General features: G+C 36.1%; 2 protein-coding genes and 1 long non-coding RNA gene across 4 annotated transcripts; 1 reads left to right on the top strand and 2 right to left on the bottom strand.

Annotated features, from left to right (window-relative positions):
• Nucleotides 1-23,672: 23,672 nt before the first annotated feature.
• On the bottom strand, nucleotides 23,673-33,540 carry LOC125258493. Its single transcript, XR_007182635.1, has 4 exons — nucleotides 30,995-33,540; nucleotides 26,719-26,824; nucleotides 26,181-26,299; nucleotides 23,673-24,526 (listed from the first exon to the last, which is right to left on the bottom strand). It is a non-coding gene; the product is annotated as an uncharacterized LOC125258493 (long non-coding RNA).
• Nucleotides 33,541-42,709: 9,169 nt separating this feature from the next.
• Nucleotides 42,710-52,569, bottom strand: fbxo15 (F-box protein 15). 2 transcript variants are annotated; one of them, XM_048175388.1, is made up of 10 exons: nucleotides 52,228-52,569; nucleotides 52,041-52,127; nucleotides 51,715-51,819; nucleotides 51,404-51,619; nucleotides 47,871-48,071; nucleotides 47,662-47,785; nucleotides 46,929-47,008; nucleotides 46,325-46,470; nucleotides 43,435-43,559; nucleotides 42,710-43,341 (listed from the first exon to the last, which is right to left on the bottom strand). In XM_048175388.1, exons 1-10 carry the CDS (start codon nucleotides 52,302-52,304, stop codon nucleotides 43,072-43,074), a joined length of 1,431 nt encoding a protein of 476 aa, XP_048031345.1. In that variant the 5' UTR covers nucleotides 52,305-52,569; the 3' UTR covers nucleotides 42,710-43,071. The 2 variants fall into 2 exon arrangements, with proteins under 2 accessions (XP_048031345.1, XP_048031344.1); XM_048175387.1 differs by having other exon boundaries at nucleotides 52,041-52,130; nucleotides 52,228-52,567.
• Nucleotides 52,570-56,807: 4,238 nt separating this feature from the next.
• cbln2b (cerebellin 2b precursor) lies at nucleotides 56,808-60,024 on the top strand. The gene is made up of 4 exons (XM_048175394.1): nucleotides 56,808-57,006; nucleotides 57,361-57,858; nucleotides 58,882-59,001; nucleotides 59,115-60,024. The coding sequence occupies exons 2-4, from the start codon at nucleotides 57,571-57,573 to the stop codon at nucleotides 59,310-59,312; spliced, it is 606 nt and encodes a 201-aa protein (XP_048031351.1). The 5' UTR covers nucleotides 56,808-57,006; nucleotides 57,361-57,570; the 3' UTR covers nucleotides 59,313-60,024.
• Nucleotides 60,025-71,704: the final 11,680 nt, after the last annotated feature.

Below are 71,704 nucleotides of genomic sequence, written 5' to 3'. Positions count from 1 at the left end.
AAGTTTGGCAAGTTTATGTGCCATGGCATATACTGAATTTGCTCATAGAGTGGTTTGTAAAACTTGCTTTTCAATAATATCCAAAATCATTATGCATCATAGTGCCATAGAAAAGATAAAACCTGACAAACAACAACAATAACAACAACAACAACAACAACAATAAGTATTATTATTAACATTATTATTATTATTATATCACATTTATATAATATTTATTTTATTCATTATATTTAACATATTTTTATTTATTTATACAATTGTTTGTGCTAATATCATTATTATCACTTTACAATAAGGCTTTATTTGTTAATAGTTGCTTTAGTTAATGCTTTAGTTATGAAAAATACCACTAAAGCATTTATTAATCATAGTCAAATTAAATTCAATTTTTAATTTCAAAAATTAAAAAGAACTTTTGGAATTTCAAAAATATTTAAATCAAAAGTTGTATCTGTTAATATTATTTAATGGACCTGAGTTAACATGAGATAGCAGTGAACAGTTATTACAAAGATTAATACTGTAACAAATGTATTGCTCAATGTTAGTTTGTTGGTTAATGCATTAAAGGGATAGTTCACCCAAAAATGAAAATTCTGCCATCATTTACTCACCCTCAAGTTGTTCCACACCTGGAATTTCTTTCTTCTGCTAAACACAAAATATATTTTTGAAATATATCATCAAACTATCTTTTTATGTGTTCAGCAGAAGAAAAAAAATCATACAGGTTTGGAACAACTTGAAGGTGAGTAAATGATGGCAGAATTTTCATTTTTGAGTAAACTGTGCCTTTAATTAATGTTAACAAAAGGAACCTATTTTTACCATGAAGTGTTATCATTAATCTTGTATAGGAAACTAGTACTATTGCATTATAGTAATAATCATATATAATATATATTATATTATATAATATATTTTTTATAATACACTTTTTTATAATTTATCATGTCTTGTATAGGGAACAACTATTGTTTTTGTTTAGTTGTGAAAACATAATTAAAAGGAGACGTGATGCTTCTGCAAACTGATAAATCTCTACAGTTTAGTATTGAGATAACAACCAAGGGAAAAACACAAATTATCTTCTTTTAGAGAATATCAATATTTTGTATTGTGTCTAAATTTCTTTAATGAAAGGCTGAAATAGTGAAAGGGATCTGGTTTCTTGGACGGTTGTGATGAAAGCTGTTTTCCAAATAAAAAAGCTTAATAATAATAATAATGACAATATTTGTCAGTCTACTCCTAAAATCTGAACAAATTAGGGGCTGGACTATAAAAAACGGAAACACTGGACAATATAGTGTTGGACGTTTATATATATATATATATATATATATATACTGACATAAGACATGCAAATAAGACACACATGGCAGAAAGTAAATGAAACTGAAATGAAGTGTACTATTTTTCTTAAGGCCATATGAAGGATGTGGACTGATTAAGGTAACAATCCGGTGGTCACAAGGAGAATCACACCATTTATGTTCATTCAGAGCAAGCGCTCTGTTTTTGTTTTGGTGCAATAAGAGAGCATGTCTCTCACTATGAATGATTTATTACCTACTAAATTACTAAAAGGCTTTTCATATAGACATAACCATCATAGTTTGCCCTTGGTAAAATATCATCCATGTCTGTTTTTGACTGATTGACATTTTGGATAGTGGTAAATAAAAAATTCAGATATATTTACAGGCAAACAGCATGTAACTGTATGTATTTACAGTCAGAATAAACTGAACCACAATTAGATTGCAATTTTTCACTGATTATTTTCGACTTTTATCAAAAGAACATTTTGGAAATAACTTTTATATCTTCATTCTTTTTTTTTTTTTTTTACCTTTCAGTGGCAGCCAGTCAGGGGTTTTCTGACCTTATAACCTGAGGATGAATGTTCTGCTAACATACACACTCCAGTCGATGTTACTGTGTTTCTCTATCTATCAGAAACAGATATAGTAATTTTAGATGCTACCATATATGCAACCTGACTGAAGCAATTTTCTGCTGTGGGATTCCGAGCTCATGGAAATGATACTCTTCAACAGTAATTCTGTCACACATGAAAACACTGGGCGCTCTGCAGGATTCATTGATAACATTAGCTGCATGCACTTTGCCATCGGTTCATGCAAAAGAAATAAACAATATGATGTTTTATCATTCTATCAAACTAAAAACCTAAATCACATTTTTGTGGGCTTATGTTTATGTCTTGGTTCTATAGCGTCTGGACCAATCTGACACACAATTATTCATTATAGTTAATGAATAATCCAGTAAGCCCCCTCTCCCAACAAGAAAACTATGTGTTAGAGTTCTGTGGACAACCCTCGAAGATCAACTAACACCCCAGAAAAGGCAGAACAGGCCTCTGGTTACAACAGTAGCAAAAGTTTTATGACCAAAAAGAATGTGGAGAGTTAACATTCACTCCATTTCCCTACTGAAACACACATAATAAAACTGACTCTTCCGTATTCATTCATAGACAAACCTTCTTATGAATGAGCATCTCTCCAGGATATTGTGAGTATTATTCCTGTTCTCTATGTTGTCTTTTGTATTGTATACTGTTTTATGCATACCTTATGATAGAATTATTAGATTTACCTTTTTCCTACACAGTCCATCCTAATCCTATACCCTGCAAATCCCATCAAATGAGATGTGTACAATGATGTATCCAATTTTCCTGTGTAATCATACGTTCTTTTATAGTGTTTTGTATCATTCATGTTTTGCTGAGGAGCCGAGACAGGATCCCGGACATTCAGCAGTGGTTCAGGGCTGTGGCAGGAAGGACCTAACGTTTCTATTCCCTCCTTCAAGAAACAGGGTTTACATTAGTAACCTAGACGTTCCCATTAAGTCAGTCAAGTTTAAGGTTACATTGATACTGACATATTGGTGTCCCTATGGAAAGCGCCACAGCCACTGAACTGTGTTATGAGTGTCGGAGACACAGATGTTGGCAAGCTGTTGCATGCCATTTTGGCAACTGCCCTTTACACAGTCGAAACCTACCCAGTGCCCCACGTAAGCCTAAGGACATAGTACTCCATACCATAGTAATGGAAGGGATGAGGCTTACTCTGGGGATAGTCGTAGCTGCTGTTCCTCTATCAAGACTTTTTGAAGGGGAAGAGAGTTTCGGATCTCAATTCCCAGATCTGCTATCTCCTGTGTTGTTAATGCTGGGGAAGCATGCCTAGTTCAATGGAAAGGGACGCTACGGAGACCACACCCTGCTGGTAGGGAGGTAACGTGTGGTGGATACACATATGGACTGACCAGTGGGGCTGTACTACATATGGAAGATCTCTGTTGTAGGTCCTGCCTGAGCACCAAGCCCTTGTGCTCTCATAACTAATCCAGAGAGTGGGCCAGAATGAGCCAGTCGTCAAGATAGTTCAAGATGCGAATGCCCACCTCCCTGAGCGGGGTAAGGGCAGCCTCCTTGACTTTGGTAAAGATGCAGGGAGACAGGGACACAAAGAGAGAAAGGGTAGGACCTTGTACTGATATGCTCGACCCTCAAAAGCAAAATGTATTCACGGTTTGTGTCAAGGTAAATCGAGACATGAAAGTATGCGTCCTTCAGGTTGATCGCTGCAAAAAAATCCTGGGGGTGAATGCATGTGAGGATGCGTTTCTATGTGAGCATCTTGAACGGGAGGTTGTGAAGAGCCCGATTCAAGACACGCAGATACAGGATTGGCCGTAACCCCCCTGCCTTTCTTGAGTACGATGAAGTATGGACTGTAAAATCCTGACTTCATCTCGGCTGGAGGGACAGGCTCTATTGCGTCCTTACCTGCCACCAATGTAAACAGGACGCCACTGAACCTAGGGGAATGTCTTGTGAATTGAATTGCATAGCCGTGTCTGACTGTCCGAATGAGCCAACAGACAAAGCAAACTTTTCAGTGTCCTTTATCTCAGCCAGATCTAACCAGAGATGGCATTCCTGGACCAACAGGGTGGACATCATTTGGCCAAAGGAAACATGCAGTGACTTTCGTCACCCAGAGGGCGAGGTCAGTTGCCATGTGCAATTCCTGCAACAACCCCGGCTCAGAACTACCTTGGGCCGCTCTTTGAGAGCTTTTGCCTGATGGACCTGCTGGATGGCCATGGTATGCATGGCGAAGGCGGCCTGTAAAATGCCGCTGTAAGCCTTAGCAGCCAGGATTGCTGTCATCTTACATGCCTTGGATAGAAGACGCAGATGATTCCGCCAGGTGGCGGCACTTTGTGGGCACAAGTGTACCGCAATTGCAAGCTCCACCTGTAGAATGTCCACGTAACCCTTGGTGGCCCAGCCATTGACAGTAGTGAGATTGGAAGAGGCAGCAAAGCGGCTTTGGGCAGTAAAAGGTGCCTTCCACGACTTCTGAACCTACCCATGCATCTCTGGGAAGAAAGGCAGAAGGCATCGCACCCAGGACCCAACCGTGAGCGCTCGGGGCAAGGTAGAGGGTTCCACCTGAGCCTGATGCCCGTAGTGGCCCAGGAATGCATGGCCATCAATTCTGAATACGATTCAGTGTGAGTGACCACCCTGAATGGGAGCAGCTCTGCTTTCTCATCCTCTCAAGAAGACAAAAGCCTACTCTCCGATGCAGCGATCAGCATCTAATCCTCATCTGGAGTGCCGAATGAGACACAAGGTGCCCCATGTGAGGGACCCGCACCAACATTCGGCAATTCAACAGCACATGGCATGCTAGAGGAGTAGGAGGTCAGTGGGGGCTTTGCTCTTTTCTGAGATGATCACCTTTTTAGCAGTTAAAATTGCTGTTTGCTCTCTTTAGAGAAATTTACTCTTGAAGGATGAAAGAAATGAGCAATCACTTCCACAACCACTTGGCTTCAAGAATGTAGTGAGTAATGCCGGTCATATTTATAACTGTGTGTACAGATAGGTGGGACTCAGCATGCAAATATCACTGGCCAATATCCATTGGCTCGTTTAGTTACCACTTGGAGGTGATTGGGCTCCCAGGCAAGACTTAATATCGACGTTAATATCGACGTAACATTGAACGTGACTGATTGAATGGGAAATGACTCTTTTCCATAGCTTCATTCCCCTGTTTCTGTTTTCGGATTCATTCACTTTCACTTTACATTTTACCCATGTATACGTGATTGTGTGCATGTGTTTGTTTAAATTAGTTATGTGTTTGTGATTTAGTTAAATAAAACTTTTGTGCACATTCATGTGAGTTTTGATTCTGGTCACTGCTTATGAATCAAATTCACTTTAATGATGAGATCACAGCTACATGCTAAGAAAGAGTTATTTTGTGGCCACAAAAAAAGAGTTGATAGACAATCAAGTGTCTTGAGTGTTCGCTGGATGAACAGATTAATTGATTATAATATTAATTCAGTTACATCAAGTTAATTCTATTAACTGATCCAAATATTTATAATTAATTATAACGAGTTATATACTTATCACAAAATATGCACACATCCCAAAAAAAGGGGGGGGGGGTAACATCAATTTATAGTGAAATGCAAAGAGATTTACTATTTTTATTATGTATTATTTATTTTATTATATAATAAACAACAAATTCAAATTATAAATACACCATTTAAAAATAATAAAATTATTTCTTAAAGGAAAACGGAACTGCAGATTTATCAGCAGTATTGTTTTGGATTAATATTAATTAATACTTCTAGCGGCTTCTAATGAGAAAAAAAAACTTTTTAGGATTACATGAAATAATCTTAAATGTGCATTCAATATTTCCCCCTCATTAATTGTTTTAGACATAAAGCAATGAAATAAAAAAAAAAAAATGTCTTTAATGATACACTCAAAGATGAAGACTAATAAAAGCTAAGTAGCCTAATAAAAGCTGATGATTTTACAACAGCTGGTCACATCTTCGCATCCAAATAGGTACTACTTGCTTTACACTTTTGCTCATGGAATAATTTAATCATGGTGCAACATAAAAAAAAAAAAGAAGCATATTAACTAACTAAATGAGAAGACCTCTGCGCAGGATCTGTTCTGCCCTCAGACCTACTTTAAGAGAAATAGAATCTAACGGTTCAGATATTGCATGACTCGACTCACCTTTGCACCCAGTGTTTAGTTGCCTAATTATTAAAAATTATTTCAGAAACATTTTTGAGCTAGTAAGAACATCAATTTCAACTTGCGCCCTTGCACAGGGCAACTGCATTATGGCAAACATAAAACAAGACTTCAATAAAGTCCTACTTGTTTATTCGTGTCCATAGTTGTAGTAAAATATTAATATCCCATAAACTCTGTACACAAATAATAACTGCACCACAGATTGCTCTTCTGAACTACAGATTTATTTCTTGAGAATATTCACTGCTGGGTTTAGCCAGTGAAGCCAAAGCTTCGAGGTGGGTTGGAAGTTGTGACCTCTAAGGTTGTGTTGAATCCTTGATAAGCAAAACATAATCAAGCATGCAGTCATTATCATAGATCAAATGCACTGACGCATTACTTACACATGGTTGCAAGTGACAACATCCTTGTGATTCATGATCTGATAGATATGCCTTTGAACACTCAACTCACAATGAGTGGACACATCTTTCTTCTTGACTGCACAACAGATATGGTTGTTTACCTGTCTGCAGTTTTGACCAATTGTGTAAACAACTAAAATCATTAATCTTTTGTGTACTAATGTGTGACCAGCATTTTGAAAGTGGACCAATAGTTTTAAGGGCTGTCTCTAGGCAGAGCGTGTGTAAGGCTGGGCAAGGCTTAGCCTTCTCTTGGCCACGGACTTGAGACTAGCATGGAATTTTCTCACACAAACCAATGACTGCTTGCTTATAGTGGGAAAAGCTGCCCATAACTGTTGGTCTAGGATCAGTTTTCTCTGTAATATTGGTGAAAAAGATTTGGTGTTTGTGCTCTAGAGCAGTGGTTCTCAAACCTGTCCTGGGGACCCCTCACCACTGCACATTTTACATGTCTCCCTCAGCTAACACACCTGAATTAAGTTGTCAGCTAATTAGTAGAGACTGCAAGAGTTGAATTAGGTGTGTCTTATGAAGGAGACATAAAAAATGTGCAGTGGTGGGGGGTCCCCAGGACAGGTTTGAGAACCACTGCTCTAGAGCACCAAAGGTTTCTATTTACGTGTTCTGCAACGCTGAAAAAAAGTAGCCAATCACATTGAGTTCTTTAACGCAATGGCCAATCAGACGTGTTTAAGTTATAATCCACTTACCCAGTGCTGAGTTCTGCATGCTTGATCTAATTAATCTAAATAATCTAATTTTTATATGTTAACTTATAGCAAACATATGTAGGCAAAATAAGAGATTCATTGTCTGAATCATTAATTCAAGTCAGCTTCATTGATTATAGGGGAAATTTGTGAGACTGCGATGAATTGAGATGAGTGACAGCTTTTTAGTGATTATAAAGGGAACATTCTTTGTACGCTTTCTAGGTGACATATAACTTGAATTTGAATAAAACTTTTGTGTCGCTGCATCAGGTAAGGGACTATTCATGTTAGCTACTATATGCCAAGTCACAATATGCTTGTCTTACTGTTCAAATTATAGTGGTTTGTGAACGTAGGCGCTTTAAAAATAATTTATAATAATTTTTCGGAAGTGTTTATGCTGGGATGTGTAGGTTGTTGCTAGGTGGCGCATAATTTAAAACTATTTACTGACATTCAATTTAAATGTGTTTTTAAGGAGGAAGCTTATCTATCCTCACCCTCCGCCTATGGTCTCTGAACTATTTAAATGAGGCAAACAAAACAATTTTGATAAAATGTAAAAAAGGTTTTTAGTAGCAGAGAAATATCAAAAGCTATTTGAGGATGTTCTATGTAACTTGTTTATTTATTTATTTATTTTTCAGGTTTAAATGAAAAAAATAAAAATAAAAAATAACACTTCCCCATCGACTGTTTCTCATCTTTCTCTTGAAAATATCCCATAGATTCAGGGGTCAGGCATGTTGGCTGGCCAATAAAGCACAGTAATATCATGGTCAGCAAACCACTTGGAAGTGGTTTTTGCACTGTGGGCAGGTGCTAAAGTCCTGCTGGAAAAGGAAATCAGCATCTCCATAAAGCTTGTCAGCAGATGGAAGCATAAAGTGCTCCAAAATCTCCTGGATGATGGATGCATTGACTTTGCACTTGATAAAACACAATGGACCAACACCAGCAGATGTCACGGCCCCCCAAATCATTACTAACTTCAGAAACTTCCCACTAGACTTCAAGCAGCTTGGATTCTGTGCCTCTCCAATCTTCCTTTAGACTCTGGGACCATGATTTCAACATGAAATGCAAAATTTACTTTTATCTGAAAAGAGGACTTTCGACCACTGTTCACTGTCCAGTTCTTTTTCTCCTTAGCCCAGGTAAGAAGCTTCTGACGTTGTTTCTGTTCTGTTCTCAGAAGTGGCTTGGTAGTCCTTTTCCTGAAGATGTCTGAGTGTGGTGACTCTTGATGCGCTGACTCCGGCTTCATTTGACTCATTGTGAAGCTCTCCCAAGTGTCTGAATCGGCTTTACTTGACAGTATTCTCAAGCTTGTGGTCATCCCTGTTGCTTGTGCACCTTTGCCTACCCAATTTCTTCTTTCTAGTCAACTTTGCATTTAATATGCTTTGATACATCACTCTGTAAACAGCCACCACATTCAGTAATGACAATCTGTGACTTACTCTCTTTGTGGAGGGTGTCAATGATTGTCTCCTGGACCATTGCCAAGTCAGCAGTCTTCCCCATTAGTGTGGTTTCAAAGAACAAGAGATACCCGGAATTTATACTGTAGGGATGGTAATTTAATGAAACTCAAATGTAAATATTCTAATATTTTGAGATACTGGATTTTGGACTTTCATTAGCTGTACGCTCTAATCAACTCTAAATAACAAAAAGTTTATATATATATATATATATATATATATATATATATATATATATATATATATGCAATACTAATAATAATGTAAATTAATATAGTATAATATGATAAAATATATATATTTTTATTATATGATATCAAGAGAATGCAATGGCTAAACAACAACAACTTAATTTCCTCTTGCAGCATTCATGTTCACCTTGGCTTAACATAACATGGTTCATGATGTGCAGAATAAAACAGCAGTGAAAATTCATATGGAATAGTGTTGTCAGCACAACAGACTCCAAAAAAGCAGGAAATGGAATCCGAACAGGCCCCGAGATGTGTATGGTAATTCACAGCCATCTGCTGAAGCAATTCAGCTAAAAGACCAAAGAAACAAACGACCCAAGGACAGCAAATGTTCATAATCATAAAGCCAGTGGCATATCATATGCAAGCAAATGCCATAAGGCCTTCATCAACATGGCAGACACAATACATGCATCACAAATGTCAGCTAAAATGGCCAGTGACTCAGTTATATGGCAAGCAAATAACAAGACAACACGGCAAAAACAAATGGCATCAGGTATTAAAAAAAATGATAGAGAAAGCAAAAGTTCTGGAAATGTACATGATAAATGGGACTTGATTGCAGACACACAGAGAGACTTTAAAATGGGTTGGAAGCAATCAGAAGTGACTATGCGAAGGAGGAAACCATTTATAGACCTCTAAATGAGGACAAGCCATGTGTGCAATAGCTCTGATTTTATCAAACAACAAGAAAAAGCGATAGAATCGAATGCTGCTCTACCTCTGAATTGCAGGCCAGATATTCCTTCCTGAATTGAGGACAAAACAGGCCATAATATTTTATGCAGGTTTTTTGTTGTTGTTGTTTTTGTTATTTTAAGTAGAATGCGGTACAAAATGTTATTTTTTAATGTACTTTTTAAAAATATTTTTGTTTTTGCAGTGAATAAACATTAGTTTTCTTTTGTTCCAGAATAAATGCACGAAGAAAATTGATAGTTTGAAGCACATTTCTGCTGCAGAGGAAAAAATAAATAAATAAAACAATAAGTAAAATTTACTGTACTTAATTTTTCCTTTGTCAAGTATTTGCACACATATTTAAGTAAATTTCACATATGGAATTAAGTACACTCTACTTAACTAAGTTAAGTAAAATTAACAAAGAAAATAAGTCATTTTAACTTGGTGTTACGTGCTGGTGTTGCAAAGACGAGGCGTTCACGGACTTCCACAGTAAATGGGTATTTATTAACACAACTGAGAGAAACAACATCCAAACACATCAAATAACAAATAAGAACAGACAAGGAATGAAGGGAGTGAGTCCATATATAAAGGGAGTGCTGACGAGGGAGTCCAGGTGATGATGATCAGTGATGATGGGGAGATGACGAGGGAAGTGAGTGCAGGTGTGGAGAACAGGAGGATCATGGGAAATGGAGTTCAGGAAGACAAGGGATCTGTGACACTTGGCCACCTAAAAGGTTGAGTATTTCGTTGGAGTTTCCTTTGCAATACTTTTTACACAAACAATATAATACTGATTAAACCACGCTTTTAAAATGTATGATTTACCTAGGAACATCCAAGTAAATAATACAATGGATATTGTGTAGACACCATATCTACATAATAGAAGTAGCTTGGCACCGGAACACAGAGGCCTCAATACTTGGTTCACAATGACGATAACATTTGATGGATCACTTTTGAGTACGAATGTGTCATTCTGAGTAGAAAATGAACTCCAGATGTCACATAATGGCAAGTTACTAAACTAAAGCAATGATAAAACAGTGTAAATACAGCTGGAAAACAGCGAAAAATCAACCTCATTAATTATTCAAGACCCAGTGCATGATGGGAAAACCAGTATCAGAAAAGTTGAATACTTAATTTTATAATGTTGATATTTACGCTTTCATTTCTACAAGCTTGAATTGAATACTAGTATAGAATTTACTTTTTTTTTTTTTTAATTCTTGCCTGAACTAAATTTTTCATGTAGAAATTACATTTGTTTTTTCTGTAGTATCTACTTCACCATTTATCATTTTTATTAGATAAATAAAAAGGTAATTATCATTTATATTACAATGAAATATATTTAATAATTATAAATAAATTATGTTATAAAGTTCCATTATGACATATCTTGAAATTATGACTTTCTATTTTACAAAAAAAAAAATTGTTTACTATTTTTACTATTAACTTTTTTTTTTTTTCCCTCTGAAGCAGATATTGGCTTACACATCAAAATATTTGAATTATTTACAATTTAAGGGGAAAATATGAATGGCTAAGCTGCTTTAATTTCAGCAGCAAAATAAGACAGATTGCTCAGTCGAGCAATTATAACCGCATTGGGGTTACAGGGCAGGGTTATTTAAGCTCTTCCCCTGAATAAAGAACAAAACAGATCAACAATAGCAGAGACTTAATAGCTTGTGCACACAAAAGCAAACTCTTAATGTATTTATGCAGTCTTGTTCACACACACACAGCAAACTTAAATCCTTATTAAAACCGCTTTCCTTAAAACCAACGGAGTCCACAGGCACATGTACATTTATGTCCCCCCCGTGGAGTAACAGCTAGTGAAAATAATTACACATTGAAAGATTTGACCTTACCTATTCTAATAGCAGTGTGAGCTGCCACTTACATGCCGTTCTGCCCTGGTCACTGAATGTTGCTGACTGTGAAATTGAAACTATGAATTCTCTCTGTCTTCATTAGAAGCTGTCAGTTTTGATTTGGCAGCAAAGTGGCCTTTGTCAGTTTATAGGACTGGCATGCTCAGCCACTATAGGTCACGGAAATACACTTTTATTGAGCTCAGAATGAGTTCAGCTCTAAATTTTTGATCTCTAGTAAATTAACAACATTGTTTTTCAACTCTTATGTTTAAGTATTAGATGTTCCAAATCAGTGTAAATTGTTTTTTTTTGTTTGTTTGTTTGTTTTTTTGTTTTTTTGTCGTTAACGTTCCAGCCAAGATGTCAAGGTTTGACTGGCAATAGCATGATCCAGTTAGCCAGTTGTTCCAATCCAGGGGCAAAAAGCATCTTTTCTCATTTACAGTCTGTCAAAATATAATGGTAAAATTACTTGCAAACAATATAAAAAGCAAATATCATTACGTTATAGCAGATGTTTTACCAATGCTTGTTTTTTTGAAGGGCTCTTGTTAGCATTGTTAGCATATCAGGACGTCATTTTCCTGCATCAACTGGGTTCATTGGTAATCATAGGTGTGAAACGAAACGAAACGAAACAAAACAAAACAAAAAACAAAATGAAACCAGGTGAAACAAAGTGAAACAAAAGCCCTATTTGGACGGGATTAGTTTTACATGGGGAGGTGGGGGTAAAGTAATTATTACCAGAGCTTCTCAGTGATTTTAGTCCCGTCCGAAGCCCTATTCGGACGGGATTAGTTTTACGTGGGGAGGTGGAGTAAAGTAATTTTACCTCAGGATGTCTGTAATATTTTGTAACGAAGTTCGTCAATACGGGAAGAAGGAGGCGGGAACCGGCGAACATTCAACAAAACTTTAATTAGAAATAAACAAAGAACAAAACGAAAGTAATGCCGGCAGACCCTCGCGGACGTCTGCCGGCCACACAAACATAATAAAACATAACATAAAGTCCAGGCCTGGTCCTCTCTCGTCCTTCACTGTAGTCGCTCCTCCTTTTATGCTCCCGGAGCTCCTCCGTGAGGGACTCAAGGCCGGTGCGCCTCCCAGGTGAAGCTCATTAACACTCGCGCCACCGGCCTCGCGCCGTTCCCTCACGGCTCTCGCCCGCCCTGGTCGCCACATATTTATTGGCCAAGGGGACAAGACAAGACATCTCAGTAAAACTAGCAGAAGTGGGAGGGGTAACTCAATTTACGCACTGCCGTCACCTCCCTGTCGTCATGTGGGTATACGTTGCTTCCTGATACAATGTGCGAAAACACATAATCTAAATATATAAACTATAAATAACAGTTAGGTCCGATTTATTCATTCAATTCTGATTGGATTATGACTATGGTAATAGTCACTTAGCTAAAGATAAAATTAGTTTTGTGCCTCTGACAATTACTTCAATCTTCTTTTTGCTCTGAATGGTATGTAGAAAATACTTGAGGTTTGCCACAGACTTGTCCCACCACCTACAACACAAATTAATGTTTCTTCAAGTGCTTCCATGCTTGAAAAATGCGCAGAAAACTACGTTTAAACAGATGAAATGACGTAATTTTACCGTACGTGTTTACAGCGCGTCTATTCGAACTGGATTAGTATTACCTGAGGTAATTTTTCCGGACCTTTTTACAGAAGGTAAAAGTCGCCGTAATCTTTACTGACATTGTCCGTAATGATTACCGAGATGGCACATTCGGACGGGACTAAAATCACTGAGAAGCTCTGGTAATAATTACTTTACCCCCACCTCTCCATGTAAAACTAATCCCGTCCGAATAGGGCTAAAGTGAAACAAAGCAAAAAAACAAAAGGAAACCAAATGAAACCAATGGAAACAATGAAACAAAGTGAAAAATAATGAAACGGCGTGAAAAACTAAAACAAAACGAAAGAAAAACCAAAACGAAACAATGTGAATCAAAATGAAACAAAACAAAACCAAAACACAACACAACAAAACAAAATAAGAACAAAACAAAAACAACACACACACACACAAAAGAACAAATACAAAACAAACCTGTCCCACAAGCAAATATAACAGAATTGTAATTTTTGCCAGCCAAACAACTGCATTTGAAATAAATGTAAATGCTACTGAACTGTTAACACAAAAATTCTAAGTTCAAAGCACACACACACACACACACACACACACACACACACACACACACACACACACACACACACACACACACACACACACACACACACACACACACACACACACAAAGAAACCCTTATGAAGAAAGAATATTGACTAAAATTGGCCAATGAATATATTGTGCAGATCTCAGATAAACAAAGAACAACTGAAACAATAAAACAAAACGATTCACATAAAGCGTTTAAGAGCTGCCTTTGTAAACTCAGTAGTCAGCAGTCATCTGCTCTCTCCATTAAACCTTGTATCCTGGTTTGAGTTTTGGAATAGTTTAACAGCTAATTTGCCCTACAGCCACTAACATCTACTCTGTCTGACGCCACTAAAATCACCTCCTCTCATAAAATCCCAGCATGTTTTATGGCAAGATAAACTTCAGCACTAAGAGTGCAAAAAACGGCATGTCACATTTTGGCTAATTAAGTAGGAAAGCATCTCTGTCTAGCTGGGCCTTCCCCCCATAACTGTGTCACTGTCAAAAGCGTTGACTTGGCATGTCAAAGGGTTCAACCAATAGGCCTCCTGCTCAGCCTTGGACAGGTATATGAACTTTCATTACAAAGCACAGCATATCAAGCTGATGCGACAGACATGCCATCGATTTCCATTAGCCATCTGAGGTAATTATACAGGAATAAGCTGAATGGGCTCCTTTGGGGCTTTTTTGCAAACACTTTCTGAAGTAGCAGCTGTATGATCAATTCCCTAATGTGCTGGAGCGCTTGCTATCTCTGCGTGTGGCGCAGGACTGCATTGACTCGTCCAATACAAATATAAGCACTACTAACATAATGCAAAGCAGAAGAAACAGATACCTCCATTGTTATTTTCTTTTAAAAGTTACATTTCACTTTCAAGAGAATGAAGAGCAGCGCAAAAAAACAATACAAGTCCAAAAAATGATTCTGCTTTGATATCATGAAAAGATACCACGTTAATCTGACGTGGAGACGATCCTTGTCAAAACCAAACCAGACAGACATGCTGCCTGCACGCTACACAGCCCTGGAGACATACGGATGTTGTCAAACCATGGCAACATAAAAGCAGAGGCTGACAAGAGGATTGTTTCCCTTTGTTCAGATTTAAAAAGACTGAATCATTAAATGATAATCACAAGGACTTTCATTGAGATTTTGGCATTATACAAGCCTCCAAAACACTGGTAAAGGTGTTAAAAGCATATTAACTAGCGCAAATTTACACTTTTGTTCAAATCTTTGAATTATTTATTATTTTGGAAGTCGTTTTTGCAGCATTTGTTTGATCAAAAATACAATAAAGTACAATTTAAAACAGCTGTCTTAAATAATGTTCCTGAGATGGCATAATGCTACATTATAATATATAAATAATATAATATATCTCAGAATAATATTCCTGAGATCTCATTACTCCAGTTTTCAGTGTCAAATGATTTCCTTCAGAAATCTTTCTAATATGTTGATTTGCTGCACATCAATGTTAAAAACAGTTTTACTTGTTATTTTTTTCTTCTTTTTTTTTCTTGTGGAAACCATGTTACATTTTTTCAGGATTCTTTGATGAATAGAAAGTTCAAAAGAAATAATTATTTATTTTTGTAACATTATAAATGTTGATCATTTAATGCATCCTTGACCAATAAAAGTATTAATTTCTAAAAAAAAAAAAAAAACTAGTGTAAGTTTGCCAATTTGGGTTTCTAAATATGTAAGCAGTAACGCATTAAGACCAGATTCAACCTACATTTATTATCAGAATAAGACAGCTAACATGTCTATATTAATGAGAACTTTGGGTCATTGACTGTGATCTTATTCAGAAAATATAATTTGATGATTGAAATGTCTTTTTTTTTTTGTCCATATAAGAGAAAGTTCAATGTTGTTTACGTTCATCAAAATAACTTATTTTATGTTCTGCAGAAAAGAAAAGTCATACAAGTTTGAAAGAACATAAGGTTAAAAAAAAATGAAAATAGAATTAGAAAACATAATTTTCAGTTTTGGGTGAACTAACCCTTTAAGACGAACATTCTTACAACATTCTTCTGATTAACATTACAATATCAAGACCTACATTTACAATTATGCCCTACAATTTGCAACTGCAAATGCTAATACTAAAGTAATGAATGATGATTATTATACAATGTGTCAAACATCAATGTGTCAAGCACAAACATCTTTAGTATTTCCAGAAGAGAACGTCAAGGGGAATGTTATTCATGTCTGTTCAAAATATTCAGAATATTTTCAGAATAATTACATTTATACAGGAATATTCAAATAGCTGTGAAACATGTAAATGTCTTTTTTCAGAATAAAGCAGAATATGATCCTCCTTTTATTTAGTGTTATGTGCATATAAGCATAATCATTTATAACTATGTTTCCATCCATCTATTTCATACAAATTTTAGGATATCACATAAAAAACCCCTCCAAGAATGGAAACGCCAAGATGCACATACATTTTAAAAATGTGTATAGTAGGGGAAAGCGGGGTAAGGTGTCACATGGGTAAATTGTCACACTCTTCATAACTCCAAAACTAGAGGCTCTGTCTCAAAAATCAAATAGCCACTTTGTGTGACTTCTTCTTCTATAGTCAACTTCCTGTTCACATGTGATCAAGATCGCTCTAATCTGAGATTAGCACAATTTTCTTATTTTTTGGCTCTTTGCACTTTAAATTTTATGCAATACAACTTTGTTAGATATGAATTTTAAAAATTATTATTTTGCACAACATAGAGGAGACAATAACGTGTCTTTTGATACTTTAGCTGACATGCTATGTTGAGCTCACCTTGTGATTTAGCCAACATTAGCACACATGTCAGTTTGGGGCAAGTTGTCTCAATGACTTTGAGGCAAGTGGTCACATGTGCAACTTGCTCCAGTACAAATAAACACATATAACATGCTCAAAAAAGACATTCAACATGTTAAGTCAGTTATGATCAGAGATTAAACATATTAAAGGTGCCCTAGAATCAAAAATTGAATTTACCTTGGCATAGTTGAATAACAAGTGTTCAGTACATGGAAATGACATACAGTGAGTCTCAAACACCATTGTTTCCTCCTTCTTATATAAATCTTATTTGTTTAAAAGACCTCCAAAGAACAGGCGAATCTCAATATAACACCATATCAACATAACAAGATCATTAATATGTACGACCCCAATATTTGCATATGCCAGCTCATGTTCAAGGCATTAGACAAGCCAGTATTAACTCCCTCGGTCGGCGGTCACGCCGGCGTGATCACCGCGGTTTTTTTCTAACCAGTGTGAAAGAGACTCAAAATACTCCGTCAATGTTGCACATACAATTAAGAGCTATACACCATTTTAATCTGTGGAATATCTTCTTTAATTTGTGTACACTCAGAGTAAAAACAAAATGTTGTGCTTTTTGTAAAATAAAGAAAACTAACATGATGCGTGATCTCTCGTCTCCCTCTGAACGAACTCCAATCTGATAGTTCTCAGAAAATGAACTGTAACTTAGTGAATACTAATCACAAAAAAATTAGACTTGTGTCTAAAGAAACGTTGAAATGTCAGGTTTTAAATTGTGTAAGTCAAATCGAAAACAAACATTCTGTGTTTATGTAGTCTGTATGAAAAGAGAGCCATGTCAGAAGTCCTTGATTCAGCTCATTATCCGCTAATGCGGCCACGCCCACGGAGTCAGCGCTATTCAGAGGCAAATTCAGTCAATACACGCATACATCGTCTCAATTGTGTATTTATTGTCTTGAAAAGTGTTTTGAATAGCCATAGTTAGCGATCTCTGGCCTCTGTTAGTTCAGTTATTTCCTGGATTGCCTATTCTTCTTTAGCATTGGCATTTGTGGACTAAAAGTGCACAGAGCGCCCTCCGGCTGCAAGTATGAATTGAAAACAGTATCCAGTGTTCACAGTGATGACAATAAATAATGAATAAATACTCCTCTGTATAGAAAATTGACATAAACATGAGAATCCATCAATATGCTTTCCTGTAGCTCAGTGGTTAGAGCATGGCACTAGCAATGCCAAGGTCATGGGTTCGATCCCAGGGATTGCACATACTCAGATACTAATGTACAGTATAATGCAATGTAAGTCGCTTTGGATAAAAGCGTCTGCCAAATGTGTAAATGTAAATGTAAATGTATTTCTCCAAATGTGCATGCTTTTAAGCTAAAAGCCTATATGAAATGCCATAGAGGTAACATAACTGTTCAGACGCTTTGTATCATAGAAATGCATTATATTTTAATAATAGAATACCATTATTTTAAATTGTAATAATATTTCACAGTATTGCTGTTTTTTCTGTATGTTTGATTTACATTATGATGAGCTTGAGACATGATCAACAGAGGGTTTTTTCACAGCCTACCAGACTGAAAGAGCTCATTATTTATGCAGGTCATTAGAGCTCTTTATGTGATTCTTTTGTCTTCTCAGGTGAGAATCACCCATTATTCATGATTATTCACGCCTCCATGCATACTGTGTTTCTTGACCAAAGATGTTTTAGAAAATTTAAATCTCTTGTGAACACAGATTTAATATATATTTTTTGGCTTTATTTCAGTGACTTAAGTTTTTTGTTTTTTCAATAACCACGCATAAACGTTATTCCTTCAAAAATACAAACATGTACATACATGTTCCTTACATATTATTGTAGCCTAGTTTGTGCTGAATACAGTGTAATGACACTTTTTCCATTGTTTATGAACAACTGTTTATGAACAACTGAAAAAAGCACAAATGTCAGGGCATGTCAAAACTTCTCCAGGCCCCAAATCAGCCTCAGACCCCTGAGGGTTAACGTCTGGATCTGTGCACAGCTGAATCATCAGACTAGGTAAGCAAGCAAGAACAATAGTGAAAAATGGCAGATGGAGCAATAATAACTGACATGATTCATGATAACATGATATTGTTAGTGATATTTGTAAATTGTCTTTCTAAATGTTTCGTTAACATGTTGCTAATGTACTGTTAAATGTGGTTAAAATTATCATCATTTCTTACTGTATTCATGGGGACAAGACTGTCGTTATTTTCATTTTTTTAAACACTTGCAGTCTGTATAATTCATAAACACAACTTGATGCCCCAAAATAGGCAGATAAAAAAATGAATAAAAAAATATATATATGGGGTATTTTGAGCTGAAACTTCACAGACACATTCAGGGGACACCTTAGACTTATATTGCATCTTTTGAAAACACGTTCTGCGGCACCTTTAAGTTAAGCAAGTTATCTGCAGTATTCCATTCAGTTATCATGGATCTATGTGCAAGCCAGAGAAAGTTTGAGTTTAAAATTCAAAGTAAAGTGGTCTTGCCACTTAATGTGTTTTGACTGAAATGTGTATTGTTTGGATTGAAATAACTGTTTTTCCAAATTCTCTAGGCATGATTGTTTATATTTCCATTTCTGGTTTGAATTTAAAAAATAAAATCAATAATAACAATTAAGTAGTTGTGTTCTTATTTTTAGATAATCTAGTGTGACAATTTACCTGCCGATGGGGCAAATTGTCACAAGTGCACATTCTCTATTCAACAGTCTACAACTCCGTAGTGAGATAAGATATGAAAATGTAATGAATACAACATATGTGCCCAAGACTTCCTTCTTTCATTTGGTATGACATTGATACCATTGTGATGTATGGTCCTCAGTAAATGTTAGACAGTGTGACAAAATATCTTCCCGGGTCAGCTTACTTACCTATGCTTTCCCTCTATTTGAATATAACTAAACAAACAAAACTCACCATCCTGTACAAAAGAAAAGAAAAACAAACTCCAAAACCACCAACAACAGGTTTCTTGGGGTAGGCGAAAGTGGAGTGCCACCAGCAGCTTTTAAATAGGCAGAGGCCACAGGTGTTGGAGATAAACAGGCTCCGCCCCCATCCAATTGACCCTTCGCAGGGAGTTTGATTGACAGGTGATCTAACAAATCATAACGCCGAATCCGCCATTATGTCCGACAAAGCAGTCAGGGGAGTTAGTAGATTACGTTGGTGGACTCGAACCTGAAAAATGGTGTGTAATGATGTCTTTCTGCGGTTGAAACAACATTCTTTCTGATGTTCTTTCATGTTTATTTGATGCTATAAATTAACTAGTAGGAAGAGATCATCGGTTCACGAGCCGCTTGAACAGGCACTACAGCAATCTGTCACGACACATTAAAGAGCCATAAAATGGTATTTATTGTTTAACCCTTAAATGCATGACTGTTTCGCCAATCATTCTTACATATTTGGGTCTTTATCGACCCGGATCTATATCTAACACGGAAGGATCTCTACCTGTCGTGATAATATAAAACTCCTCTGATATTAGAGTAACAATTACAGAAGAATAAAATAAATCGTATTTTGTTACCTTTTGGAGCTTGAAAGGGCTCCGTTTGAGCAGATGTTTTATGCCATCATCACTGTCCTCGTCAGAGCTCATTTCCCAGTAAATTCAGCAAATAATGGGCTAGTTTTATGTTTGAGGTCACGAATATGAGCCCATTCGTGATCTCAAACATTTTCTCAGAACTATTTAATTTTCAACATCTTCAAAATCAATATTTCGATCGCTAACAGCTTCACCAGATTCATCCAGTAACAGTTACAGTCATATTTGTTTGCGTTCAGTACTCGCTCTGCAGCAAATCGCTGAGCCATTTCATATTTCTCTTATTATTTTGTTTTCTGTCTAAATGAGTCGTCACTTCAGCATTGTGTATCAGACATTGCCACCTTGTGTAATAAAGGTGAATTGCACTTATTCTGTCATCTAAGATTCAATTATTGTTGCGCAGAAAAAATATATGTACACTCATACACACCTCGGGTCGTTTGCGACCCTATACAATTTTTACAAAAAATGAATACAAAAATAGGCATTCTTTTATAATTTTATGATTTTTTTTCTTGTTATATTCTTTATAATGAATTGATTGAGGAATACCAAGAAGGCTGATGTCTAACTTTAAAAAATGAACGAGGAGGAGGGTAGTGAATGATCACTAATCACTAATCATACAATACTAAAGGTATGCATTTAAGGGTTAAATTTATTTAAAAATTACAATATTTGAAATTTGAGAGTTTGTTTCATATCGAAAGTAACCGTCTCTGCCTTGTCTGTCGACGTGTTGTCAGTTTCCTCTTTTTCAGTGTTTACCTTTTTCACTGAGTGAGAACATGATGTGTGGCGTGAGAGCGGCATGGCTTGTCGGACATAGCAACAGTTACTAAAGGGGGCAGGTCTTTGTGAATGGTCAATTGGCAACTATGCTCAGAAAGAAAAGAGAAAACAAGAGAAGGAGCAGGGGCTCGTAACAGTTGGGTATAATGACCTCTCAGAATGGTCACACATGACATGACAGTGTGTACTGCGTTTTGTCTTCGCACTTTGAGGCACAAGTAATTATAATGTATGAAAAAAGCCACAGCGGCTTCCCCAATTGCAGCAACTTCCCTTTTTATTACAGATATTTAGCAATTTCCCAGGAAATGATCACTTTGTTGATCACATTGGATGCTTTATTCAAATGTTTTATATGATTTTCCAATTTTGTGCATAAGTTAAATTTGCAACTTTGGATGGAAACAAAGCTAATGAAGCCAAACAAAACATGCTAGATTATTGCACAGGGAGGATATTAGCTTTGGTTGTAATTTGCCTTGTGAGGTGCGATTTTGTGAAATATGAGAAGTATTTCTGTCAGTAGTACAGAGCGTTGACAAGGGCTAGCATTACCCTTGTGTATTTCAGAACAGCTTGTTTGGGAGACAGTACTGAAGTATTGTTGGTGAGGATTGAGGAAGCTGACAGCACATTGGGAGCATTTTGAGAAGCAGGTTCCACAGTGTGAGCTGTGGTGACACGACTGCTGATTGTTTCGCTACAGTGCTCTTGTCACAGAGCGCTGATGACGCCCATCTCCCTGACACATCCATGAGCCGACTTTGGTCTACCCTCAATGTCATTGCCACAAACACTTCAAAAAGAAATGTTTGGCAGTGAAGTTTATAGAGAAAGCCTGAAAATACAACCAAACTGTGTATCTTTCCCCTCATAAATAAACTAAATGAGCATTACCATGTATGAGTGAGAGTCTCTGGGTGCTTTCATACTGGCAGTTTAGTAATGAAAAATTGGTAATGTGAAAACTGTCATGCAGACCCAGGACCACACCTGGGTACAGAACTCGAGACTGCCTATAAGGAGGTGATTTGAGTTCGGTTACACTGGAACTGTGGCACGATATGCATGAATGAATGTGCATGAATGTAAAAGCAAGTCAAGACTCGGGTATGCACTTGTTCAGAAAGAAAAATAACCTGCCCATGCATTTTATTCTTATTATTTAACTTGGATAGGAGTGAGAGTGAGCGTGCAGTGTCATTATGCAATCAGAGTGGCAAATGTATGGCTCACAAATCCGCTGTGTCCTCAAAAGAGTCCATTTGCAAGTGGCAGAAAGCCAGCTTCAGGTGACACACATACAGTAAACACAAGTTTCATTCACTCTGCTGCGCATTATAGCACCAAATTAATAAAAAAATCACAATATATTGACCCGCGTTCCATCATACGCACAATTGTGATGGCGTAAGATGAATGCAAATGCACCATGGTTCAATAGATTAAGCAAGTGTGAAACCAGACTAACGCTGCGGGGGAACTATCGCCAAAGTCCCTTTCAAGGAAAGTCTGTTCACTCTGCGGCCATATTTGCAGCGCCTCTGGGCAGCTATTTCGGGCATCCAAGACCAAGTCCTATCTATTTGAATGGGGGAATCCTGAAATATCAAATAGCATTGAAAAAGCTTATTTTTCAGCTAGACAAGCCAATGCCCATGTGCAGTCATAAGCACGACTCTCAGATTTCTATGGAAACTGGAGCTTCTAACGGATGATGCAATGACTTTACCAATCAGCGATTGGCTCTTTACTTAGAAGGCAGGACATATTCCGACATATTGTGCGTTGCAGCAAAGTCCCTTTCAAGGAAAGTCTGTTCGGCCATATTTGCAACGCCTCCGGGCAGCTATTTTGGGCATCCAAGACCAAGTCCTATCTATTTGAATGGGAGAATCCTGAAATCTCAAAAACTGCTTGCTGAACTCACAATTAAATAACATATTTCAAATCAGCAACAAAATCTGACATGAATCGTCCCATAAACGTCGTTTCTTATATGTTTAAATAGCATTAAGAAGCTTATTTTTCAGGCAAGATCAGCCAATTCGCATGTGCAGTACTAAGCACGAGTCTCAGGTTTCTATGGGAATTGGAGCTTCTAATGGCAGCTGCAGTGACGCAATGACTTTATCAATCTGCGATTGGCTCTTTTAATTAGAAAGCGTGGCGTATTCCGCAATATTGCACGTTGCAGTTTCTACCATTCACAAGTAATAGGAGTGAATCTATAGTCTTTGCTTTCGAACACAGACTTGGAGCACAATAAACATGCCCAGTGTGAAACCCCTCTCTTTCATACACTTCCAGGAATTAGCAAATAGATGAGGTGTCTGAATGCATAATTACATACAGTACTAGTTTCAGCTGTTTTTACCAATTTAATTAAAGTGAAAAAGGTCCAAAACAACTGGACTCACTTGCACTTAATTGTATTAAATGTGCACATGCAGTGTACTTCTAATTTTAAAAAGTAATTTGAAAAATGGTAAAATACAGATAACATAAGCATAATATAATAATACTGAAATAAAAGGCCATTTTTATTTAAGAGCAGTTTGTAACAATGTCAAATTAAAAGTTTTATTTTAAAATACATTTTTAAATAATTGTTTAAATAATCTTTAACACCCGTTTTGATGTGACATACTAAAGCACATGTAAAGTACTTAATTTTTAATAATTTAAACTGTACTGTTATTCAATATTAAATTTTTAATATATTTTAAATGTACAGAATTACAAATGCATCATTACAAATATGTAATTACAAATACATTTAAAAACATGACATTCAAGTTTCAATAGAAATGACATTTAAAGTATATTCAGTTTACCATAAATGCTTGTCAGTACATTCGGCTGTACAGTTTAACCATATTTCAAAGAAAGTAGAAGTAATTATGAAATTACATATGTACTTAATTGCCTTAATTGTACTCTAAATGTCTTTAATATAAGTTAATACATTTCAATTTAACTGCAATTTACATGCAATTAAGTGTCCATAAATATTGTATTTAAATTGCTTATATCAGTAATTCTTTAAAGTATTATTTACATAATAAGTACTCTTTTTATCATTTTAAACCAAGTGTCTCACTTTACCAATATTCGCCCAACCAGATGAGTAATTGGCACATTGGCAATGTTCTCATCTGTTTTTTTTGTTTTGTTTTGTTTTTTTACAAATATCTTCCCTTACTCAAGCAAGAACATTATGTTTAGTTGCTACATTTAAATTGTGTTTGAACCAGGATCACTATGACTGTAGTGTAATTTGTTCTTCAGCGTTTTCCACCAGCATCTTTCATGTGCTTCTAAAAGCCTGGCCATGAAACTGTTTTGAACTCATTTGCATTGGCTGGAAGGCTGTCTTGAATATTTTAGTCATACTCATGTTCTCTCTCTTTATCATGCACACAACACATTTTTGTCTTTTATCCATGCCTTCAATGCGAAGATTTCACACCTTCACAGTTTGCAGTGCTGTCAAGGAAATTTAATGATTTGCTATTACCCTTAATTAATTCTGGAGACAAAACATCATCTAGTTGCAAGTTTTTGTATTCAGGATCTAAACCTCTTCCACAGCAATATCTCTAAATATGGTTGCATGTTAAAAATTGTTTGTTTGCACACTCCGCGGCTTAAAGAAACATCTGGACTGCTATCCTCAAGAGATTTGTTAGAAGGTTGTTGTTTGTTGCTGCTTCTCAGAGGACAGCTGTAATGTTCTCTAGGTTGTGCATATAAGGCACTTGTGTATTATCATTACAAACACCCCAGCTATTGACATTAATTAAATGAGCCCACAGGGTGACAACAATTCAACTAAAATTGATCTAGATCTCATTTCACAACATCACAACATTCATTCATGTCACCAAAAATCAACAACTCTCACTGAAAAAGACTGACAAATGGGAGCAATTTTATGGGGGGGGGTGGGGCTTTAAATCGGTAATCTAATCTACAAAAGCTACAACTTCGATTCATAATATATGTTGTAATGTTAATGTAATTCGACCATAAATGTTATGTTGTGTAATGGTAAATTACGGAAGAGGATTAGGGCCAAGCAATAATAAATAAAAAATAAAACCATCTCGAGATTAAAGCTGTTAAATTTCGAGAAAAAAGTCAAAATAAAATGGTGAGAATAAACTCGTTAAATTACGTGAAAAAACTCGTTAAATTTCGAGAAAAAGGTCGAGATAAAATGTTGAGAATAAACTCATTAAATTACGAGAAAAAACTCGTTAAATTTCAAGAAAAAAGTCAAGATAAAATTTTGAGAATAAACTCGTTAAATTACGAGAAAAAAACTCGTTAAATTTCGAGAAAAAAGTCGAGATAAAATGTTGAGAATAAAGTCATTAAATTACGAGGAAAAAAAGTTGTTAAATTACGAGAACAAACTCATTAAATTTCGAGAAAAAAGTTGAGATAAAATGTTGAGAATAAAGTCATTACATTACGAGAAAAAACTAATTAAATTACGAGGAAAAAGTCGTTAAATTACGAGAACAAATTCGTTAAATTAAAAGAATAAATTCGTTAATTTAATGACTTTATTCTCAACATTTTATCTCGACTTTTTTCTCAAAATTTAACGAGTTTGTTCTCGTAATTTAACGACTTTTTTCTCGTAATTTAATGACTTTATTCTCAACATTTTATCTCGACTTTTTTCTCGAAATTTAACGGGTTTTTTCTCGAAATTTAACAGCTTTAATCTCGAGATGGTTTTATTTTTTTATTATTGCTTGGCCCTAATTTTATAATTCCGTAGTAAATAAAGCTATAGATTGTAAAAATTAAACATTTCTCATCTATAAAGCATATAGCTTATAAAATACAGTTAACTTATTAGCTTATTAATTATTATATTACCATTGATCAGTTGGTTAGTAAATCCAAATAATAAAATGCAAAACAATACAATTTTAATACATTACTGTTTAAAAGCTTGTGGTCAGAATTTATTAGAATGATTTTTGAAGGAACATGTGACACTAAAGACTGGAGAAATTATGCTTTGACCTCACAGGAATAAATTACATTTTAAAATATATTAGGTTTAGGGTTAACTTAAGGGTTAGTTCACCAAAAAATGAAAATTCTGTCATTAATTACTCACCCTCATATGAGTAATTATTGGCCGGCTCCTGCTTCAGCATCACAAGCATGCGTCATGCTTCTCACGTGAACAGGGTCGGCCAATAATGAGTCGGCATTCTGACGTAGAACCTGGAAGTGCTGAATATAAACAACATAGGAGAATGGCACAGAAGACAAGATATTGTTGAATAAAGTCATTATTTTTGTTTTGTTTTTGCACACAAAAAGTATTCTCATCGCTTCATAAAATTAAGGCTATTGTAACAATGTCTTACATAAAAAACGCTCTCGGATTTCATCAAAAAATATCTTAATTTGTGTTCCGAAGATGAACAAAGGTCTTACGGGTGAGAAACAACATGACGGTGAGTAATTAATGACAGTATTTTCATTTTTGGGTGAACTAACCCTTTAAGATTCAGCCTTGGTAAGTATAAGAGACTTCTTAAAAAAAACATTTTAAAAAACAGTAGTGGATTCACCCATAAATGCTCACCTGTTGTACAATACAACAGGCTACAATGCTAACACACCATAGTAGAAAACTGATAGCTTACCTGCTACAATTACAAATAGCCATCCCTGGCTCTGCTACACAGACCCTTTCGACCGGCGAATCCGATTGTTGACACCAGTGCAGGCGAGATAGGTCTACAGTAACTTCTGAAATGCAGAGTTAGCAGAAAGGATCATGGCATTGATGAATGTTGTCCTGCATGTCTCAGGTAACATTGGCTAATGAGATATTGTTTCTATTTAGCCACACAAGGTGGCTTACAAAACTGATGATGTGTCCTGGAGATTCACAGTCAATGCCAATGAGGAATCGTCTCCCTCAGGCTACAGATATGCTGGGTCATTGTTTCTATATTCTAGGTACCTATGGCTCAATGTCACCAACTACTCTAAATACATAACTTAACATTACATGATTAAGTTTCTCTTACAGTTGCAGACTTCGGCGAAAGCAACAAATGACCTGAGAGCACAGATGAAAGCTAACTACTTCTTTACATAAAGTATGAGCTGAGCACTAAAGATCCCTCACTACCATTTTAGTTGCATAATGTAAGTCTACGAAAATGCATTTTCTAAATTGTTTAGCTAAATTGCTTTGTGCTTGTTCCAGTAAAAGGCTTTTTGCTTTAGCTGTTATGGTTTTTGTAATAAATGGTACCAAAATCATTAATATGTAAAGCAAATTTTGACCTCACAATCAACCTTCACTCCAGAGCTTGCTAAAGTCCAGAGAAACTAGTATAACTGACATTATCTCCATATCACTACTCTGCTTTTTATTTAATTGTTTATTATTTTTTAATAATAATAACTATTATGTATTTATTTAAAGAGTTTTTGGAAAACACTAGAACTGGGGTGTCCAAACTCGGTCCTGGAGGGCCACTGTCCTGCAAAGTTTAGCTTCAACTTGCCTCAACACACCTGACTGGAAGTTTCTCATATGTCTAGTAGACCTTGATTAGCTGGTTCAAGTGTGTTTAATTGGGGTTGGAGCTAAACTCTGCAGGACAGTGGCCCTCCAGGAGCAGGATTGGACACCCCTAGAACAATGTTATATATTTTGTCGACTTGTGTACTTACATTATTCCATATGTTTCCAACAATGTTTAAATCAGCAATTTTAACCAGTGTAACAAACCGTGTCATTGCGTCGCCTGTCAATGACGTCATATCCGCGTTACCCTCAATTTCCACTTTTACTTCCACAGAAACCATGGAAACACCAAATACCCTTTAATATATTATGTGTTTTATTAGACAGGTGAGCAACTGTTTGGATACCTTTATCGACAGAAAACTAATAATTATCATTGTTGCATCTCTTGTTTTCTTGATTTACTGCAAGTACCATGTTTTTACCATGCCTCAGAGACAATGCTATTTTGTCATGTAGCTAACAGCATAATCAGAAAGAGCTTTATTTGTAGTATACCTATTTAGCAACACAAGTCATCCAGCTTTTATTAACATTATATTTTAAAGGATTAGTTCTTCAGAATGCCTTTATTAACCCCCTGGAGCCATGTGGAGTACAAGTTTATGATGGATGGATGTACTTTCTTCATCTCATACTTGTGACCCCTGCTCACTGCCATTATAAAGCTTGAATGCGTCAGGATATTTATTAATATTTCTCTGATTGTGTTCATCAGAAAGAAGAAAGTCATATACACCTAGGATGGCTTGAGGGTGAGTAAAGCTTGGGGTAATTTTCATTTGAAAGTGAACTAATCCTTTAATATCGATCTAGCTTACTGCAATGTACAGCCAGTGTCTCATACTAGCCACCGAGCGAACGCACAGACTAATGTTATAACAACTTCCAACACACTCAAATGTAGTTTTAGTGTGATTGTTTTCACTAAGTAAAACAGTGCTGCGTTACCCCACAATCTTAATTAATGAAATAAAGTGACCTGAATGAGTAGTAATTCAGCACTTGCAGCTATTTCATTAGAATAAAACAAAATGATGTGAATTCAAGCAACATGTCCTCCAACCAATACGCCTATATAGGTTGTTTGTCACTTCCCTGAAATACAACCCATAGGAGCGTCTATCCTATCGACAACAGAACACTTTCATTTTAATTCATGAAATATGACCCATATGAGTGTTTACTAACGCCACTAACGACAACAGGACACTTTGATTTTAATGCATAGTTTCCTTTTATCTGCGTCGTATTTCGGGTTTCACGTAGCTCAATTGGCAGAGCACTGCAAAAACAATATGCAATCATGTGATCATGCGATTGTGGGTTCGATCCCAGGCAACGCATGTGCTCATAAAGTGTAAATGCACTATAACTCACTAAGGGTAGTGTAACACAGTTTGTATATACGGGAAGAAGGAGGCGGGAACCGGCGAACGTTCAAACAATAATCTTTAATAAAATAAACAAAGAACAAAACGAAAGAAATGCCGGCAGACCCTCGCGGACGTCTGCCGGCCACACAAACATAATAAAACATAAAATGAAGTCCAGGCCTGGTCCTCTCTCGTCCTTCACGGTCGTCGCTCCTCCTATTATGCTCCCGGAGCTCCTCCGTGAGAGACTCAAGGCCGGTGCGCCTCCCAGGTGATGCTCGTTATCACTTGCGTCACCGGCCTCGCGCCGTTCCCTCACGGCTCTCACCCGCCCTGGTCGCCACATACCCCCATCGCCCCTCGCAGGCCGGGGGGGTACTCCCGAGACTGCGCTCTACTCCCCCGCGGGGCCTGTCTCGGCGGCCGCAGCACCTGGGGGTAAGGACAGACGAGACGAGAGAAAGGAGACGGAAGCAAGGGGAGCGACAGGACGAGAGAGGGGAGAGAGGAAAAAGAGAAAAAAAAAAAATTCTGGGTCCGGTTCCCAGACACACTGCCGCTCGGTCCTCAGCCAGCCGGGAGGCTCTTCCTCGCGGTGCCATGCGGTGGCACTGGACGCTCGATGGACGGCCCGATCCTCGACCGCCTCCTGGCAGCCGGCGATGGCTCCTCCGGTTGAGGGCAACCAGCAGCGAGTCCCCCGTCCCCTGCTCCTCCCCTTCATGGCGGATGGCAGCAGGCTCCAGCCCACGGCGGACGGCGGCGACTCCTCCGCTCCCTCCTGGACGGCAGCCACCCCACCTCGTCCCAGGAGCACGGCATCCGGGTCTCCGTCCCACCTTTCACAAGGCTCCAGTACCACCGCCTCGGGCAGCCTCTCGCGGTCTTCACTCCCGCGCTGCCCGAACTCCGCAGCACCGCGATCCCCCTCAGCAGCGAGGGCTCTCCGACAGCATGTCCTCCTTCCTCCCGGGTTTCGGCACCAATGTAACGAGGTCAGTAGATGTGGGAAGAAGGAGGCGGGAACCGGCGAACATTCAACAAAACTCTTTAATAAAATAAACAAAGAACAAAACAAAAGTAATGCCGGCAGACCCTCGCGGACGTCTGCCGGCCACACAAACATAATAAAACATAAAATAAAGTCCAGGCCTGGTCTTCTCTCATCCTTCACGGTCCTTTTATGCTCCCGGAGCTCCTCCGTGAGAGACTCAAGGCCGGTGCGCCTCCCAGGTGATGCTCGTTATCACTTGCGTCACCGGCCTCGCGCCGTTCCCTCACGGCTCTCACCCGCCCTGGTCGCCACAGGTAGGTTTAGGGGTGTGGTGGTTGTAGTCCTTATTAAAAAAATGAGTTTTGCTAAATGGAAATAGGACAAATGGTGTAAAAATTTGATTTTGAAATTTTGATTGGTAACGACAGTCATACGTCATTTCATGACGACAGACGTAACACGACACTGTCATTATTTTTATGCCAGCTAGAGGGTGCATGACTTTAAAATGTAAATATAGGTTGTAATAAGGTGGTTGAAAAACAACCTATAGGTTCTTTTTCTTTTTTTTTGGAGAACAGTCTCAATTCAAGTGATCAAATGTAACTGTAACAAAGTTGAAGTTCAGGGAAGAAGGAGGCAAATGTTAAACGTAACTTTAATTGTAAATTAAATATAAACAACAAAGTGAAACGAGAGGCAGAAGCCAACTGTGGCATAAGCATAATAAAAACAGCGGTTGTACTTTATTTTACAGTATGTGCACTTACGTGTACTTACAGTGTATTTACCTAAGATAGTACTACGTGGGTTAAGGTTAGGGGTTCAGGGTTAGTACCTAGTTATTACCCAGTTATTATAATATATATACTACATAGTGTGTACAGGGGGAACAGGACTGTAAAATAAAGTGCTACCAAAACAGCACCGTAAAATGTCCCAGGCTCTCGGCCCCGCCCTGCATCATACCACAATAGTGTTAATAAAACTTTAATACATTAGCTCACCCATGAATATGATTTCTGCCTGAGTCCTGTCAGATTGCTTTCCATTGGCTGTGGATGTGAAGAAGACAACTCCCATGATTCCATGCTCATTCATCGCATCATCAAGCAACACCTTTGTTACTGTTCTTAATAAGAGACCTCTAGTGGCGAAGCTTACATACTGTCCCTTTAATAAGAAATAAATAATTACACAATAATTTATTTAAAAAATACTATATTTCACACAGTATTTTCGAACTGGGTTTTGTTGTGACCTTCTTTCCTTATTAAAATGTTACCCACATTGCTAGTGACAGTCGTTAAATCATGGTATATGGTGGCTGTTATCTGTTCAGGACAACTCTTGAGCGAGGTTAAAAGAACATTACCTCTCAAGGTGCATAACTGCAAGACATTCATCATGCTAATATAAAACCTCACTGATCATCTAGCGTGGAGACAGGGCTGAGGGTCTCAGAGTGTGATAGAATCAATCACCATCATAGCCGAGATGTTTCCTCATTATGCACGGGGTGCTCCAACACCACAGAGCATTATAAAAAAATAACATCCCACAAGTACCACATCATTCCCATATTCTGCGCTGAAACTGATCTTTTATATTTATCTAGGACCACACTCCCTTACCAGAGAACTAATCACATCTATTGTTGGAGAGAACCTCAAAATGGTCTCAGTAAATGGACAACTTCCTCAATCTCCCAACCTAATCGAGGCATATCAGCCAATGCTGCATTTTCATGCTTTTCATAGGGAAAAAAATAACATAAATCAAAATGTGTTCATGATTATTACAATCTGTAATGGTAGGAAAACCATTAGCGAGAGATGAGCGCTGCTCTGCAGGAGCTGAGAATGATAAATTAGGATTCTAATTCTTGAAAATCTATATTTCTTGCTTTGAAAAATTGTTGAATATTCTGAAATGTTTCAGATGGAAATTAAATCTACTATAATAACAACAACAACAACAATAACAGTAATAATAATAGTAGTAGTAGTAGTAGTAGTTATAAAAATATATTTAATTATTAATGTCAATTATTAATAAGAATAAACAAATCTATTATAAATCTAGCTTTCTAAATAAATGTATGTACAGCAAACAGGACATTGGTACCAGAGCATAGTTTTAAGTGTCTGTGCTTGCAACAAATTATTGTTGTTAATATTATTAAGCAAAAATGTCAATTATTACTTATTTAAAATAATTTATCATTGTTATTTTAATAAATAATAATCAATTCCTATAAATACTACTTCTATGCTGTTGAATATTTGAATATTATCTATAGTTTCTATGGATTCTTCTCTGCTTCCTTCACCACTGTTGAGGAGTATCCTCCACTGTAAATGATCTAATCACATGATGCTGTTTGAAGCATCATCGTCATGACAACAGCCGTCACTTATTTGGTCACAGATCTGTCAGGCTTCTACATACTGTACAATAAGAACCTGGCGAATAAATGGTCCTCACTACAACCATTTTCTCCTCAATTTGTTAAGTGAACATAATAACCATCACACTAAAAAAAAAGGGCAGAAATACTGAGCAGACTGTTCACATACTCTTCTACCATAAACACTGCTTATTTGAGCATCAAATCTCTCCACATCAGCTGTACTAAAAGTGGAATTATTATACGAACACGATTTGTTTATTCAATGTGTGATGCTAATGTTTCTCCGGCTTGGCATAGCAAAAAAATCTGACCCATAAAACAGTAGTGCTGGGACATTTTCCATAACACACTGGCTCAGCTAATGCACACAAATCAGCTCTGCGCCATAAAACCTCACTCATAACACTAGTAAACACCACAATGTGAGCAGAGGGAATAGTGTGTTCACACTAGGCCACCAAACCACAAAGCTAGCCATCGATGCATGGCTCTGAATAATGAACGACTGCTAACGGGAGTCTGAAGCGAATAAAGACACAACAGGAGCATTTCTGCCTCATTCTGAGTGTTCCAGCTGACCACAGCATCAATAAATCTGACATGCCCACCAACACTTCCATTAAATTCCTCACTGGCAGCAGAGGGAAAAAAAGATCTACGGCAACACGAGCTCACACATAACAAGGGTGCAATCTCCAGAGTAGCTGGAATCCAGGATATGTTGTGTGTCCCTGCACTCACACAGATCAATGAGCACTTGCCGTAGGCGCAACCCTTTGCACCAAAACAACAGGAAAAAGAACCTACGCAACAATTGTTCTATAAACTCTGGTGGCAAGTTGCTCTTGGGTGAAGCCTTCTTCAAAACAGAAATGAAAAACTAACAATCTACAGAGCAAATCATATTAATATCATTTCCGTTAAGTCCTATAATATTTAAAGTAAAAATAAAAGTCAAAATTTTTATACAAATGTTCTACTATTCACTGTTCTAAAGTGGCCATTCACACAAATTTTGTTTGCGCCATATTTTACATGTATTTATTTGGCTGATTAATGATGTCAACCAGCCAATCAATAAATCCATCAATAAATCAATCAATCAATCAATCAATCAATCAATCAATCAATCAATCAATCAATCAATCAATCAATCAATCAATCAATCAATCAATCAATCAATAATTCAATCAACCAACCAACCAGACAATCAACCAACCAACCAACCAACCAACCAACCAACCAACCAACCAACCAACCAACCAACCAACCAACCAACCAGACAATCAACCAACCAACCAATCCACAACCAAATCAATCAACCAATCAACCAACCAACCAACTATCCAACCAACCAACCAACCAACCAACCAACCAACCAACCAACCAACCCACAACCAACCAACCAACCAACCAACCAACCAACCAACCAACAACCAACCAACCAACCAACCAACCAACCAACCATCAATCAATCAATCAATCAATCAATCAATCAATCAATCAATCAATCAATCAATCAATCAATCAATCAATCAACTAAAAAAATGTTTGGGTAAAAAATGTTTGGGTCAAACATGGACAAACCCAGCTGTTGGTTTAATTTTTTAAACCCAGCCATTAGTTTAAATTTTAAAACTTTAAATTTTAAATCAATCAATCAATAAACCAAAGAATCAATGAATGAATGAATCAATCAATCAATCTATCAATCAAGAAAAAAAAATGATGATTTATTTCAACCCATATTTGCATCAAACATGGACAAACCTAACTGTTGGTTTATTTTTTTTAAACCCAACAATCTGTTAAATCAATCAATCAATCAATCAATCAATCAAACCAACCATCCAATCAATCAATCAATCAATCAACTAAAAAAATGTTTGGGTACAAAATGTTTGGGTCAAACATGGACAAACCCAGCTGTTGGTTTAATTTTTTAAACCCAGCCATTAGTTTAAATTTTAAAACTTTAAATTTTAAATCAATCAATCAATCAATAAACCAAAGAATCAATGAATGAATCAATCAATCAATCTATCAATCAAGAAAAAAAAAATGATGATTTATTTCAACCCATATTTGCGTCAAACATGGACAAACCCAACTGTTGGTTTATTTTTTTTAAACCCAACAATCCGTTAAATCAATCAATCAATCAAACCAACCATCCAATTAATCAATCAATCAAAAAAATGATGGGTTGTTTCAACCCATGGACAGATCAAACATGGACGATCCCAACTGTTGGTTTAATTTTTTAAACCCAACCAATGATTTAAAAACCAACCAACCAATTTATATACAGAATGTAATATCTATATAAATCTATACCCTGAATATTCTTTTAATTAGCTGTTTAGTGATGTCACAGTTGGCAGTGTGATTACTGGGCAAAAAAGTTTGAGACCGCAATCCCATGAAGCGCCATTGGAAGTGGAAATCCCAGGCGATCTACTGACAATGCGCACTGCCATGTTAAGCGCAAAATGGGTGAATACATGCTATTTTTCAGCATTAAAAAATCCCACAAATACTAGTAAATTGATTGCAAACCTTAGTAAATCATGTTGCATGATCTATTTAAATACTCTCCCCCCATAAATTTAGTGTCTGAAAGGGAAACTCCTACAAATGCATATGTGTCCAAGCCTTTTCATCACCAATTTTTCACTGTGTCTTTAGTAAATCCTGACAGCCAAAAAAGGGTTTGCGCTGGTGCAAGCTATTAGCAAATCTGCACCTAAGTATATTAATCCTTATTATTACATTCATTGACACTCCATCTAGCCATTTCTGAATGCAAGAATGCATCTTGCGTTTTCACACAGTTGCCTTTGGCTTGGGGTGTGAAGGATTTATTTTCTGTAAAGCTGCTTTGGAACAATATGTATTGTGAAAAGCTCTATATAAATAAAACTGACTCGACTTGACAAGGGGTCTCGCTATTGCAATCCATATAATGCACATTACACTGACTACATATCTGCATCTCCAGGCCTGAGCGGAGCTGTAAAGCGTGAAGTCTTTTCAGTCAGCAAACTCACTGGATTTCAACAATTTGCCCGGAGCAAGGAAACCCTCGGCGTATTTATGAGAACTCCTAGGACCAACAACGGGAGGCCAAGTGAACTTAAGAAACAAACATAAAAGAAATGCCTAAATATGATTCTAAAATGGATTAGACAGAAATGGGAGTTCACATTAAAAAGGCAAAAGCCTTCTGGAACGAAGTCAACACAGTAATGTTTTTCATTTCTAAATTGGCATATGAATACAATGGCTCTCAATCACATGAAGCAAACTTCTTGACAGATTGCACTCAATGTCTGTTATCAGTGCAGAGCACAATTCAATTTTTTTGTCAGCCACATGCAAATTAAATAATTATTGGAAAGTCTCGTACAAAAGTTAAATTCATATTAATCATGCTTCAGCCAGCATTAGGCCTACTGTAATTAAAGCTCATTAAGTCTTACAAAAGGGTTTGTGGTCAGCTAGATTTTTAAAAAGAAATGTATACTTTTATTCAGGAAGGATGCATTAAATTGATAAAACATGACAGTAAAGAAATTAATAATGTTATAAAATATTATATTTCACATAAATGCTGTTCTTTTGAACTTTCTATTATCAAAGAAAAATATTAAGCAGCACAACTGTTTTCAACATCACAGGAATAAATTACATTTTTAAATATATTGAAATAGAAAATTATTATTTCAATTTGTAATAATATTTCATAATATTGCTGTTTTTACTGTATTTTTGTTGTTGTTTTGTTTTGTTTTTTACCACAGAAACTCAGTCTTGGAGAGCACAAGAGTCTTCTTTAAAACACATAAAAAATATATTACTGACCCTAAACTTTTGAACAGCAGTGTAGTTGCAAGGCTCAATCCCAGCTATATAAATAACAACTGCAATGGAATCTTACACTGTAATGATGCAGCATATTGTGCCCAACATAGCTGCTATAGGATGAAACAGTCTTGTTATAAGTAGCCTGTTTATTGTATTAGTTGCCTTCCTGTAAAAAAAAAAAAAAAGAGAGATAAATTAGAATTCATACCAACCATAATAAGCCTATTGCAGTGTAGCTACATGGTTATGGATAAACTGAGAAACAATTTTTTGTTTGTTTAAAATAGAGATCATGATTCTCCCACAATTATGAATAGACCACTAAACAACATGTATTTAAAGTCCCTCTGTGGTGAAAATCAAGTTTTTAATGTTGATTATATGTCCATCTGGTGTTTTTAACATGCTTTAAGACAAACCATGTGCAAATTCATAAGTCAACACCATTGCTTTACAACTGCAGTAAACCAAAGAAAGTCTCAAACTCGTGGTTTGAAAACGCTGGTGTTTCTGACATCACAAGCTACCTTGTAACCAATCAGTGTCAATGTGCCAGCAGGCTTTAGCATATCATTAACTAACCACGCAATGAAGTCTCAAAAGAAGATTATCCCAGGATATTTTTCTGTTGATATGAAAAATAGGGTAGATTTAGAAATATGATGGGTGTATGATGCATATTATGATGAACTATATGCCTTTCTCCACTGACATTCTGAGTTTAAAGCATTTCTAGGATACTGATTGTTAGAAGGCAGCTTTCTGACTCGTGAATGTGAACATTGTTTGTGTAACATTAGCAACACATTATTAGCAGCTGTTTGATAATGTAGTCAAATAAAACGCTAATCATATTAATTACTGTTATGTGTCTGACGTTGTAAAAAGCGATACCATTGTGCAGCGTTTACCTCAGTAAGTTGACCGAGTGGATCTCTGAGCTTGTGTGAGTGAGTGGAGGAGGGGCTAATTATCATATTCATAGATCTGTGTATATTAAATAAGGCTAGGGTGTAGAGTTACATTTAAGCTATTTTAAGGCATTACATTTTTTTTTTTTCACAGGAAAAAAGTATAAACGTCATTTTGCCGATAAAATATAAGTTTTAAGGGATACAATTATTGTCTACAGGGAGACTTCAATTATATTTAATTAAAAATTATTTAATTTTTTAAAATCAGTTTAAATGAATGATTCAATGACTCGCTTATAAAGACTACACTTGTTTCATTACTGGATGAATCTGCATTTTTGAATGGGAATGATTCAATGACAAATACAGTATATTTTTTTTTACAGTCACTTGTTGCCACAGTTTTGCTGTGATCGTACTTGTCAAAGGTATAATAGACATAGCCGAATCATTGTTATTTAGGATTAAAATTGTGTGCTTGTTTGAATTGAGATTGCGATCTTTAAATGATTAATCGTGCAGCTCTACAATGTACACAGAGGTTCAAAAACGAACCAACATTAGCGCACTCTAGGTCCAAAATCTGGTCAAAACTACAGTTTGCAATGCACTGAGGGGCTTGCGTGCCATAACTATTGAGTTATTTTAGATATATTTCAGTATTACTGTGTTAAGTTACTAAATGAGCAGTATAAGGATGTGCCTTAGTTTAAATGGCAGCGCAGAGCTGTGTCACACAGTGAAGGCTGCGGCCTCGTTAGCATGTGACCCCCGTTTGGGATGACAGAGAATTAATTGTAGCAACAAGGTCCCGCCAGATCGGAGTTAAATGTTAATCAGGGGGGCGAGAACACCGCCAAGTTGCTGCAAAATGCCACTGGGAGTTTTCAGCTGCATGTTAATAAAATGATGTGATTAAAATCACACTGTGTGGGCTAAAAAGGCTGTATTAATTCATTCAAGCATAACTATTTATTTATTATGCCTTTTTTGGGGGCCACTGAAATAAAAGATTTTGTTGAAGAGGCTGATTTCATCCAGGTCTCAGCTGGACAGTCATTAGAGACGCCATTTATGCTAAAAACAGCAGCGGATTTAATTCAAAAGATCACAGGTTCAAATAGACTGCTTCCTAACTGATTTTGTGTACACAATAACAGAAAGTATCATTTTATCTGTAATAATGTTATAAATGGCTTTCTGAGCACATTTTAAACATTTATACTTTATTAATTTTGTATCTCAGACGATTTTATAATCACACATCTTTACACCTCTTTTTAGAAGCCCCAGAAGAGTCTCTTAATGCAAAAAATGTAATGATAAGTACTGCATCAATCTTCTAGTCTCAGCTGACCAATATCTAAAAATTTTATTTGTTAATTAATATGGATGTGGTTCAATGACTATGAAATGAGAACAGAAATTAATTTCACTAGTCTGCCATCTACTGGAAAGATGCAATGTTGTTGTTTTTTTGGGTAAAGTAAGCCAGGCTGTTCAGAATTACTAGCTCACTACTTGCAGTACACACTGCATATGCCTACCAATTAAAAATAAAAATAATAATAAAATAGGCATTGTTAAGTAGGCATATTTTCCACAATTAATGCTTAATGCTATTTAATTTAGTGAGTGGTTATAATCTTGGTACACTCTAAAAAAAAAATGCTGGGTTAAAGTTGGGTTGAAAAAGGACAAACCCAGCAATTGGGTTGTTTTAACCCAGCGGTTGGGTTAAATGTTTGCCCAACCTGCTGGGTAGTTTTATTAAACTCAACTATTGTTTAAAAATTACTGTATTGCTTGCTTAAAATATACCCAAAGTATGTTAGAAATTAACATTTATTATTATGTTTAATAAATGAACATTTATTAATGTTTAATGAATCATAATTAAATTGCTTAATGTTCACCTTTTGTAATTATGTGTCTGATTTTTAAATTCCAACCTATTTTGGTTTCATTTTAAGCTAGCCATATAGTCATTTAAAAAAAAAAATGGTTGGGTTAAACAAAACTATCCAGCACGTTGGGCTAACATTTAGCCCGACTACTGAGTTAAAACAACACAATCACTGGGTTTTTCCATTTTCAACCCAACTTGGGTTGTGTTTTTAGCTTTTTTTTTTTTCTTTTTTTTTTTTTTTAGAGTATACTAAAAACGGTTTTAAATTTTGAAACCAATTTTGTGTGAAAATGTCTTCACATTTGGCTGATCAAATAGTATGAAATTTTCAATAGTTTGAAAATTTGAATACTGCGCACAATATATTTCTTATATAATGCAGTACTGATAAGAGTATATGCTATTCTGCCACAGTCAATTAATGGGACTTCTAAATTATTTTAAATTGCAATGATTAACTATAAGTGCATATCTAAATAGAAAATAAGCAGAAAAAAAAAAAATCCCTGTAATTACACTGAAGGAATATCCAGCATTCATGAATGATTCACATTTTAGCAACCACTACAATCATTTACTCAATATTACCCATCCTGGTCTCTAAATCAAATGCACTCCATTGCTATTTCATATTGTGTTGTAGGGCATTTATACAGTATAGCATCCACTTGCCTTTGCTAACTCATTTTTATTTGTGCCTCATTTATAGATTAACAGATCTAGCTGGTGTTTTATGACTTTTAAAAATTATATTTCTGGATGAATAAAGTGTTTTTACTATGCGCCTCAGGTCGGCCTTATAGCTGCATTGCACTGTTCTTCATCTACTGCGGTACAATAAACCATTGAAATATTGGGGCAACATAAGGGGTATTAACCTTCAGGCAAACCTTTAATACAGCCTCAGTCATGACAAGAAGCCAATTCATTTGAGGCTAGAGGGAATGGATTTGGAACAGAGTCATGACACGGAATATGTTGAAAAAAAAGAGTAGTTTTCAAGGTTAGCTTGACCTCTGAGGAAAAAATACAGCACTAGGCAATCTTATTACAGCACTATCCAGTTTTTTTTTACACCAGTCTCTTCTGCCAGCCATATAACATTGGCACCTCTGATTACTGACCTAAGCAAAACTTTATTCTGACTCTGGAATTGTGTCAAAATGCCTGCAATAAAGAGCAATGTCATGATTATATACTTCACTCAAATGCAATTGTCATATGCTAGGAATGCTGAGACTGCACAATAACAATATTATGCAGTATACAATCATTTCCTGGGACTTTTGCTGCCAAATGAACATTGCTAAGCTATATAAGTCACAGCATGTTTTCATTTTATGAAGTCAAAATATTGTTCATGGAGTCATGCGCTAAAATTCCATTACATGCACTTACTGTCCTCAGTGTTATGGCATGATACATCTTCAAGTCAAGCACTTCAACAGACATTTTATGGACTATTAAATTTGCATAAACCAATGCAGCGGAGATTTAAAGTGTAACTTGACGTTATGACAAAAGAACATAATCTACCTCTAGGGCAGAGAAATGTCTATTGCCTATGAATAATATAGTGAAATCAACCGCTCAGCATACGAGAATTCTGTTATGTTTCACAATAAGAAACATTCTGCAGGACCGAACATAACTATCCATTATGCAAATCATTTCATTTAGAAATAAGCGTAATGGGAAGAAAACGCACCATTTCTGATGAAGATTAGATGGAAAATCAAATTAAATGGATTCAGTACCTTTGGTTTTGACATGATCATGAATCATGAGTTCAACACAATGAAAAACACTGATCAGCATCACTATAATAAACCAAATTTACAATATGCCAGTAAAAAAAGGTTTAATAATCAGATACATCCACTTGGTGACAAGGACACAGTAACTTTTTATCATTTAAAATACCTAAATTTGTTACTTTAGGTTCTCCGGCTTCCATTGTTGGTTTTTGTAACCAGTTATCCACCAATTTGTCATTTTTGTCATCACTAAATTTTGACAGGCATATTAGTTTTCATCATTAAGGGCCTTTCAGCTCAGATCTGCTGCTAAATTAAAAGAGTTTCTTTCACGAAAGGACTTGGAAACAATCCCGGTTAAATTACTGTAATTATATGTATGCAGGCCTGTCTCAATCTCATCTCCAGATGGTTCAGAACATGCCAGTGAGATGTATATAGAGAAGCAAAAACAAGATATCACATCTCCTCTATTAGAATCCAATTAGATATTACCAATAGAATCAAAATTGATTTTAAGATTTTGCTTTCAGTCATAAAGAATGATCTTTCTCCACAATATATTTGTAAACTCCTTTATCTATACTCTATGAAAGCTTGTTTCCACCAAGGATTTTAAAAAAAAGAAAAGTATAACTCTTTATAACTCTCAACTCTCAAAAGGAAAAAAAGTCAGAATTGCAAGATATGAACTCACAATTACGAGAAAAAAGTCAGAATTGTGAGATATAAAGTCAGAATTGCGAGAAAGAAAATCAGAAATGTGAGATATAAACAATTGCGCGAAAATTTCTTGCAATTCTCACATTATAACTCGCAATTTTGAGTTTAATTCCAACTTTTTAACCTCGAAATTCTCTTTTTTTTATCAGCAATTGCGAGGAAAAAGTCAAAATTGCGAGAAATAATTTTATATATCGCAGTTTTGAGAAAAAAAGTGAGAAGTGCGAGGTTAAAAAGTCAGAAAATAGTGACATTTTAAAATTCACAAGTATGAGTTTATGTCTCAAAATTTGGACTTTATAACTTGCAATTGCGAGTTTATATCTCACAATTTTGACTTTATTACTTGCAATTGTGAGTTTAATTCTGACTTTTTTACCCTCGCAATTCTCACTTTTTATTTCTCAGAATTGTGATACATAAACTCACAATTGTGTGGGAAAAAAGTCAGAATTGCAAGAAATAAAACAGATTTTATAACTCGCAAGTATCAGTTTATTTCTCACAATTTGGACTTTATAACTTGCAATTATGAGTTTATGTCCCACAATTCTGACTTTTTTCTCGCAAAAACAAGTTTTTATCATACAATTCTGAGAAAAAAAAGTCAGCTCACAATTCTGAGTTTTTTTTCTCGGAATTATTATTTTTTAAAGATTTATTTTTTGTATTTTTGCCTTTATTGTGATAGGACATTATGTAGACAGGAAGCAAAGTGGGAGGGGGGGGGGCAAAATCAGGAAAGGACCGCGAGCAGGGACTCAATCTCAGGTTGCCCGAAGTGCAACAGCGCCACATGTCGGCGTGCTGCCCACGAGGCTATCGCCACCGACTCAAAATTCTAACTTTTAACCTCATAATTCTGACTTTTTTCTCAGAATTGCAAGATATAAAGTCCGAATTCTGAGAAAAAAGTCAGAAGTATAAGATATAACCTCGCCATTACAAGAAAAAAAGTGAGATAAAATGTCACAATTACCTTTTTTTATACTGTGGCAAAAACAAGCTTGCATAATACTCTGCCCCTAGGTCATGCAATCAAATTCCTTCTGTCCCACTCATGCTGTAAGGGAGATTTCTCAGTTGCTGCCCCCATGTTCTGGAACGGCTTCCCTGCTCACACTGGCACTTTTAAATCCAGCTTAAAGGTCCGTTTTTATTCTTTAGCTCTTGATTCCATGCAAGTTTTTTTCTTTCTTTTCTTTTTTTCATTACTTAGATTTTATCTAACTTGACATGAAAATCCCTCTCTTTGTAACAAGCTCATTTTTATATCCTTAAAATCTAATGATATGTGAAAATGTGGATTAAAATGTTTGGTGATAATAAAGCGTATAGAAACATTCAGTCAAAAAAATTAACCTGAAAAGCTAAGCACTATAATTGTGACAGGAGTTTAATCTTGCCATAAGTTACTGACTAATTTGCAGCTGCCCTGCTTGTTCTTAAGTCAAATATATTAAAACGGTCTTCATGTAAACAGAAATGGCACGTGAAGGCTTCAATAATCTCTCCCAAAGTGCTTATTCACTTTGGCGACAGAAATGTAAATCACTAGATTAACCACAAAATACTGTTCCTTATACTCCATCTGCTTCAGCCTCATCTCCACCCTTCCCTCTGAGTCTTGGTATAGAATGGAGAATCTCTCGCCACCAAAATCGTATGATACCGTGTCCTGATTTGCTTTTGTCATGACAACAGGAGCACTGACACACCAAAAAGGCTGCTTGGCTTCATCCCATACAGTGAGGTTGATCATGCAACAGTCCTGGAGACACCAATTAGACCATGAAAAACTTTAAGCCCTTACAAAAGTTCTGAAGTAAAGTACTGTGAATAAAATAGTGTGGTGATACTGTACCTTGATAGTTCCATGTAAAGCTTCAGTCCTCCAAGGCAAGCTGACATCTCCAACCAATTGAGTATTTAGGGATCTCTTATTCTCACTGATCACTTCCAGTGGAAGATAACCATCAGAAATCTGATCTGGAGAGTGAAAAAGAGAAATTATGCACTATGGTATTATATATTTAAAAATATTCTTTGTTTTATAATGGTAGTGAACCACATCTATCCATCAAAAATATAATCCATACAGCTCCAGGGGGGTTAATAAAGGCCTTCTGAAGCGAAGCGATGGGTTTTTGTAAAAAAAAAAAAAAAAACATATTTAAAGCTTTAAATTAAAATAACTAGCTTCCACCAGGCGACAGTTCGCATAATGCGCAAGTCGACTTGTGCCAAATGAGTAACCCCCGTGACGCGACGTATGACGCAGAATACAGCAGTATTGTAAGCTTAGATGCTGATTCGGAAGTCTGTCCGAAATCAGTTTCGTGAGGTACCTTTGTGTGCAAACACTGCCTACAAAGTCAGTGCCTGATAAGGCAGCGAGGCAACAAGTCAGCTGCCTAAGTTTTTGGATGCAGCCTTAAAATATATTATTTTTGTTTATACAACAGTTCTGTCTGGTTCTCGAATCTGATTGGCTGATAGCCATGCGATATTTCAGTGATAACAGCACTCCTACTGCCTTTTCACCGTTTGTATCACTCCGCTTGAAGTGACCGTCATGGCGGCCGATCAATCAACCGTAATTTTTACAAATACTACTTCTTGTACCACGAACTGTAGTTTTAATAGTTTTTTAGGCGAGAATGTTGTTGTTTAGACCTGAAATATGTGACTTATATTTAATAACAGCGCCTATTTTACAATTTGTTTTGACGTTTTCGGAGATGCGAGCTCGAGTGCGTCAGCGGCCGTTCAGTGCTTCTGTAACCGCCGAGAACAGCTTCATCTCGGCCAGTGCCTCGGGGATTTGCCGCTGGCTCTTATAGTGGTTAAACATGAGACATAATTCAATTTGAGTACATACAATGGGCAATCTTTGGTCTTATTAATCTATTATTTGTTCCAGAGCAAGTCGAATTGTGCTATATTAAATTTGATAATAATAAACGTTACGTTACATCCTTATATAGCATATTGGCTACAACTAGACGGGACATATCAGACTCTTCTCCGCTCTTCAAATACTTAAAACAATGAACTTTATAAACATATGGTTTTTTTGAATAAAGAAAACGCTTTACAATTTTTTTTCAAACATCAGATCTTTATTTACCTTTGCATTGCACAGAGGAGATGTCCAAACTGAGTGCGCACTTTATTCACGAGGTGAGGCGGATTAATGAGGCTTGATTGACAGTTTGAGGATCCAATGGAGTTAGGAGGTTTTGTCACAAGCTCTTTAAAATCCTTTTCATTCGTTAAATATTTGTAAAACCCACATACCAGCGTAAATGGTGACCTATTTTTTTAACTAGTGCTTTATGTTTGACTGAACTGTACAATTGTGCTTATTTGTTGTTCAATAAATATTATTTTATATAAATATGTCCATTAAGTAATATGGATTGACTGAACATTATATTAATACGCCATTAGATGGCGGCAACACTTTACAGGAGAATAAGTCAGTGAAGCACAAGAGACTTTTAAATTGAAAGGAACTTTTGCAAAAGGAAGTTGTTTTAGCGCTGTGGTGTAATGGATGTTATAGAAAATTCCCAAAGCTGTAAAAAATGACAAATACAAAGATCGCTTTCCTCAGCGGACATTCAAACGGACTTGTATAAAGGATATAATATTATGGACATCGACTTGAAGAATGAATGTAATGCAATATACCAGACACAGGTAATAGCCTACTCTCTCTCTCTCTCTCTCTAATGCTGTACAAAATTCAATGTGTTTCAATGAAGCGACTCAACGTTCCTTCGTTACTAGTTCTAAAGTGACGTTTTAGAGTTAGTAACGGAGGCTTGGTTCAACTGACAACTTGAGTTTTGAATCCGTGGCGGAAGGAAGTAGTGCTGCACAAAAGAGGGTTTTAAAGACACTCCGTTGTTGTTCTTATTTATTTACACACTCGTGCCGTCGAACTGTTGTATAAACGCAATATCACACTCGTAGCCGTGCGATATGGCTGTATATCAGCACGCTGTGATTACCTACGGCACTCGGCCTGCGGCCTCGTGCCTACGGACGAATCACAGCGTGCTGATATACAGCCATATCGCACGGCTACGAGTGTGATATTGCTCATATATATAATGTAATTTATTCCTGTGATGGCAAAGCTGAACTTTCAGCAGCCATTACTCCAGTGTCACATGATCCTTCAGAAATCATTATAATATGCTGATTTACTGCTCAAGAAACATTTCATTTTTTTTTTTTTTTTTATCAATTTTGCTGCTCAATATTTGTGTTTTTTCAGGATTCTTTGATGTGTTCAAAGAATCTTGAATATTTCAACTTTCCGAATACCTTTTAGGATGAATATACACAGCATCAATGAATGATATATTAGGGTGATATGTGATTTACACTCTAAGAAAAGTATTGTGAACATTTTTTCATACATATATTTTCATTATTTATGAAATATTTGTAAAGAATACTATGTGAGCATCAGTGTTACTACAATATATCAGTACATGTTGAAACTCTGATACTTTAGTAGGGTAAAAACATCTGAATTTTGCTTAGAGCAGGACAACATTGATATATTTCTGAGAATCTAGCGCCATCTACTGTCAAGCATCTAGTATCGTCAACTGTCAAGGCATCTCAGTGTAAAATTGGACAACTGCTCAACCATGTGCTTATGAGGTTTTCATTTATTTTTATCACCAAATTGGACTTTGAGCTCTTTTTTTCATATTATAGAGTGCACAATTTACCTCTCCTGCAAAACAGCTGGGAAAAACGGTCAGACATGATGACTCTCACTGTATTGTGCAGTTCAATGTAAGCACTGTATCCATGGAGACCATACTCCGGGTCCACATCATCAAACAAAGCACTGACTCCAGTTGCTGTACGTGGACTAGCGGTATGAAAGAGAGATAAGAAAGGAAAAGAAAGAAATTAACAACAAAGTGGGTGTCAGTGCACCTTTTCACACTAAGGACTGTAGAGACAGTAAGGCAGTAATTCAGACAGTATAAGAACTGATGATTCAGGGCTGTACACAGTGATTCACCAGAAGATGGAGTTATTACACCACCAAACTATACTGACAGTGATACATAACTGACATTTAGGTTCTGACTCACACAGACACATCTGTGATTAAAAAAAAGAGAAAGAAAAGACAAATTGACCACAGGGATTCAGTTATTTGAAAAACACACTAAATTTTGTGATGAATTTAAGCATTTGGTTTGACAAAGCCATTAAAGGGGGACCATGCAAGTCTTTTGTAAAAACAGAAGATGAAAAATACCTGGACAAAAAGGTTTTTGTTTTTGTTTTTGTTTTGCAAATGAGGAAATAAAGGAATACCTAACGGATGCATGAAGACTTCTTTCCACAAGCCTGTGATTGTGCAAGTTCACTATGACAAAAGCAATTCCACATTGGTCCTGTATAAGAAGGACAGAGTTGTTGCATTATCAATATTATCAATTAAATATTTTTATTAATACAACTACTGATAATAATAATAATGATTACATACACTAGCATTCAAAAGTTTGGTAAGATTTTTGAAAGAAGTCTCTTATGCTTGAAAAAGGATGTATTTGTTCAAACAAACTTACAGTAAAAACAGTAATATTGTGAAATTACAATTTAAAATATCTGTTTTCCATTTATTTAAAAGTGTAATTTATTTCTGTGTTGGCAATCCTGAATTTTCAGCATCATAACTCCAGTCTTCAGTGTCACATGACCCTTCAAATATGTTGATTTGATGTTCAGTAAACATTTATTGTATTATTATGAATGCTGGAAACTGCTGCTTAATATTTGTGTGGAAACCATGAAACTTTTTTTTCTTCTAGATTTTTTTTTGTTAATAGAAAGTTCAAAAGAACAGCCTTTTTTAGAAATAGAAATATTCTGTAAAGAAATTTAATCTATCCCTTTTAATAAATAAATGCTTTAAATCATGTGGATTTAAAGTGCTATTAAAAAAAAAAAAAAGATTCTAAGAGATCCTAAATTTTGAAACATCAAGTGCAAAATGTATGTTTATTCCACAATGTACAGTGTCAACTCTAGAATTGGAAAATACCTGCCAGAATCCCAAAGTGACGCCCTGTCCAACATATAGCATCTTGATAATCTTGTCTGCAACACACAACTCACTGTGTTCTCCTTGAAGCTTTATTTTTGACATATCCGATTTCCAGCCCGGCCTGAAAGACAGATGATGGAAGCAACTACATCACTCACTTAGGTTGGAGAAAAGGTGTATCTTTGTATTTTTGGCATCTACCACACCTGTAAGGAGCAGGACAATCGAGAGGTACCCGTGACACTCCACGAAGCTCAAGCGAGGTGAGCTGGTTGAAAGGAGGCCAACTGACAGCGCCCCAGAACACAAACACAGCCGTACTGCTGAAGGAGGCATGAGACTGCTCAAAGGTGCTCCGCCGTCCTCTCCCATCAGTCACTGTGATCTCCCATGTAATGCACAGACTCCTGCCAGACACACATGACACAAACCCCATCTGACACCTTCTGTTCTCAGAACATTTAAGGGCAATGCCTTTTTTGAAGTAGAAGAAGTGGGGTATTATGCAAGATAAAAACTCATACATAGATAAAATACATAAAAGAGATGGCTAAGCTGACAAAAATAACGTTTAATCTGTATATTTGTCTTGTTTTCCTGTAAAAAAATATCTTGAGCATTTACTGAAAAAATCTATACTTTTTTACTACAAAAAAAAAAAAAAAAATTAAAAGATAATGTTGTTTTGAGATTAGAGCTGCACGATTAATTGGTAAAAGATCGTGATCTCGATTCAAACACCCACACAATCTTATTCCTAAATGACTACAATTCGCTATATCTATTAAACCTTTTCACAAAATTATACTGGAACATTCAAATCTGTGTTTGCACTGCCGCTGTTCCAGAGAGAGCAACTGTCATGTATAGGTGTGAAACAGCGTCTTTTGAGTATCATTATTTCTGTCTTGCAATTATGACCGAAGAACTAGGATAAAAGTTTATAGTTCGGATATAAACACTGACGTCTACAGAAGAGAGCAAAATAGAGTAAATCACCATAGGTAACTTGAGGCTTCAAATAAAGATTGTATCAATTACATCGACTGTTAAAAAGTGACAGTTAAAGTGACAAATATATGTCATTCATTCAAGAAATTTGTTCAAAAATGCTGATTCGTCTGTTTCAAACAAGTCTATATGAGTGAGTCATTGAATCATTCATTCAAACTATTTTTTATATTTTTTCAAATTAATTAAACATTTTTTTAAACAGACTGCAGCAGTTATCATTTTACCTCTAATTACATATTATTTTGTGTAGTTGTCCATTCAAAATCATGGGAGAATCGTGATTTCTATTAAAAAAAAAAAAAAAAAAAAAATGCGATTCTTGATTTATCCAGAATCGTGAAGCTCAATTTGAGATAATACATTTTTAATTGTTTATTATTAATTACATTTGTTAAGCCAGTATAAAGCAAAAATCTAATGTTTAGCAAGGTTTATGATCAAAATAATAATAAAAATGTGGCCAATGGGTATAAATAAATGAACATCCCTAAAACAAGACAATCAAATGTTATAATGCTAAAATATGAAAACTGAAAAATAAAGTTGTTTTCAGATACTATATTTTGAATTAAATATATTATTAATATTAATTATTAATTTGTTAAGCCAAGTATAAAGCAAAAATCTAATAATGTTTAGTGAGGTTTATGCATAAAATATGAAATATTTAAATATATATACAATTTACAATTTTAAGTAAATGTTTCCTTTTTTACGGATGTTTACTTTAAATAGAAAATAAAATGCATTTTAAAAAAAGTGGAGAATCCAAGGTAAAAAGCCAAAGTATCATAAAACAAAAAGCTGCTTAAATAATAATAATAGTTCATCTGTATCTAGTTTTCCTGTAAAAAGTATCCTGAGGATCTTTAAAATAAGATACGTTTACTTGAGAATCAAAACTGTGATAATGTTGAAATATGAAAACTGAAAGATAGTTCAGTTAACTGGGAAACAAACAAAAATACTGATTATTTATTTATTTCTGTCATTAACCTGATTAAGCTGATTAAAATTATTTTGTTTGGCAAGATACAAGCAATGAATGACATTAATTCTGAAAGAAAACAGGGCATTAGGTTGGGGAAATACTTATGATGCATCATGTGTGGGCACTGACACCATATGATATCAATTAATGCTGTAAAACAAAGATACAAGCAGAGTCCCAGAGAGATTAATAGCTGTTGTTTGTGTCTGAAAGTCAGTGGAGATGATTATTACCGAAGTAAATCTCATCCTCCAGTGTCTTTGTAACTGAGGAACCTATGGGGATTTGTCTGGGCAAGAGGTAGGGGCCAAGCAATTTATTTTTACAATTCACCCAGCCTTCTGAGGGGACCACAATTATTTTCACTCCCCCTGTATGCCACACGCTCTTTGAGTCGAAAAATTGAGTGGCCCGGCAGCTCTAATCAGAGGTTAAGACAACAGCACGCCGCGGCCTGCAGATCATCAAGCGTGTTTCCGTATCCCATCGCCCAGGAGCACAGAGCAAATCTAAGACGCTGACTCTCACACTCACCTTTAATAAGCCCAGACACTGCAGGAGGGAAAACACACCTTGACATATATTTGATGGGGAATATGCCATCTTCAACAGATCAGGTAGGTCACAACAAACACGTTATTTTGAATACAAAGTCTTGTTGCATATTACTAAATGTAGGGATATACAGAAAGACAGTTGAAAGAAAGAAATCAAAACAACTATAAACGCAGAAACTAGAAACTACAACTAAACATAGTTTATGTATACAAATTTATATATAGAAACAGTCAGATTATGTGTCACCATGCCAAACCAATGATCTTGTTGTTATTAAAGGGGTCCAATAATGCCTCTTTTACAAGATGTAATATCAGTCTCTGGTGCCCTCAGAATGTGCCTGTGAAGTTTCAGCTCAAAATACCCCATAGATCATTTATCATAGCTTGTCAAATTTGCCCCTATGTGGGTATGAGCAAAAACACGCCGTTTTTATGTGTGTCCCTTTAAATGCAAATGAGCTGCAGCTCCTGGCCTGCTTTCCAGATCAGGGCGGAGCTTTAACAACTCATGCTTCAGTTGCTCAACGACAACAAAGCTGGAGAATCTCACGCAGCCAAAATGACAATTGTCAGTAACGGTGTTCAGTCTTACATTGTTCAAACCGGAGTCGGACACTGATGGAGAGACTTAGGAAGAAGTTACAACTTTTAGAATGCAACTGGATGTTTCTGAACGGTAAATGTATGTAGTTGCTGTGGAGGTGATTCAATTCATTGACTTGTCAAAATGACAGCATGGTAACAACACTCTGCTACAAAAACTCTCCCTCTTCTCTAAAGCAGTCCAACATGGCCTCACCCCCTTTGTTGTGTGTTCTCGGGTGCGGGGTTTATGTAAATTTTAGGGTTAGTGATGTCACTAACCCCGGAAGAAGCTTGTTATAGTCCCTACCAGCCGTCTGTTGTAGTCCTTAAACAGAGAATTTTTTAAAAGAAAATATCTCCCTTTGCATTGAACTTTGAGCATCGTAACTTTGCAGAGGTTTTTATGCTCTAACAGCAACATTACACACTAACTAAAGTGAAAAAAGTGAAATCATAATCAACCACTCCTTTAAATGAGGGATAAAATAACCAAAAAATGTAAAAGTGATTTTAAGAGACACTGATTTTAAGATCATTTAATTAGTCAATAATAATATATAAACTAAACAAAAAAGCCACAATCTCAAACCTTAAGACTTCCTCTGTATGATGCGGCAGTCCTGAATAAGGGTCGATGCGTTTAAGTTTTTTTCTCCACTTGTTCACATTCAAGCCGGCAATTTCTTTGAAGAATGTGTTTCTCCAGTATCCCTTAGGCCTCTCCTGCACACCTGCCATATGGTCTTCTTGGTTGGCTTTCTTCTTTTTGGTATGTTCACGGATATAAAACTGATACCACATCGAACTGCAAGGACATCAGAATTAGATGAAAATTATTTACATTTTTTCTGCTATGAGAGAGACAAAATAAATAGTCTGAAGAAAAACAAAACCACTCACTTGCTGTTGGACAGTTCATGGAAGAGCTTGTTGACAAAACTAATGCAGAAAAGAGACCCAGCATCCAAGTATGAGAGAATCTTGAGAATGATCTCTGCTGGCATCCTATTTGAAAAAATAGATAAAACAAAAGATAGATAGATAGATAGATAGATAGATAGATAGATAGATAGATAGATAGATAGCCTTTTGTTTAAACATATAACTAAAGCTATTATAAACAAACAACAAATAGGCCTACGTTAATTTTTAGTGATCCGAGCAAGAGAGTCACAGTGAAGATTAAAAAAAAAAGGCTAAAAAGTTACCATACTCGCAAAACTTGCCTTTCTAAGGAGTTTTCACAAGTCTTTAGTCCGCGTTTGGATGCCATTCTGTAGACTGGCGGGTGTCGTACAGCCGTTTTTGTTTGTCTGCTGAGAAAATGAACACAAACACACTGAAAAGATCTAGCAGAGTTCAGAGGCATTAAATCCGGGATGGGCGAAATAACCAACAAAAGTAACAAACAACCTGGACATGGATTTTGATTTAATAATTGAGTGGTTCTCAGCATCTTGCTTCTGAGTCTTCACGCTTTGCGAAGACATAATTTGTATCTCTTCTGAAACGTGTTTAAGTGCCTCTTAATCTGTTATCCGTTCAGTCTCGCTCTTCCGGCATCTCGCTGTCAAGGTAACCAGGTCAGAGCGCTGCCGCGCAGGTGCCAGGCGCTTTAATCGCACTACACACAGGACACATCTCACAGAGTCTGTTTTATTTTAATGGGTACAGTCCGACACACTAGGTAGGACATTAAACAGTTAAGCGTAGAATTATAACATGTCATCTCGGAGAAAAACTTCAAAAAAACAAAAAACAATTGTTGCATTGTTGCTACAACTGTTTTTCCCTACTGACAGGTGATGTGACAATCTGTAGAAATACTGCCCCCAACAGGCCAGGAGCGGAAATGTAGTTTTGAAACGGCCTAATCGAGAGATTTTCAAACTAGGATCCGTGAAAATCCTGAGAGGCGATTAGTACGGAAATAGGCCTTTATTTGTGTCTTTTAGGGAATTTTTAGGGAATTTTTATATATATATATATATATATATATATATATATATATATATATATATATATATATATATATATATATATATATATATACACAGTACAGTCCAAAAGTTTGGAAACTAAGATTTTTAATGTTTTTAAAAGAAGTTTCGTCTGCTCACCAAGGCTACATTTATTTAATTAAAAATACAGTAAAAAACAGTAATATTGTGAAATATTATTACAATTTAAAATAACTGTGCACTATTTAAATATATTTGACAAAGTAATTTATTCCTGTGATGCAAAGCTGAATTTTCAGCATCGTTACTCCAGTCTTCAGTGTCACAACCTTCAGAAATCATTCTAATATGTATATATCAACATAACAAAAGACAACAACATAAACAAACGTTCTAGTAGAGGTAGACTTCCACAAAGAATCAATAACAACAGAGAGTAGCCTAGATTATTTCTGATAACAAGCAACATAAATAACAAGGAAATTACATTAGCTAGCAAGTTAAAACTTTGTCTAGCCAGTAGCCTACTATTTTTGGTTACCAGAAGAAGAAAATAACCGTTACTGTTACTTGGCCAATCTGAAATGCAACAAAGTTACTACCAGACCCGTCCGATATCCATCTATAGGCTATATATAAAAAGATATAAACAAATAAATAAGTAAATAATGTTTAATATTTTAAGTACTGTAATCAAATTATGAAAGTATATTACTTTCACGAGTGGTCCTTGACATTAAAAAGTTTGAAAACTTTTTGGCCTAATTTATGCAACAGAACATATAAAACCTATATAAATAGACAGACAGATAGATCAAGTAGAAGTACTTTTTCTTATTAGTTAATGGCTGTAAAATATATTGCTTGACATTTTAATAAAGCAGAAAACAGCTAAGGGAATGTTTGTATATGGCAGACTGGGCGATCTCAAGAGTGATGGTGGTCTGCTGCCTGTCAGATTAAATAGTCATATAACATTCACAATAATTCATCGTTTTGTGTGGTTGGGGAGAGCTCTTCTCTGGGGGCATGAACAGCTCTGGGCCCCGTGATACACAGGCCCAGTGCCCACCCAACTTGACATTTGATGTGTTCTTTCTTTTACTCACCCTTTTGCAGGCCCTAGGTCAGCCACTGCTCTCAGATACTCAACATCAACCTCCACAGAGCCTGTCAATCTGCACCAACAGTGTGATGCTTGTCAAAAAATGTGCATGAAGACTGAAGAGTCTGTGAGGAAGGATGATGTTGACTATGACCAGCCCAGTGAACATGCATGATCTCTCAGTAGTTCACCTAACAGCTTATATGTATTTTAAAACCATTGTTCTGGCTATTTATATGCCAGAATTGTTGATAAAATACGGTTGGGATGGTACTGATTGTCTCGCAAGTATCCTAAAAGACAAAAATACTATATTGTGAAGTGCCTATTTACTTCAGATATAAAGATGTCGAGTCATTCGATTATGAATTAAAGCAGTATCCCCATTTCACTCTTTAGAAGTTGTCAGACATAATCATCTTACATAATATTTCCAATTAGCAACTTTGAGGAGTGAGGGAAAGTATAAATTAGGGAGGTTAAGAATGGGTTCAGTGGACATAACACATACTGAGCAGACCTGTCAAACCCAACATTGCACTTTATACACTCTACAGAAACTCCATAGCTTCACTGAAAAGGTTTTTAAAAGATAGAAACCACAGAACTGATAGCTTATTACAAGGTTTTTTTTCATAATGAGGCTAGAGAATGACGATACGCATGTACATGCGTGAAAATGCACATTTTAAAGGCTTTGTTTCCATCCATTTAACTTTTCAATATCATTTCTGTCATTTCTGCTTGATTTTAGGAGTTTCAGTTTTCAATTTTCTTCATCAGTAATGAAATTCAAAGTTACTGAAGAACAAAAGCACATGCTGTAGCTTTGGTACAGTTTTGATTTTACTTAGAAATGTAAAGCAACTTAAATTAAAGGGTTAGTTCACCCAAAAATGAAAATTCTGTCATTTATTATTCACCCTCATGCCTTTTCACACCCGTAAGACCTTCGTTAATCTTCAGAACACAAACTAAGATATTTTTGTTGAAATCCGATGGCTCAGTGAGGCCTCCATAGCCAGCAATGACATTTCCTCTCTCAAGATCCATTAATGTTCTAAAAACATATCTAAATCAGTTCATGTGAGTACAGTGGTTCAATATTAATATTATAAAGCAACGAGAATATTTTTGGTGCGCCAAAAAAACAAAATAACGACTTATAGTGATGGCCGATTTCAAAACACTGCTTCAGGAAGATTCGGAGCATAATGAATCAGCGTGTCGAACTGCCAAACTGCTGAAATCACGTGAGTCTGGCGCTCCGAACAGCTGATTCGATACACTGATTCATTATGCTCCAAAGCTTCCTGCAGCAGTGTTTTGAAATCGGCCATCACTATATAAGTCGTTTTTTTTTGCCACACCAAAAATATTCTCATTGCTTTATAATATTAATATTGAACCACTGTACTCACATTAACTGATTTAGATATATTTTTAGTACCTTTTTGGATCTTGAGAGAGGAAATGTCATTGCTCCCTATGCAGGCCTCACAGAGCCTTCGTATTTCAACAAAAATATCTTAATTTGTGTTCTGAAGATTAACAAAGATCTAATTGGTGTGGAACGGCATGAGGGTGAGTAATAAATGACAGAATTTTCATTTTTGGGTGAACTAATCCTTTAAGTTGCGCTTTAAAAAAAAAACCTTCTTTATTGAACCTTTAACATCCATAGATCCTTTCCATTCTACAAAAGGTTCTTTAGAACTGCCTAAAACAAAGTGTCACTAAGTGCAAATAGCTGCACTTGTTGGCTATTTACACTAGCTCCAATATCTACAAAAGCTGCTCAAAATTCAATATTTTAGTGGCAGAGTGGTAGCAAGTGAGGCTTATAAACGTGGCTCTTAACGCGATCGACACAGGTTCGAATCCGCCTTTTGCCGAGTTCGCAATTATTTTTAATAAAAATGAAAATAATGTTCTAAAAGTGGAAATAAACTGCGGACGAGTGTTTAATAATATAAAAAGTGTTTATTGGGTAGGGTCAGGGGAAAGTGTAGGGAGCGTTTTTATTCTCCCAATAAGGCAGCACCATTTAATAATTTTAATAAATATAATCATTTACACTCTATGATGTTATTGCATCCTGTTAATGTACAAAAATACTGAGGTGCAAATAGTGTCTGCCAATATAAAGTATAGATAACATCTAATTACTATTTAATCTTATTGCAAAGAACTGATACTTTTACATGGTGTAAATAGAATCTATCACTATTTTCAACTAGTGTAAATAGCATGTCGCTAAGAAAATACTGCTATTGTCACAGTGTAAATAGAATATATTAATATTTTCGTTTAGTGTAAACAGCATCTATCGCTAAGAAAATATGCTATTTTCACTTAGTGTAAATAGCATCTATCGCTGTTTGCACTTAGTGTAAGTAGCCACTGCCTTTTTAAAATGTTCTTCACACTAATAAAATAAAATTTAAAAAAAAATGTAAGAACTTAAAGGTTCTTTGGGGAACCAAAAATGGTTCTTCTATGGCATCGCCGTTACAACCCCCTTTTAGAACTTTAAAACATTTATAATAGACCAATCATGTTTCATAATGTTTATTTACAATAATAAACCTCACAAACACAGGTTATAGAGATTATCTGACTCTGTGAGAGGCCAGACTTAGGATCATAGCACTTCTTCTCCACAGGGTGGAGCACAAGATTTTTGTCTGACTTTCAAGGCTTTCCACCTGGATGCTGATATTTCTAACGTGCATGTCAATTTATTTCCTGATATTAAACTATATAATATCGCCTTCAAATGCATAACAGCTCTACTAATCCTGTATGCAAAACTGTATGTTTGTTATTTGCAATGCTGTGCAAAATACAGATGTCACCAAAATAAATCTGGCTGTGGTTGTGCAAATATATATTGCAAACAAAATCTTAAATCCAATTTTCTGACCATGCCAGAGTTTTATGTCCAGAAACGTACGTTCCAGAATTATTACTGTACTTGAAAAGAAGGGATGGGCGTGAAGCGCCCTCTGAAAAGGATGAAGGAGCAATTGCTTTTCTCCACTCTTATTGGGTGCGCGCTTCACTCCTTCTCAAGACAGCTGAAGGAGCAGGGACACAGATTACACCCAACTATGGATTTAACAGGTAACACAATGACAGCATGAAGTAGAAAGATAACATATAGAAATAGATATTAAATGTCATGGTACTGTTGTTGTTTTCATTTATTTATTTCATCGGAAAGGTGTGATGATTATATGAGTGATATTTGCTACATTGGAAAAAAGATAACTGAAAAACTTTATTATTATTTGTTAATATGTGTTGAGTTAGCTACACGCTGTTTGACCTTGTATTTTTAGTCGAGATTAGATGTTGCGTATCGTTGCGCAATTTAATATAGTTAAGCCTGATATTGATATATGATGTACTGAGAAATTATTATTCGTATTGCTTTGAAAATATTTTTGTTCTGATTTATCGTTTTTTATCATTCAGGAAACACTGTGCAAATACTCTGAGCACCTCAAGCTGATGCGCATAGACGAAAGGAAAAGGAGTGTGTGTGACGGTGAGTTACAGAGAGAGAGTAAGTGAGAGAGATAGAGAAAGAGAGAGAGAGGTTAGTTTGGACCAGGTGATAGAGCCACATCAAACCTCCAAGGGGCTGCTGGTTAGATCAGTTTGCACAGGATTCTTGTTCCGATCATGGTGCCAGCAGCCTGTCCCGGACCCTTTGCCATGCTGGCTCTCGCCTTTCTCCTGGGATGTGGCATAGGGCTCTGTTTGGGCCAGAATGACACGGAGCCCATCGTTCTTGAGGGAAAGTGTCTGGTGGTGTGCGACTCCAACCCCTCTTCTGACGGAGGAGTCACCTCTTCGCTTGGGATATCAGTGCGCTCCGGCAGCGCCAAAGTGGCTTTTTCGGCCGTCAGAGGGACGAACCACGAACCTTCGGAGATGAGCAACACATCCACGACCATCTATTTTGACCAGGTCAGGTGTCCCGTTGGTGACTTTGTAATCACAGGAACTGCATATGTAGAGTTGTGCTCAGGAATTTCAGCCAGAAACTTCACGAAGTGAAAAACGTTTCTATCATATTTGATGATGTACGTTTTTAACCAATTCAGCTGCGGAAATGTCCTTTGTAAATCTCCCATAAATAACATTATTTAATTAAATGTGTGCAGTGTGGGTCAGATATAATGTGTACAATGGCTAATAGGCTAGTCGCCATTCAACAAATTGCTCAGTTGCAAAAATAAATAAATAAATAAAAATAAAATGAATAAATCGCCTGTAGCCTACTGTTAAATATGGTTAACTTAACCCAATAGATAAACAACAAGCGAACAGGTTTAGATTAACAATAACTGACCCGCGGTCATTAAATTAGATCTGTAGTAATTAAAACTGACCCGACATGTTTGCTTTTGCATTGCGCTTATGGCAAGCCGTTTTAACATGTAAATAAAATGCAGCGAGATAATAAATTTATTTGTAACCATTTGGATAGATACTAGTGTTTCATAAATAAGTGCAAATAAATAAATAAAACTGGTACAACTGGAACTGATACTGGTAGCTGACTAGTTACAAATAGCCAAATAAAAAGTAATGGTAGCCTAAATGAATAGCTACTTGTACAACCGAAATATCGACCAGCAACAATTGCAATAGTTGAAAATGAATTGATATCTACACCACAGATCACCATGGAATTCAATGGGGGAAATGTATTGCAGAAACAATGAAACGTTATTTCTCGCTATTGGAATACTAATGAAACTAAAATGAGATACGCATCACTATTGGATTATTTACTAGCAATTAAAAAAAATCGTAAAATAAAAATATTTACTAGTTGGTTGTGAGGAATAAATGTTAAAGCAGCTTGCCACACTGCGCTCGAAGATCCGCATGTGTCAGTGTAAAATTGCAGAGCTAAAAGTATGTAAATTCACAGATTTTCATTTGCTAGTGGATTTGTAACGCGTCATGTTGCATTTGTTTCAGGTCTTAGTAAACATTGGCAATCACTTCGACCTTAAAGCGAGTGTGTTTACCGCCCCACGGAGAGGAATATACAGTTTCAGCTTTCATGTGGTCAAGGTCTACAACAGACAAACCATACAGGTGAGCAGAGCAGCACAAATTCACTTCTCACACTGTGTGTTATTCATAACCCCTCGTGGAAAGCCGATTCTCTACTTTCAAAGGACTAAACTGCGCTGTGTTCTGTTATTCAGGTTAACCTGATGCAGAATGAGTACCCGGTCATATCTGCTTTTGCTGGGGATCAGGATGTCACGCGGGAGGCGGCGAGTAACGGAGTTCTACTGATGGTGGAGCGCGAGGATCGAGTCCATCTCAAGTTGGAACGAGGGAATCTAATGGGCGGATGGAAATACTCCACGTTCTCTGGATTTTTAGTCTTTCCTCTATAACTGACTCGCAAACGTGTTCCTGCGAGTGATATTTTCAAGAGACCGAGGCAAAATGAGAATCTGTTCTTTGAACAAAACTGAAACATAGCAAAACTGCATATGGACGCGTCCACAGGGAGTTCCCGCCTTTTTTGGCCGCAGCGATTTCCAGTCGCGATTGGATTTTATCGAAGGGAAACAATTCGCAACTGATATTTACCTGGACCACTATATAAATGAGAAGATATTTAAGACGAAGACGAACTTCAAATCCCGAACTAGGTGTATTTATCAGTGCTTTATTTTGTGTTTGTATAGCCTTAATGATTCGGCTTCCGTCCAGTGAGGTGTGTGGTGTGGAGCTGCGGAAGTGCTTTATGGCCCCAAAGCATTTTTGCACGAATGGAAGATTCCTGTTTTGTGCTGTCAATGATGTGTCGTTTGGATGCTGAACATACTAAAAATATGCCAAATGTAGGCCACCTGCTATACAGTGATTATTAATGAGAAAAAAAAAAAACATATATCAGCCAATGGAGACGTCTTAAAACTTTTTGCTAGACATCTATCTAATTTATAAAATACATATTTACATTATGGTGTGTTCTACATTCCGGATAATAAGTAGCTTTGATTGATTTAGTGTTCAGTGACAATGCTCACAGATGTAAGTTGTGGAAAAAGAAAAGTCCCTATATAATGTTCCGCCTAATAAAATATTGTATTGTACACATATTTACTCAATCTTTTTTTATTATTAACAATGATTATTTTTTTAATGAATGATATAATTCGTATTAATGAATCGCGCATGCGCAAAAGGCTTTGCTTGACTACGATGAAAATAGTTTTACAATAAAACGGCGCTGTCCATGGTGCTGAAGCAACACTCGGACTGCAGGAATCTTCTCAGATGTCTCAAGACTGAATGATAAACAATTGTGTATGCTGCTCTAAATACATTAATAATGTTTTTGCAACCTTTAATCAGTCTGTTCAGAAATCCTTTAGCATAAAACCCAAACTCTTTTCCCGATTACTGATGATAATGATACAGACATGAATGGATGGACTGAAGAAAGGAGCAAGGTGATGTTAAATTAGCCTTGGTTTCCACCACTGCTGGCCCGTAGAAACACACACACACACACACACACACACACACACACACACACACACACACACACACACACACATTTGTTTTTGTGAATTGTGGGGACATTCCATAGGCATAATGGTTTTTATACTGTACAAACCGTATTTTCTATCGCCCTACACCAACCCTACACCTAAACCTACCCATCACAGGAAACTGCACATTTTACTTTCTCAAAAAAAAAAAAAAAAAAAAAAACTCATTTTGTATGATTTATAAGCCTTTTGAAAAATGGGGACATGGGGTAATGTCCTCATAAGTCACCCTCTCCTTGTAATACCTATGCCATACCCATGTCATTATACAAATTTGTGTTCCGATATGTCACAAAAACGCACACACACACACAAATTTATAAACATACATACATTTATAAACACACTCTATGTCTGTGATTGTTTCATATACACAGAATTTCATTCTTTTTAGATTTTTCCATCTTTCTCAATTTGTCTTGCTCTCTTATGCATACACATATATGCACATGCATGCACACACATCTACAATCACACGCGCACACACACACACACACACATACAAATGTTTTCACAAAAACAGAGCTGATACAAAAAATGAACATAAAGATAAACTCAGAACTGCTAATAGACGTATAATGTGATAATGTGGCCTTGTATTAATTATATATATACGTGTGTCATATAATTATATGTATACGTATATATATATATATATATATATATATATATACGTGGTGTCAAAACCGTCGCTGGTCTAGTATGCTTCATTAGAAATTCTGTTTATTCATAAAGAGAAGCTGGTGTGCAAATGTAGGTTAAAATTCATACATGCAAATGAAGGTCTCCAGCTCTGTTCTCAACAGACTAAAGATGCAAGATGTCTATAGTATTAGATTATAGATCTTGCAACATAACCATTTTAAAAGCGTAAGAATCTGCAAAGCACAGCTTGTATGCTTTATAACAAGCCACTTAATTTCTAGAGAGCTGAACTGTATGTGCACATGTGTACTGGACTGTGTCATGAAGGGTAATTTGAGGTGTCAGTATTGTAATAACGCCTGTCATAAGCCATAAGTGTATGAAGAGCATGAAGGGTGACTGTGTCTCTTTCAGTTCACTTAGTTTTAAACCCGGTATAGAGACAGTGTACAGGTGAATGTAATAAAAATGATATTATAATTGATTTAAAAATTAATGATTCATTAATGTTTACCTTTGTCAAGCATTGACAGTGAAAAGAAAAGAAGGTAAAGTTCAACGAATTTCTAAATCTGAGATCTTAGAGTCTTTTGCAGTGAGACATTCTAGAGATTTTACGTGTAATTTCCTTCATTTCTGTCTAAAAGCATTCGGATCAAAGCTTTTAAATAAAAGTTAACTGTTTTTTTTATTTCCTAAAAATACACTTGGACAGGGCTACTAATTATTCTTTTTTTTTTTTTTTTTAATTGTGACATCCATTTTCTTTTAGAGTGTGAGAGAATAATTTACAAAATATTAGCTTGCTTATATAATATATATATTATTCAGACATATTTTATATTTTTGATGTATGTTTACTAGTGGGTGCAGGACACTATAGTTCATTTATGTAAGTGAGGATAGCAAAATAAAGTAAACTGTGACATATTATACCTAAAAATTTTTTCAAAAATTCTTCAGTGGACTACCAGTAACACTGATAAAAATTTGGAACCAAAAATTATTTAGACACTTTGACCTGACTATGTTTTGCTTAAGTGTTATCTGACATAAGATTAATTTCTTCTGACACAGTTTAACTCTGAGATCTTGTCATATTGTATTACCATTTTTTTAAACTTTAGTGAATAAACTGTGTTAATGAATGAAATGTTCAAGGTGTCTGAATAAATTTTGGCTTGACTATATATATATATATATATATATATGAAGCACCCCCATTGAATTAAATCTAATTAAATGAAATTAGGCCCCCTTATATGCACATTCGTATTCTTTGATAATCAACAGTTTCCTTCAGTACTATTTCATTATTCATATACATAATTTACAATGTGGTTGTCATGGTGTTATTTATGATAGCAATATAAGGTCCTAACCCCTCTAATCATAATCAAGGCAGCTGATGACCTCATATAGCTCCGATCTCTGCACTGCTATTGGTTTTCAGACAGTGCATAATGTCACCAGTAGATATTATTGGCAGGCCTCATTATGTTGTATTGGTTTCAAATGTAAAAAAAATGAGGGCACCGGAGATAGTGCTCTTCTGTTAAAATTGATTGTGGGATGAGCAGCCTGTTGTTTGACATAGACATATACACAGCCCATTAAAGATGTTAGATCATAAAACACCCGGCGCAGTAAATTAGTGTACTCACAGGCATTTTTATGCGTGCACAGATGGCCAAACACTGTGTATTTTTAATTATGAGGGGGAAAAACAGCAGCACCTTAAAATACTTTCTGAATTTTTGTTGTTTTCAGTTTATAGACCCAAAACAGAGTTTTCTCCAGAAAGACAATGCTCATTAACTTCCAATGCGGACTGATTTCAGAGCTCAAGTTTCATGCAGTAGACCCAGCAGGATCATCCACTTCCCAGTTATCTCTTGGCAAGACACACATTTGAGCCATTCACAGTAGGTTCTTAAACCACATATTAGATGTAAAGGATATTATCAGTTGGTTTTAGGGTTTTCATTTCGGCATGAAACGGAAGTTGCAATAGTCTTTTTTTTCACTATATCTGTGTGAAACTTCTTTTTGAACAAGAAAAAATGTAGAGCGGGACTTGATTTTGTCCGCTGGGAATTGATTGGATCGTTGAATGTTGTGGTTTGCTATTGCTGTGATGTCAACACGTCATCAGAGAAGAGATGTCACTGCAAGGGAGGGGAAGTTATTTTGATGATTTATTTATTTATTTTTAAGTTATTTACTTATTCCTAAGTTCTATCAATTCACAACTTTCAGAAATACAAATGTATCTTTTACTCTATACTCTGATTCATTATGTCGAAACAACAAGCAGGTGAGTTAATTTTGTGCTTCAGTCTCATTCACCTTCTTCCCAGCATGCACCAGGGCATAAATAGGTTGCACTGTTTGACCATTTGCCAGTTTTAGTTACACAGTTTTTCTTGATTTTAGTAATTTGTTGTCATGTGATGTCAATGCATCTGCTAAAATTTATCAGAAATTTCATTGATACCTGATGCCTTGTGTTTCATGTACCAACTATCGAGGTCTGTGTGTGGCATTTCAAGGTCTTTCGTAAGACTTGTGAGTTTTTGTGTGATTTTATCAATAGTTTAAGAAAACAAGCACTTTGTTCTTTTTTGACGTACATTTAAAGAAAACATGAAATGAAGTGTAATATTGCATAATTGGGAATTTCTACATAATTTAAAACCATGTCAATAAAGGGAATAATTCGAATATATTGATTACTGGGACAGACAGACAGACAGACAGACAGACAGACAGATAGATAGATAGATAGATAGATAGATAGATAGATAGATAGATAGATAGATAGATAGATAGATAGATAGATAGATAGATAGATAGATAGATAGATAGATAGACAAACCAAAAATTATTCAGACTTTTTTTGATATATTTTTACTAGTAGGTGCAGGACACTATAGTTCATTTATGTAAGTGAGGATAGCAAAATAAAGTAAACTATGACATATTATACCCACAAATTCTTCATACAGTGGACCACCAGTAACCAAAAATTATTCAGACACTTTGACCTGACCATGTTTTGCTTAAGTGTTATCTGACATAATTAAGATTGATTTTTTTCTGACACAGTTTAACTCTGAGATCTTGTCATATTTTATTACCATTTCTTTTTAAAATTATAGTGAATAAACTGTGTTAATGAATGAAATTTTCAAGGAATACATACATAGATACACCCCTACTGGGTGTAATGGTACATGTATTCGTCCTGAACCAGGAAGTCAAATGACGAATACAGTTAGTCACAAGCGATCCACACTCCAATCCAGGAGGGGGCGCTCGCGGTAATGCAACACTGTTTGCTAACCTCCACAACAGGAAAACGCACAGAAGAAGTCAGATTGTATATAGATATGTTTACGTGTAATCTCTCAACCAGTGTTTCAACCATGGAAAGACATCAATAAAACAGCTTAAGCATAATATCTGATTTACCTCAGGCAAGTCATTTAGTGTCCACAGCATGTTATTTTAATAGAGAAATGAACTCTACAGGGGAGCATTTCACTAAATATATGCATTATTTTAGCTTATATATTCATTATATTTACTTTACCTGTTAGTAATGCCTTTATTATTTAATATATATATCGAAATAAATTGGTCCTAAAAAAGTTATGACAGTAACTGCGTAAATGATTGTTTCAAAAATGATATGTAGTAGAAAAATAATAATTTTATAATTATATTTAGAAGTTAATGCAAAACCCATCTTATGTGCAATTTATGTTTTTCTTTTTTTTTTTTTTTGAGTGTCGATTATATCTAAAAATAAATAGCAAATTAATTTAATAGTTTGGGCTCTGTTGTTAATTTTAACCTTTCATATAGTAATGTGCAAGAAAAGGCTCTCTCTATATAGTTTACAGCATTAGCTGACATAGTAGTTTTTTTATCCTTAAGAAAATCGTATTTATAATAGAATTTATTTAAAGAGAGACACAATTTGTTCAATAAACTACTGTTTATTAACAAAAAAAGAAGAAAAAAGCAATTTTATGTTTAGTTTTCTCCTCCTGCTGTACTGTACTGTGACCTCAATACTGAGGTACGTACTGAACTGTCATGTTTGTGTACTGTTACACCCCTAGTAGATAGATTAAAAAAGCCTAATCTAAATAGTTACCAATCTAAATGAAATTTCTATAAATAATACTTATAAAACCTCATTCTGCATTAAACCACTGTAATGCAAATTATAAAAATATTAAGAACCTTAAATAATAATTCGAAAAATACTTTCACTTTCTTTCCAAAACTTTATATTCTTGTGTTCCTTCTGTGGTTGTGATTAACCATTAGCAATCTCTCAATTTAGAGGCTCATAACTGCTGAGAAGAGTGAGATCTCAAGAGTCCAGAGGAAGGTAATCTAGCTCAGGAAATGGCTCAAACCAATATGCTCCCTCTGAGATCCGACCCCGGGGTGGCCTGGACAATCAAAATGGTGAAGGGGGCGCCCGTCAGCAGGAGTTTGGTTTGATTCCTTTTTTGCCTTTCTCTTCTAATTGCTTTCACTCTCCCTCAGCTGTTCGCTATCTTAATCAGCTTTTGCACAGTCTCTCACCTGTTCCTCCTTTGCTCTGATATTCTCATGCCCTTCTCTCGTCTTTGTCGGGATTGTTTGACCTTCAGTTTACGCCTTGTCTTGCTCATCTAGGAAAGTGTGTGTGGCGAACGAGGATTTCACCTGTTTGTTTTGCCTTCAACTTTCCGGAGGGACTGTGTGATCGGCGTTTCCAGCGGGCACCCTCTGTCTGCAGGCTTCCTGTACCAGATCTGTTTGATCTCTGGTTCCTTTGAGTTCTTTCTCTATCTGCGTCCGCCTGCACGGCCGGTGAGACAGAGGAAACAATTCGCTTCTGGGTCCTTTCTGCATTGTGACAAAACAAACTTAAATGTCATTACTCTTGATGTAACAATGAATAATAAGGCATTACATATGAGAAATTGTTGAATTAAAAAGCATAAATGACTGTGTGGCTATTTCAGAACATCCATTTAATGGCGTCTGTTAAACCAACCCCCTATATCAATCCATTCAGACCAATTAACCAGCTTACCAAGACAAATACATTGAACAATTGCATTTTATAGCCATTTCTAATGGATTTATCTACCTGTTTAATGCAGATTTCCTTGTTAAATGGTTCTCCTTAATTTTCAAAGCTCAATTGTCTCTTGTCTTTGCATAAGGGATACGGTGATATTAACACCGGTGCCATACTTTTCATATAGATTAAAGCTTTGCTCCAGGGAAATGGCACGTCGAATGAAGATGTTTCATCCTCAGGCTCGAACATTTATATTCATATGCGTGCTCATTTTAACTCAGTCTTCGTCTGAGCATGATATTTTAGCATGTTTCCTCTTGAATGTGCACTAGCAATACTGTATGGCATTTGAGAGAATTCATAATAAAAAATATCATTGGAAGGACAGATGATGGGAAGGACAAGTCAAGGAAACTATATTTAAAAAGAACAAGAATAAAAAGGCAGTGCATCATGCAGCAGATACTTAGCAAACAGAGTCCAAAACAAACAGCAGCTAGTCGGGAAACACAGTCAGGAGATTCTGCATCCTGATCATCCCTACAAAGGAGTTTCTTTTTAAAATACACAAAACATGAGCAAATTATCCTGCTTCTGCATCTCCAATTGCCTCAGTAAGTAAACAGTACATTGATAATACATAAGCTGCTTTGCAATGTGAGTGCACATAAATTGCATTTCACATAAATTGTGATGCTCATATGTAGGCTATATAATTAATTTTGAAAATAAAGGAAAGCATGAGTGGGAAAATCAGAAATATCAATGTTATATTATATTGGAAATGCAGGGAATTCCCTGCCTGGTACAGTGATTTACAGAGAATATACTCTCAGAACCACACTGACTGGTCAATTAAGGTTTTTGATGAAAACATTCCAGGTGGACTTCTAAGGACCCCAAATGGTTAAAGGTCAAAATTGCAGCTTCAAAGCATTCTACACGATCCCAGACGAGGAATAAGGGTCTTATCTAGAGAAACCATTGCAAATTTTTTTTTTTTTTTTTTTTTTTTTTATATACATTTTAACCATAAATGCTCATCTGGAACTAGCTCTCTTCTTCTTCTCTATTAGAATTCCGGCAGTGTAGACACTGCTAAGTGTATTACTGCCCTCCACAGGTCAAAGTTTGAACTAATTGTTATTTACTTGCACAAGCATATTGTATATGACAATTTAATTCAAACTTTGACCTGTGGAGGGCAGTAATACATTTAGCAGCGTCTACATGGCTGGAATTCAAATAGAGAAGAAGAAGAAAGCTAATTCAAGATGAGCATTTATGGTTAAAACGTATATAATTATTTTTTTTTTTAGAAAATGAGCGATGTTTTCTCTAGATAAAACCCTCATTTCACATCTGGGATCGCGTAGAATGCTTTTGACCTTCAGCCGTTTGGGGTCCACTGAAGTTCACTATATGGAGAAAAATCCTGGAATGTTTTCATCAAAAACCTTAATTTCTTTTCGACTGAAGAAAGACATGAACATCTTGGATGACATGGGGGGTGAGTAAATTATCAGGAAATTTTAATTTAAAAGTGAACTAATCCTTTAAGAAGGAATGCTTTTCCATACCAGCAGGTGGCAGTAGCTGAACAGCCAATCAGATTGATCAGATGGCCCGACTGACCGATGAGCTCCGACTCTATCAACATGTTGAATCGGCCGAAAAAAGCAGACGAGGACCAACTTCAGTCAACGGTGTGGAAAACACTGAGAAAACTTAGTCGGCCGACGAACAAAAACCGCCCGACGGCTGACCAATGGCTTGGTGTTCTGGGCTTAAGAAGACTTCACTATTGATAGAGTGCAACAGCGACCATGAACCAAAGCAACCAGCTACGAGGTGAATCCCATGTACGAAGTACAATCCAATGAAGCACTACAAATGACAATCAAATTAAAAATGGCGAAATTTAAAACGATTGATTTAAAGTTAACAATATTTTTTAGGTTTATTGCAAAATATGCAGATATATTTTTAAAGTGCTCCTATTATGCCTTTTTTAAGGTTCCTAATATTGTTTTGGGAGTTTCCTATAACAGGTTTACATGCATACTAGGTCAAAAAACACTTTAGTTTTCTCATAATATACATCTAATTTCACCTCAGTTGCATAAATGATTCGTTAGAAGCAGTTCAAAGAATCAGTCTCTCTAAACCCCTCCTTTCCCTGAGCCTACACTGCTCTGATTGGTCAGACCTTTTCTTCATAACTATTACCAAAGTAAAAAAAATGGCTATATCATTGTTTGACATTACAATGGGTGTTTACCATTTACAGAGAGAATATTTCAACTAGTTAGCACGGACTAGCATCTTAACATCCTATTATGATACAGACAGAGCTCCATACTACTGTAATAATAAAAACGCAGTGTGTTTTACAGTTATGTAAGCGAACCGAGCCCACAACTATGTTGTAAACTCCCATGTTAGCCGAGCACAAACGTGAATAGCTGATAATGCATTACACCTTGTAACAAATTTTGAATGATCGCTAGAAAATATAAACAATTATTAATCATACGTACAGGTTGAGATTCAGAGGAGCAAGCTGATCCAAATAAACTGGTCATTGATCCATATTTTAAGATGAAGCGTTTTGTGAACCCTGCGTTAAACTCCCCGAGGTTTGAGAAGCAGTCGTCAGTAAAATGACGGGAACACAAAAAAAGATTGTACTGCTGTGGTATTGTTGAAAAAATTAATTTTCCCTGCCGTCTGCACGCGCAATAAGTGGGCGGGCAATATGCTAATGTTTCGTTGTGACGTCACAACGAAACGGCTTGGAATTCGTTTTACAAACGACTCGTTTAATTGACTCAGAGTCGACTCTTACTTTTGAGAGACAATAACTTTATATACAGTGCACTTTCAGATTTAAAACTTTGCAGGATGTTTTCATTCGCCTAAAGCTGTTACACACTACAGGAAAGGTGATTTTTAAAATGCATAATAGGGGTACTTTAAAAAAAGTAGTTTGAGATCATAGATACACTGGCTCAAATACGTCATTCGCAGTGCTTCATGCAATTTTTGGCATTAAACATTGGTAATGTAGGTGTTTGCCAGGCTGTTAAAATAATGCAAATAGATGGCTTCAGCAAAAGCATATACCATTGATTAACAGCCTCAGAGCTACACTGAAGAAAAAAATGTTTTGTCAGTTCAACTTAGAAAATGTACTTCAACATCTGAAATGAAATAAATTATTTAAGATTACTGATTATAACTGAATTCAACCAACCTGACAATTTTTTTTTTTTTTCTGAAGCATAACTGTCAGTAGATATAACCTGATTTCCAGCAAAGTAAAATTACTTGATATAATCTTTTTTATTTTATATGATAAAAGTTCTTTTCCACCTTGATGTAAATACATTTAAACAATGAATTCATTACCCTTAATTTAAATGAAGATTTTTTTTTTTTTTTTTTACAAAGTAAAGAATAATCACGAGAAAAAATATAGATGATTAATAATATAAAGAGAACATATCATCACACCAAAATATAATTAAACCAAACACAATGTGTTAGGGTTAGATTGTTAAATTGTGTTACTTTAGCTTATTTTAATTGATTAAACTAAACAAGAGCCAAATAAATAAATAAATAATGTTTTGAAAGTATATTTGTTTTATAATATCAATTGTGATTTTCATTTTGATGCAACATACTGTAATGTGTATAATATACCAAATCACAGTTTCTCATTGAAGCAAAATTCGCCCATCAGCAAGGAGCAGCCAAACACAAACCTTTTCTTCTTTTTTGTCCTTCAGAGCTGATACGAGTCATGACTATACTGCCCTCTATAGGTCTGGTGCAGTCACAGTGCGCATGTGTCCATCCTGAGCTTTATTGGAAATTGCATATTGGGTCAATGTAACTCAATTAAGTTAAAACAGCATTCCCTTGTTTTATGTTACATAAACGTGATTGAATTAGGTTACAACAACAAAATTAGATTTTATATGTAGAATCAGGAAGAAATACCTCATGAGGGCCGTTCACACAGAACGCGTTTTTCTATTCCAATGCGCTACTTTCCCATTGTTTTTCTATGTAAACACGCTTGACGGACGTGCATGACCATTACGCTTGCGTCTCGCATCTTTTGCAGCGCCTCGCACATGAGCGCCGCGTTTTTAATATGCTGTGTCAAGTTAGAAGAATTTCAACTTTTACACGCAGCGCCACTCATCAATAGACCAGTAGACCAATCAGAGGCGGAGGCGGGGCAAACGTTGCAAGATTCTGTTTACAGTTGCAAGTTGGCATGACAAGTGTTTTATTTGATGGCAACATGGTGAAGGAGGCGCTCCTTATTATCTTATTTTCTTTTTTTCCATGTCAAAACTTGTATCTATCAATTCTGCTGTTTGCCTTTTTCTATTATTTCTGTTTTTGTCGTTATTGCATCACGTCTCAAAAGCGGGCCTCGAGACCCTCGCATTCTACGCTGTGCTTTTTTTTAAACCATTCCTGAGCGTAGCGTCTTGCGTTTTTAGATGCATAGATGTTTTCTGTGTGAATGGCCCCTTAAAGGGATAGTTCACCCAAAAATGAAAATTTGATGTTTATCTGCTTACCCCCAGCGCATCCAAGATGTAGGTGTCTTTGATTCTTCAGTAGAACACAATTGATGATTTTTATCTCCAACCGCTGCCGTCTATCAGTGGTATAATGCAAGTCAGCGGGAACTTGGACTATAAGAGTAAATAAAACACGACAGACAAATCCAAATTAAACCCTGCGGCTCGTGACGACACATTGATGTCCTTAGACACGAAACGATCGGTTTGTGCGAGAAACCAAACAGTATTTATATCATTTTTTACCTCTAAAACACCACTATGTCCAACGGCATTCATCACTCGATTCGTGAGGTCTGATCGCGCTCTGACAACGGCAGTGATGTTTCGCGCATATACTTCAATGAGTGCTAGACATCACTGCCGCTGTCAGAGCGCGATCAGACCTCACGAATCGAGTGATGAATGCCGTTGGACATAGTGGTGTTTTAGAGGTAAAAAATGATATAAATACTGTTCGGTTTCTCACACAAACCGATCGTTTCGTGTCTTAAGACATCAATGTGTCTACACGAGCCGCAGGGTTTAATTTGGATTTGTCTGTCGTGTTTTATTTACTCTTATAGTCCAAGTTCCCGCTGACTTGCATTATACCACTGACAGACGGCAGCGGATGCAGTTAAAAATCATCATTTATGTTCTACTGAAGAAACAAAGTCACCTACATCTTGGATGCTCTGGGGGTAAGCAGATACACATCAAATTTTCATTTTTGGGTGAACTATCCCTTTAAAGCAACAACTGCTTTTTACAGTGTCTTTAAATGGTTTATGAGTTATCATTAGAAATAAATTTCCTTTAGGGAAATTTATTTTACCCGACCCTTGCACTCCATATTATTGCTCCAGTGTCCAACTTGTTGCTTGGGCATCTATTTT

Source organism: Megalobrama amblycephala, linkage group LG22 (genome assembly GCF_018812025.1).
Source record: "Megalobrama amblycephala isolate DHTTF-2021 linkage group LG22, ASM1881202v1, whole genome shotgun sequence".
Lineage (NCBI taxonomy): Eukaryota > Metazoa > Chordata > Actinopteri > Cypriniformes > Xenocyprididae > Megalobrama > Megalobrama amblycephala.
The sequence above is the reverse complement of the archived record's forward strand: the minus strand, read 5'-3'. Positions and strand labels throughout refer to the sequence as shown.

Bases quoted from the DNA above. Each gene is read 5' to 3' on its own strand.
- fbxo15 (XM_048175387.1), bottom strand. From the start codon at position 52,304: ATGTCTTCGCAAAGCGTGAAGACTCAGAAGCAAGATGCTGAGAACCAC. The intron at 47,786-47,870 runs GTGTGGTAGATG...TCTGTCTTTCAG, and splicing joins GATTGTCCTGCTCCTTACAG to GCCGGGCTGGAAATCGGATA. The intron at 43,342-43,434 runs GTACAGTATCAC...TGGTGTCTCCAG, and splicing joins CTTTACATGGAACTATCAAG to GACTGTTGCATGATCAACCT.
- cbln2b (XM_048175394.1), top strand. From the start codon at position 57,571: ATGGTGCCAGCAGCCTGTCCCGGACCCTTTGCCATGCTGGCTCTCGCC. The intron at 57,859-58,881 runs GTCAGGTGTCCC...CATTTGTTTCAG, and splicing joins CGACCATCTATTTTGACCAG to GTCTTAGTAAACATTGGCAA. The intron at 59,002-59,114 runs GTGAGCAGAGCA...TCTGTTATTCAG, and splicing joins ACAACAGACAAACCATACAG to GTTAACCTGATGCAGAATGA.